Consider the following 71,874-nt stretch of genomic DNA (forward strand, 5'->3'; position numbering starts at 1 on the left):
AAGTAGAAGTTGCCTCATTTCTAAACGTTATATATGCACAAATTCTAATTTTCCCGCAAAAGTTGGAATTTATGGAAAACAAACTTGACATGAAAATGTGCGGAAACTTTGACTCGTGTGTACGCACATTTTGGACACACTGAGAACGGTAAACTCCGACGGCAAAGCAGTGAAATTCTAATAATAATATCCCAGAGGAACATCCAGGTCTTAATCGTTTATTTGTTGCTTCAGTCTAACAGCCAGTCTTATCGCAATGACTCTCTTGTCATCAAGAAGCAAATTCAGGTCAGTCAGTCAGGGTAAGACACTTTATTCCACTATACCTGGATGCTATCACACTTCATTTGATAGACTTTTTTAAAATCATTTTCTACAAATTGTGTCTGAGCAGTATCTAATTGATACAAAGAAGTACAAGTGATAATATTGTGAAACATCTAAGTATGGATCTTCACACCTTAGCTAACAACTTCCACAATCATTTTCTCCTATTCAGAAAGAACTATACATCCTCACCACCAATGTACCATGAGATTGTGAATTCTACATAATCTGTTATTGTTTATGTATACTAGAAACTTTTCAGTAAGTGCACATCCGTTGGTAAGCGTAAAAGCAACAATACCACATACCAATATCATATATTCTTTACTAATATTAGAAGTACTTTGGTGATGCTGACAGTACATGGCTGTCACAGTAAAGACCGCCCGCACGGGTATTACTGCTATAGCGAACACTTTACCACAGTTCTAATGCTCCTGAACGCTCCTTGCCAGACACAACAGCAGCTAAGCAGCTGGGCCAGACTGAGGCTGTGCGCTCTCTCATCAATTATCTAATAGTGTAAATATTATAGCATGGGGAAACTGGGCAATCACAGCGGGATTAGAGGGGCAGGCCTCAAACGACTCAAAGACTTTCCTATCACGAGCAGATGTGATTGTCTGCTGCGCTGGTTGTGTGGCGTCCCGACACAGGAAAACCAGGGTTCCCACTCCTCCTGGAAATTCTGGAATATTATGGAATAGAGACAGGGGGAAAGTCAGGGAATTGGATAAAGTCTCTGCAGGAAGTCACGAAACCAGACAGTTCACCCCTTTAGTAAAACAAACCAGGAACGTGTTTAGGTCTCTGGCACACAGAGCACTAACTTACTTATGGAAAGTCATGGAAAAGTCATGGAATTTCACATCAGGGTCACCGGGAGAATCAGGATCAAACACCAAGCGGAGGAAGCCTGGAACTATATATGCGTCAAGGCTTTTTTTTGTGAAAGCCTTCTTGACATATATTGGGGCTCTCCTTCATTCTCCTCTTAAAGAATGGATGCGGACCGCCGTTGGAAGTGCTGGTGGCCTCCTTCCCTGGCTCCCAGCCTCGCACCCGAGTGTGTGATTCTCTCCGCCCGGGCCGGGGGGAAACGACCCGGCGAAAGGAGAGGCGGAAAAGGCCTCGCGACCTCCGTGCATTATCGCGCCCGTCGGACGCTTTACAACCTGTAGAGGAGCAGCGCATGAGGGACGTAGCCCTCGTGTAGAATATCACCTTACTGTAAGCTACATGATTAATGCACAGGAGAGTAGGGGGGGGGGGGGGGCACTACAGTTTATTCAGAACAGGTGGCCATGCGTGCTAAGGCTGAAATGACAAGCAGCTGTGGAAGGCTGCTCGCGCCAACACACACACACACACACACACACCCCGTTTCTCTTGCGATTCTTTAGCCCCAAATTTGACATGATTCTCTGTCCGCCTGTCTGTCTATCTGTTAACATGCATCTCCGCTTGTGTACATGTCATTCTCTCTGTCTGTTTTGTCCATCCATCCATGTCTGTCTGTTCCTGGGTGGAGGGTCGTATCTCCTAAGGCTTTGGTAGTCTTGAGCAAAATGGATATCTTCCCAGAGGCTGCTTCACGTAAGACAAATGTGTGTTTTGCAGATCTGGCCGAGCCATTTCATAGCAGCTGATGTATGCATTTTGTGTGTGTGTGTGTGTGTGTGTGTGGAGTGTGTGTGGCGGCTAAGTGTTGCCGTATGTGAGTCCACCTGTTCCTAGAGCAGAGCACCAAACCCAACTGGACAGAATAAGGTACAGAATAAATTAATAAATTCCAGATTCTGTTGGTTCACCGATTGCATTTCCCCCCCCCCCCCCCCCCATTGTTAAGATACAGGTAAGTGACAATATAATGGAACCAGGTGTTGAAAGCAGGTGTCTGGTGTCTCTGTGATGGTGTAAGTTGCCTGACATAGTTTAAGCTCACTCAGCTCTTCACAAGGCAAGGTAAAAGCAAATCGATAAACTATTCTGGGCGATCACCATCCTCTGACGAAGCATTTCTATCATGATGGGAATGTTGCTGCATGAGAATCCCGCCGATAGTGCAAGAGTGGCCACTGAATAGTTTGATGCGTATGAAATCATAAACCATATGTCAAGACCATGTCAGTCACCAGCCTTCAACCAAAGAGAACACTTCTAGGAGATCCTGGAGTAGCTAGTGAGACAGTGTTGTTCTCCATCAACACAACACCAAATGATGGAATTTCTCATGGAAGCAGAGTGGATGATCCCTCCAACACAGTTCCAAACTCTTGCAGAATCTATGCAAAGGTGCACCCGCTGGTCCCTCACCATCATTACAAACACATGTTTTGCAGCCAAGCTTTGTCCAAACCCACAGAACTTTATTTTAAATTCTAGTCAAGATCTCAAGCTTTCCAAAGACACCACATATGTCAGGCTGAATTACAGGGAAATGTGTATAAAATGGTGCACAAACATCTAGATTTTTTTCCATTTGTTGTAATGGTGCAGCCATAAAAAAAAGGCATCAATATAAGCAGCTGTAGCTTCAATGAAGCGTTGGAACGAGCAGATGCAGAACATTGTTGTACAGTATGGAAAAAAAAAAAAATTCTAACTTTGAAGCTACTTAAGAAGAAATTTAAGGGAAAACGATTTTTTTTTTTAGTTGAGCACTGATGGCTAAGACGGCTATGGCTTATGGTTTAAAATGCTCAGTGAACTATTCTTATGCCTTGCAGCACCGCCATCCAGCAAGAGACCACAAAAATCACGATAGAAATGTTTCATCATAGGATAAAGGTGATCACTCAGAATAGTTTACAATTTATTTGCCTTTACCATGCCATCTTATTGTTTGAATGAGTATAAGTCATGCCTGTAAAACTGCAACTTGCACCATCACAGGGCCACCAGGTGTACTCAGGTGTTGTCAGTCACCTGTACATACGCAATTTTGACTGGAAAATGTTTCAGCATTTAATCCAACAATCCAACTTAAGTCCCAAAGTTCTCTACATAAATTCCTGCCCTAGTTTCTTGGGCCAGTTGTGATGTACATGCTCACACCTTTACACAGGCCTGATGTCAAAGAGAGCAAATACAATGCATTTGCTGTTTTCAAGTGGGTAGTCCTCCTGGGTTTGATTCAAGAACCTATAACCCTAACCTCTAACCTAACCTCTATCTGCTCCAGCGGCACCACAACCTGGCTGACCCTGCACTCAGCCAGAATAAGAATGTCTAATAAAGTATGTCAAAACTCAAAAAAGTGGGCCTGTATCCAAACAACCACATATAAATCCTTAAAGATGTTCTCTCTCTTTCTCACATGCTCGCATGCACGTGATTTTGTCTCTTCTCACAGTGTTTGTATTTGTCTTGCCACTCTCTCTCCTTTCAGTATGAGAGATTATCATATTCTGCTTCCCCAAAGAGGAGTCCGCTTTTAAAACACCCTTCCCCAAACCGATTTCCTTAAATCTAGTACTTTTGATTGGCTCGCCAAGCGAGTCCAAAGTTAGCAAAGCAGTAGAGGGAAAATGCATAAGTTCACACATCCACGCATGCTGTCAAACAGAGTGACACCTATGTGAGTAGGCTGTTTAAAGGCATGATTCCCTCTGAGTGCTGTGTCAGCTGTACACAGTTAAGATCTGGATCATCCAGTCATTTTCTGATGCACACCACGCCAGACTAGCCGGGTAAGCACAGAGAATATCCTGCCACTAAAGAATTAGAAGAGACGGTATGGGATCATGTCTGTGGTGTCTTTGTGGGGCAGTTGGAGATACAGCTTTGCGGACAAGTATGCGTTTTTGTGCAGTGACGGTGGTTTAGTGGGGTTGTATGTGCTTGTATGCTGCTGATCAGGTGACTGACATCGCCTAGTGTGAGCCAAGCAGCCATGGACCCATGTTGCAGCCACCTATGGTTTGTGGAGATGAGAAGAGATCTGAGAGCTCTTATCTCTTGCAGCTAGAGCATGGCACTAGGGGCTAAGGGCACTGATTCATGCCAAGTCTCTGTCTCTCTTTCCCTATTTCTCTCTCTGAACCTCTGTGTATGTGTATGTGTGTGTGTGTGTGTGTGTGTGTGTTTATGAATTTCAGATTGAGTGAGCGAATGAGTGGCGTGCCTGTCTCGCACGAAGGGCCTGTGAGTGCCAGTTTGACGCTAAAGCCCACTCCGACGTCAATTCACTTTGTCAGTCAATTTGCTTAATGGACCTCCTCACCTTTCATGTTGAGCTGTTCTCTGGCTCTCTCCCAACCAACTCTGCTCTTCCATAGCCCAGAGAAATGCACACTCAGCACAAACCCACACAGAAACAGCCTACACAAGCTCTAGGAAACATGGCAAGTGATGAGCTTACACCTTTACCACTTACTCGGACTATTCATTATCACTGATTCATAATTGTGTTACCCGCCAAGTACTGCAGTAACAAACTGGCCTTATCAATATGCCATCATTTAAATCACAAGCAGATCACAGCACAACATACATACAGTACATAACCATATTGTGCCTATTCCTTCATAGTTGGAATGAGTAAATGAGACAAGCAGGGACAAATAAACCGCAGGTTGAGCCGCGCTCTGTGAATGCATGTCCAAAGCCTTGATATCCGGCCAGAGTCCTGACCGTCCAATCAGGTCTCTAGTCCGGGCTGAAGCCCAGCCAAGAGTAACTCGCTGTGGCTGGTTCTGAGGGAGCCGGGCCGTGACTAACATGAACCACCGTCACCATCACTGAGCCGCCAGCCAGGAAATAAATACAGCTGGAGAGGGCCACGGATGGACGTTCCACGTTCCAGCTACGTTTTGAGCAGGTATACCTCCACAGACAGAGGAACACAGGGACTGACAGACAAACTCCGGACGGGTTTTTGGTGGAGGTGACGAGACCTCGACTGACCACGATAGGTCAGCAGTCTGGTTATCCGGACATTAGAATGTGCCTGTGTCTGCTCTGCATAGTAAAGCAAATATTCCCAGTATTAAGTAGTCAGTGGTAGACACATCTCGCACCGCCCACAATCTGCCAGAATGGTGCGCCCCATGAACCAAGTTGCTCACGGTGTGAACAAGCAGTAAGGCACATACCATGGAACTATGATGTCCTGGGTTCGATTCCAGCCAAGGATCTTTGTCGCATGTCATCCCCCTCTCTCTCTCTCTCTCTCTCCCTCCTTTACTGTCTCTCTTCACTGTGAACTGTCTAATAAAGCAGAAATGTCATAATAATAGAAAAACAAAATCGTTGCAGTGCATCCCTGACGAATAGTATTCTGGCATTACTGCATGTGATTCCCCATTGTAGGAAAAAAGTTGAGAAAACCCAGTTGATTTTCCCATTAACACCAATGCATATTTGACATTGTGCAAGACATATCACCAAAGTGGTTTGTTAGGGAAAGTGTCAGCAATATAAATAAGAAACAATAATAAAAACAACAAAAATGTACAAAAATCTGAGATTGAGGCAAATTCTCTCTAGGACATTGATGATATACAATCCGTGGCAATATCTGTAGCCAAGTGGGGAATATGTTCTTCTGATCCACGGCCCATTTCAGCTGCCTGGCGGATCTGTGTTGCCCAGGCCTGTGTAACTGGAGTATTGGTGTGACCCGTGTCCCATTCTCTGTGGGCAGAGGAGAGGCATTCCAGCAGCTGTCACGCTCCCAGCCCTAAGTAAACCCTGCTGGCGTAATCGGCCAGGGAAGCAGCCAGAGAGGTTGCTAAAACACTGGAATCAAGCTTTTACTTAACAGCGCCCGCATTGAACGCAGCTCAGTGAGCGAGGCGGCCCAGAGCAGATCTGCAACACCTGCAACACCTGCCCTATTTAATGCTGCATTCATGTCATTTGGGAAAGATGGTAGATGTGATATTCGTACTTGAAAATACCGTTCACCTCAGCTTTCAGGTTGTAAATACTACTTGGGAAGTCAGGGTTTGGTGATGGACCCTGATTTCTCCAACTTGCTGAATTTTGATATCACCAACTAAACCAATAATATAATATATTTAGTCGTTTTTGACAAAAATACTGTCTTTGCAAAGACAACATGTTGGTTAAGGGGGTGATTTCAACAAATATTATTCTGCTGAAATGCCAATGAAAACCATTGCATGAACAGTTCAAACTTTAGTCCCGGGCAGGACGTGATTCAGGAGTCTGGAACCAGGCTAGTAAGGCTTGTGTAGATAAAACATTATGCTTTAAAACACTTTAAAACTACTAAATTTCTAATGTAATAGTGTTTCATGCAACAACTGTAACATTCAACACTGTTTTACAATAACCATCGATGCACTTTCCCTTTAAGGACGTAATGCTAATCATCATGCTAAAAGAATACGATAAGAAGAGTGACCTTGTAACAACATGACGAATGAATCGTCAAGTCTATAAACATTCTACCAAAGATAGTAAAATGTTCTTGACCTATGATACCTTATTTGAACTTTTGGACATTGTTTTCCATGAAATATCCCCATATTTAGCTTAGCAAAGCTAGGAGAAGTTAAGCTAACAACAATGCAAAGTGTAGGACCTGTTGGTATTCTTCAATGCATTTCACTCACCAAGACACAGGAAAACAGCACAACCTTGTCAGCTTCATGGTGGCCTGAAAGTTGCAAACATCTTCCGAAAATAAATTTACAAGATTTAGCTACCGTTTATCAAATATTTATTGAGTGATTAACTTATTTAAGCAATTTTTTCTACTCACGCTGGCAATGTGTTCCTTAACTGCTGCTCTTTTTAGCATGAATTGCGCACTGGCTTGTCTAGTCAGGTTGTTACTGCATGATCAAGGACTGCTGACCAATTAGAGGCAGAATAAGTTTGATTCTTCTCTCTAATTGGCTGACAATTTCTTTGATATAGCACTGAGAAATTTTAACCCATTATGTGCCACTATGGCTTGTGTGTGACAATCTGCTGATCAGGAGAAAGAAAACCAAAGTCTGCAGAAAACTTCACTCATGGTGTGTTGACGAGTTGTCAAGAGAAACCAGAGAAACCCAGAAACCCAATAACACACACACACACACACACACACACACACACACACACACACACACACACACACATGCATGACAGCCAGGTCAGATACACGGCATTTGGCTGCTAGTGATCAGTAAATTGACAAAAGCCACTTAGGCCTATGCTGTGTTATTTACCACAGCAAGGCTGCTGTTTTCTCCTTGCTCCATACCCTCTTGTCTAACTCTCGCTTTCTCCCTCTCTCTCCCTCTCTCTCTCTCCAACACACACACACACAGAGGAGGGCCTGTAAGCGTCCTCCTCAATTAGGTGTGTTTAGTTTTAACAGTGCTCCGGCGTCGGCTAAGCCACGGCTCCCTTGAGACCCAGCCGCCAATCTCACTGAGTCAACACATACATACATACCCTGACTACCCCACAAAAAGAGGCAGACACATACACGCACAATCTTACACACACACTTTTGCGTGCTGCCAACCCCATTTAGTCCACCCAGTGGTTGGGTACGGCAACACAGACAGCGCCCCCACTGGAGGCCTCTATACATACATACATACATACACACATAATGCTGACACACACTCCATGCCATCCAGCCTCACCTGTCATTTGCTGTGGTTTTACGCTGAATTAGTGTGAGTGTGTGTGTGTGTGTGTGTGTGTGTGTGTGTGCAGGTGGGATACACTGCACTCATTCATACAAAGACACCTGGTTGTCTTGAAGCATGTGTGTCTTTGTGTGTGTGTACGTGTGTGTTCGCGCGTGTGTGTGTGTGTAGGTGTGTGTGTGTGTGTGTGTGCGTGCACGTGTTTGGACAGCTGGGTCTGGCTGGGTAGCACAGCGTCCTCAGCCATCCCACAGAAACCCTAACCCTCTGACCTGACACCTCAATGGCCACTACACACCACCAGCTACACACTGCAGCTCCATTCAACCACAGCTACACTTAACACGAGGGTCAAGTTCAGGCAACACCGTCGCTCACACAGTTTCAGCAAACAAACAATAACTGGATTCAATTAGTGCTGTCTGTCGGTTTAAGGCCGTATCTGAAAAGATATGGTTAAGAATATTGAGATCTGCTCTAATCGGCTCAAAATATACACCTGAATCACCAAGACAAGTAAAGTTAAAGGCATACACCAAGATTTTGGGAGATTGCCCCGTTGGTCAACTTATCCTTTAAAGTCACAATTAATGCCATAATATACACCTGTTGAACAATAAATGGCAAAAAATTTACAACATTTTTATTTTCTTGTATTTTTATATCAAAATCCCATTACTTTTACTTTGTGGAAAACAGTGTATCTTTAATGGTGACCACATCATGTACCAGTAGGTGTGAATAAAAATTCCAGTCAATAAAACCATTACGGATTTTTTTTCTACTATCCCGCCACTCTGCCCCTCCCATTTAATAAAACTGCCTTTCTCTCCCCAGCGGATCCCCCATTGGTCTACACTTTTGAATGATCCCTCCTCCCATGTTATGTCCCGCCCCAACATCCTGTTTCAACAGGAAATACATCACCATCATCATCATCATTAAGGAAGCAAGATGCTCTCAAAATGCTATTTCATTGTGACTTTTAACTTGCTCCATGCTAACTATCACTCAACATAGTGTATGCTAAAATACATTATGTTGAGTGATAACAGGCCACTAGTAAGAGTAAGAGGACTGACCTTATAAGTAATAAAGAGATGTTACTGGTTTTACTTACAGTATACGGCCTGTAGATTGATTCAAAATCAAATATCATTAACTCAGTATAGCTGATGTAGCCAGGTTTATTTTTGCCATTGCTCACCATGTATTCATGTGATTTTTAACTGTACCAAGCGGCCAAAACCACGGGTGAATTTTGAAGCCAATAAGGAAGTGGCGGCAGTTCCTCTAACGTCCGATTATGGGCCGATAGCAGGCGGCACTGTGGCTCTGCGGACAAGTCAGGCTCACTTTGGCTGCGCTGGCCCCAAATGTCAACATGGCGGCGATCGTAAAGCCAATCTCCAGGCTTCAAAACGGCCCTTCAGAAACCTGTGGGTGACGTCACACTCACTACGTCCATCTGTTTTTTGCAGTCTCCTGTCACCCACCATGTTCACTCTCTATGAAAACCGGAAAAGTAGTGCTAATTCAAAACAGTACATTATATTTGTATCATATCTCGTGTACATTTTTACCAATCTCCTATCGCAACTTCCAGACTTGGCTGCATACCATTTAGCTTTAGAGCTGCTACATTACATTACATTACATTACATTACATTACCTTACGTCATTTAGCAGACGCTTTTGTCCAAAGCGACTTAATGCTCAAGTTCTCATTTTCGCACTCTTGAGATAATGATAGCGGCCTACTATCACTCAACATTGTGTATGCTAAAGTGTTAGCATGGAGCCTACTATCACTCAACATTGTGTATGCTAAAGTGTTAGCATGGAGGACTGAAGCCAACAATCTTCCAGGGACACATGAATGATTTTAGTGTCTATGCTCTCATCACTTACAGTAATAGCTAAGTTAACTAATTATGAGTTACTGATGCTCCCTCTCATGTCACACCATCCAGTTTAGGATGAAGGGTCGCAGAATAAACCGCATAACGAGCATCAGGCCAGTGTTTGGCGACGTTTCTGTTTTTCACTGTCCTATGATTCATATCAACCTCCATGTCAAGTTGTGAACGTGCCTATATTACCTCCTTGCACTCTGATAATTCTCTCCTACAGTGAATTTTCTTTTTTTTTTTCTTTTTTTGGCTGTAACCTTGCATAAGGGTTTCACATTTTTCCAAAGAAAAGCAGCGATTGTTGGTCATGATCCAACCTCATTCTGTAACATTTTGACCACAAGGCTGCAGTGTGCCTGGACCCTCTATTGGGAAACACTGCTCTGGAGAATTCTCACTGAATTGAGTGTGTGTTCACAGTCCTGCTGTGCGTGTCTATGTGTATGTGTGTGTATGTGCATGTATGCATGTGTGTGTGTGTGTGTGTGTGTGTGACTGTGGGGTGCTGAGTTATGTACAATAGCTTTTATAACTACTGGAGAGGCAGCCAGATCTGTGTGTGTGTGTGTGTGTGTGTGCGCGTGCGTGTGTTGATGTCGATGTGTCTTACTGCGTGCAAGTCTGCATGTGTGCATGTATCTGTGTGTGTGTATGTGTGTGTGTGCATGTGCCAGATCCCAAGAATGCGTGTATTGTTTATCACATTCCTGGTGTGTGTAGGGAAACAGGCAGGGAAACCTAAGCCTAACAGGGCTGTAAGCTAGCTGCTCTCCACAGCCCGTCCACAGACTGTCCCAGACAGAAAATTGGGAGGGTTGGGGTCCAAATTACACTCGGTGAGAGAAGAGAACGCTGCGTTTGTTTCCTGTGCTGTGTGTTCGGCGTGTGTACAGTGCCGGGAGTGTGTGTTGAGGAGTGTAATGGCTGTGTGGCGTATGTTTTTCTCTTGGCTTGGCCCGCTGTGGGCAAGAGTAGCCTAGCTGTGACAGGCTCTTTAAGGGGTATTATCGATTCTATCTAAACTAAACGGGTGTCAGTGTTCAGCATAACATAAACACAAGGAACACTGGCACTGTGTGTGTGTGTGTGTGTGTGTGTGTGTGTGTGTGTGTGTGTGTGTGTGTGTGTGTGACACTGTGTCTGTTTATAATCCCAGGATTCTCTCCATCTTCCTCCTGGGAGAGAAGTGGGGTGTACGGGAAATTTAATGTAGGACAAATCTATGCAGGTTAAAAATGCTAAATCATCAGTGCATTATGACAGTGACGTTTGCATTTACAGTTTAGACATTTAGCTGACGCTCTTATCTAGAGTGTCTTGCAAGGACTCTTTGACAGGACACATGCTGCATGGACACATATGAAATAAATGTAGAAACACACCTACTCTGGTTTCTCTCATGCCAAACTAGTCTGAACCAGTGGACAGCGGCACAAAGGTTTATATCCTGTGTGCTTGATCTAAGTTAGACCTACTTTTTGTCTTATTCACAAAGAAATGCATACAAATCAAACAAGCCCTCAAAAACAGCACAAGCAAATAGTCCCCTTCATTACCAATTGCAAGAGCAAATTGTTGCTTCAGCTTTAAGACTAATCCACCAAGGCTGCACCCTCGCCCCTTTATAATTGGAGGGTTGTCTGATCTGATCTGAGGTTCTAGGATGAAAACCATCTCCCTCCTCCCTGACTTGCCGGTGACGACGCTGCATCTTGCAGCAACGATAGCAGCCGTTCTGAACGGACAAATCTCTGTGTGTGGAGTTTTTTCGGCAAAATAATAAGCTTTACATGTCATTTACTTGTGCATGAGCATAACAGGCACAAAGGCGCTTTATTTTTTGACCAACGCTTTCCACTCGCTGCACATGCTTAGTGAAAAGCATGGCATTCTGGGCGTTCTGGTGATGTAACACACTCCTCCCTGCATAACCCTTTAATGAATCATCAGTTTCCTTGTTGGTGTCCTTTATCTTTTGTTCACTAAGCTGCTTTTATCTCTGCCCAAATGCAGAATGGCACCTATATGTCATGTTATAAACCTTGCCATCACACTTTTCTATCCTTGTGTTCACTCACCCCTTGATGGTCTCAATTGCAACGATCAGACATCACTGCATAAATCTACAAATGATGTGCAGTAGGCGAATAACATGGTTTAAACAGAGCGAATGTCCAGCTCCTCGCAATAAAAGCATGAATGAAGTCGTCGAGAAGTGTTTCAATATGAGGTTCATGGGAGCATGGCAAACAATAAATACATTTTCCATGGAAAGTGTGGTTATTAGTTAGGCCGACATCAATATAGCATGCAAACTGCAAATTAAAAAAAACAACCTTATCATCTTGATTTTTAAGTTTGAGTTCAAAATTGAATCTTTTTTAATGAGGAATCATGGGAATACCGGGAGAGAAAGCTTCTACTCCTAGAACTGAAAACAGGTCATATATTAATCCCTGGTATACATGTTCAGTACATATTCAGCTTGGTTAGACGTGTGTATAATTGTGCGTCTATCCACGCTTGGCAAAAGTAAACATGGTGGTGTGTTAGGCTGATCGCTGGCGTTTAGAGGCTCTACTAAGTGGCACCTGGCCACTGCCAAAACAAACAAAAGCGCGTGTGTGTGTGTGTGCGTGCGTGTGTCCGACACACGTGTGTATGTGCGCACACACACACGGGTGAGCGTGTTGCTACTAAGTGCCACTGTGTATTGGCCAAAACAAACAGCCTTAATGAGAAGCAGCTCCTGGGACAGAAAGAGCGAGAAAGTGAGAGAGGGAGAGAGAGAGAGGGAGAGAGAGAGAGAGAGAGAGAGAGAGAGAGAGAGAGAGAGAGAGAGAGAGAGAGAGAGAGAGATGGAGGGCCGATGCGTAGGACCCGGCCAGACCAAACACACTGACCCCGCTGTCTCCCGCACATGGGCTTAAAGGATACACTGTTCCCCTCCGTCCTCCTATAGCAGCACCATCACCTTCATCACCTTCATCACCCTTCCCCCCTTCACCCCCCACGCCCCCCCCCCCCCCCCCGTTCCCACCCCCCTCCAATCTCTTCAACTCTCGCCCCCTCTATTCACCACACAAGCTGAAGTGCGAGTGTGAAGGTGAAAGGAGGGGAGGGGAGGAGAGGGCGGTACGAGGTGAGTGATGACAATTAGATGTATATTCCTAACTAACTCTGTGTGTGTACGTGTGTGTGTGTGTGTGTGTGTGTGTGTGCATGTGTGTGTGTGTGCGTGCAGGCCCAGGCAGTAGCTGAGAAACAGAGAGACGGAGGAAACACGGGGCATTCATGCTGAACAAGTTGATGTTGTATGGATGTGTCAGCTCAGCAGCTGGAGACATAGGCTTCATCTGAAATGATTGCTGTCTCTTACACACACACACACACACACACACACACAAACACACACGCACACTCTATCTCACTCTCTCCCTAACACATTAAAGGGGCAATAAGGAAGATTTTTACTGCCCCATAGCAGAAAATGACCATAATGTGTCTGCAGGGGGTTGTTGATCGATACCAATGACTCAACCATCACTTGACCAGCTGCTGAGATTTCTGGCTTTCAAAACTCACTTTCTGGCCCGTACTCTGTTTTGGAACAAAAGCTCCACCCACTGGAGGTTCAAGACCCTGACATCTGAAAGTCCATGTGCAAAATGAGAGAACAATATTCCCCATCTTGAATTCTCGACCTATTTAAAGGACGCACGTACAATGCTCTCTTCAACATTTTCTTTTGAAGATGGAGAAACTATTGAAGTCGACATTCCACTTCAGCAGACATTTTGGTCACACTTTATTTGGATAGTGCAATGTTAATACTCAACTTCCTATCAAGTGACTATTATGTGAAAAGTAGTCTCTAGATCAGGGGTGGGCAATTATTTTTTCCATGGGGCCACATGAGAAGCAGAAAATATTCTGGAGGGCCGGGCCAAAAGGCTGAACTCAATTCTGCATAATATTAATTGTATTTCTTTATAAAAAAGCAGTAAATAGCATTGTTTTGACAAGCTTGTAAGAGTATATGTTATAATGAAGCAATGAAAAATTGAGGTTGCCTTACAAAAAATGTCATTTATTCAATTACATTTCTCAAAACAATGGCAAAATAAATGTGAACGTTTTACCATTTGTGACTCATATTAGTGAACATTTTCAGTCACATTCACTCTAAAACACATTTTGAGTTTAATATACTGTTGGAAAGTTGTGTGAAGGTTCTTAGCATCTTAAAGACATCACAATATTGTCTTTGTGCTCATTAAGAAAGATACATCATATTGAACTGTCACTGAACTGTGATTTTGAGAAAAAGGCTTCCAAAGAAAGTGTCCTAGTTCACTGCTAGTTGGTGCCTTTACATGTCTACATTTGTGGTCTAACCACCTCATTTGGTGCTTTTAAGCTCTTCTTTCTTGCTTAGTGAGAGAAATCTAGTCTCTGCTGGGCTTTAACAAGTGCATCGAAGTCAGGTTGAATGTCTGAGGTGGAGATGCGAAGCACAGCTGACAGATGATCATCAGTGAGAGAGGATCTATACCTGGATTTCGTGAACTTCATCATTGAAAATGTTTGTTCACATATATAGGTAGAGCCAAAGAGAACCAACATCTTCTGAGCATGTCTCCTCATGTTTGGAAAGTTCTCCTCCTTGAGAGAAGAGTAAAAATCCAGCAGAGATCCTGACTTGAAGTGCTCTGCCAGTACTGCATCAGACTGCAGGTCAATGAGTTCCAGCTGAACATCACTGGCGGCATTATCCACACTGCAAGTGAAGGGAGAGGAAATCATGTGCATTTCATCCTCGATTGTTCTGAGATCTTCAAATCGCCTTGAAAACTCACCATGCAATGCTCCTAACATGGATGAGTACCTGCGGAGTCGATCAGCTGATGGTGTGACTTCTTTCAGGGTTTGCATGTGAGTGAGAGTGTTGCTCTCCAGTTGGCTTGAAAGAAACTGCATCTTTCTCATGAAAGCCTTCACCAGGCTGTGCATTTCATGAACAAAAAGGCCCTTGCCTTGCAGTTTGGTGTTCAGTTCATTCATCAGTGCAGTCACATCAACAGCAAATGCAAAATCTGCCACCCAGTCCTCATCTGACAGCTCTGGGATGTCTTTGCCTTTCTTCTCACAAAACTCTCGAATCTCTGCTTTCAGGTCCCAAACTCTTTTTAGCACTTTGCCCAGGCTGAGCCATCTGACAGCTGTGTGGTAGCCGATGTCACTATGCTCAGTCTCATGCTCCTCCAAAAGTGCAACAAACTGTCTGTGATTCAATGCACGTGACCGGATGAAGTTTACTATTTTAGTAACAACATCAATAACATGGTTAATTTTTAGCACTGACTTGCACAATACATGTTGGTGTATAATACAATGCAAAAATACCAATTTCTGATCTGCGTCGATTTCAGTCACTTTATCTTGCATACGTTTCAAAAGTCCGACATTTTTCCCTGTAAGATTTGGACAACCGTCAGTTGTGACACCTGCCAGTCTGTCCCATTTCAGTCCCAGTGTGTCCATGCACGCATTTACCTCCGTGAACAGGTCGCTCCCCGTCGTCGTCCCTTTCATCGACCGCATTGCCGCCAGCTCTTCCGTAATCTTGAAGTCCGGCGTTATCCCACGGACAAATACGAGTAACTGGGCTGTGTCGCGGACATCACAGCTCTCGTCCAAAGCCAAGGAGAAAAAGTCAAAACTTGCCACATCACGTTGCAGCTGAAGCTCCAGATTATGCGCAATGTCCTCGATCCTTCTCGTCACGGTTCGCCTGGACAGCGGGACTTGCTCAAATGCTTCTTTTTTTTCAGGGCATATTAGTGCTGCAGAGTCCACCAAGCACTCTTTGACAAACTCACCCTCCGAGAATGGCTTACTGTTTTTAGCGATTTTGTGGGATATAATAAAGCTGGTCTTGGTTGCTGCATCCCTAGATGTGTGAAGCTTGGTAAAAAAGCCTTGCTGCTTTTGCAGTTTAGCTAGCAAAGCTTCCGATGTCCGCGCCCTTTCAGCATCAGTCAAGTTTTTGTATTTTTCCGCGTGTTTCGCCTCGTAATGCCGACTCAAATTGTAGTCCTTAAACACGGCGATCTGCTCCCCACAAACCAAACACACGGCTTTACCTCCGACTTCAGTAAATAAATACTTAGCAGTCCAATTTTTATTGAAAACCCTGCATTCGGCATCTACCTTTCTTTTTTTAGCATGAGCGAACATTTTTGAGGCCTAAAGTCGTCTGATGACCCGCTCGTGTCAACAATCCAATCATGCGCACGTCTTGATATACGTATTGCATCATTATGTACGTGAATAAAAAACAACTTCAAAATAAAAGCAATGCAGTTTTAGTCCATGCATGAGGTAAAATTAGAAAATGTGTTTATTTTGTAATTTCCAATTAACCTTACACGGGCCGGTCAGAGTCAACCAATGCCCAGGTCTGCTCTAGATATTCAGTGCCTGTGCTAGGGTTAACGTTTGGGTTGGGGTTAAAGTTAGAAATAGGGTCAGGCTAGGGGTTAGGATTAGGGTTAGGCTACAGCCTTTTTATAGATGTTTTGGAGATCTTCAACATTCGTCAATCAACATCGGCCTATCCAAAGAAAGTGTTACCGACATTTTATAACTCACTCACAGACTAGTGGCTTTGCTTCCTCCTTGTGGTGAAGTGGTATGTAACGTCAGGACAGGAGAAAGGAAACCAGACGTTGTGCGTGTGCTATGTAAGTAGAAAGTTTGCTTACATTGCGAACTTGCATTACGTATGCATGGCTTGCATTAACTGTACCAGGCCTAAGCAAATACTTGCCAAAGCCAAAGCACTTGCCAGACTCCCCACCATCGCTCTATGGACCAGACTGCAAAGACTGGAGGGGCAGAGAGAAATGCTGGTTGGGTAACTGATTTTTTTTCTTAGCCATATACCCTAATATGCCCCAACATGTTATTCCCTGCACGATGAAAGTAGAGTCATATCCAAACGGATGAATTGCTCAAAGGAAGGTAAGCGCGCTAAAAAGGAAAGCGACGGTGTTAAAGACAAAAGTAGAGAGAGTGAAGATGAAAAGCACTCCAAGGTGAGAAGGGACGGTGAGTAGCAATGCAGATGTGACACATTTTCTTTTGGGCTGGTAGGGTTTGTTATCGTGTCTTTGGGCCAGCGACTACATTGAGTACAAAACACCAAAGCAATGACCACTTATTACCAAAGGTGAAAAAACAAGAACCTCATGGATTGTCGGGTGGAAGTATGAGCATGAAAAGTATGAGCTATATGAATTACAGCATGCATGGTGTGCAAAGTGTTGTATTCACATTAACAGGTCTACAGAAGGCCCCGCATCTGTACAACAAGTATCTAGACAGACAACCAAGAGTGTGTGTGTTTGTGTTATGATGTGTGAGAGGCAGAGATGATGAGGAGGCAGGAGATTAAGGTCTAAAGTCCCCCAGTCTCCAGGAGGATCGCGACTGGCTGGCTTTGTACTAAGGAGAGGCTGAGGGGGGTGGGTGGAGGTGGAGGTGGAGTGTTCGACGGAGATGTCGAGGGGATTTGGTTCAAGTCATGGCTTCTTCTGAGTGTTTGCAAGGAGCCACCATTACCTCCGAGATATCAGCCTCTGACACCTCTGATATCAGAAATATCTTTCTGATTCCAGAGCTGTTTCAATATGAATTTCCACCGTACCATTATACTGTGAAAACGTTGTTCTCGTCTGTTGCAGTTGACGTTGAGCTTGGCCACTGGAACTTGGCCCATCACCGTCTGTCAAATACACGGGGGATGTTTTCTCTCAGGAATAGCGACCACATGAACAACAACCTCTCTCAGTCTCGCTCTCTCTTCCCAATTTCCCCATTAAAGTTTCATCTTTTTTCATCTTTTCATCATCACCTCCCCCCATCCCACCACCCCCAAATAGAAACTGACGGAGGTAAGAGTGTGTGTGTGTGTGTGTGTGTGTGTGTGTGTGTGTGTGTGCGCTATATCATTCACACTGACCCTTGCTTGTGAGGTCATATCCTGTCCATTCCTAGGCAGTTTTCTTCTGGTTGCTGCTCGCTGTTTGCTTTGGCGATTGGTGGTCTATGGGGGGTCAGGTGTAAAGAGAGCAACTGAGTGAGTTTACACGCGTGTGTGTGTGTGTGTGTGCGTGCGTGACTACCTTTGTGCATGCATGTACAGTAAGCGTATGTTTGTGCATGTGTGTGACCAGTTATTTTAGGCACAGTCACCATGGTCATTTATTTTTAGTCCTGAAAGACTTTGTGTGCATTTGTGTATGCATGTGTACATGTCTACGGGGATTTGTACACACTGTGCTTACGTGTGTGTGTGTGTGTGTGTGTGTGTGTGTGTGTGTGTTTCTTGGCAGTAGACTGGCGAGCGGGGTTAGGAGGTTGTGGTGAGTTTGTGTGTTCAGGGCTGCTGGTGTGAAAGAGCAGTCAGAGCGACGCTTCCCCCTGGAGAGAGAGGGTTTAATATAGAAGAACAAGGCTCCTAACACACACTTCTGCCGCTGCCTTCTCCTCAGCCCATCTACCCCCCCCCCGCCCCCCCCCAACCCTCTCTGCCACTCTATAAAACTTAAAACTCTGGCCATCTCTCCATCTTCTCTTCCCCACTTCTTAACCTCTTCTTCGTCTATTCCCCCCCCCCCCGCCACTCCCTCCCTCTGCTGAAGCCTCCAGCCATCCAGCATCAACAGGTAGACTCATGGATCTTCAAAACAAAAAACACTAATAGGTTGCATATTGCTGTTGTCCCAACTGCCATTTTTGGGGATTTTCATGCAGTCCTCTGTGGGTTTTATGACCGTTAGGCTTATGAAAACCCTTTCAAAACCTGTTGGATAATTTAAAAAATGTGTGCATGGTCAATCTAACACTATGGCCTCTATGTTAGTGACGGCACATGGTGGATGGCATTTTGTGAAGTGGGTGCAAGAATGTTTTTTTCTCACCTGCACCCATTTGGTATTTTGATGACTCATCGTGTGTCAGTAACGATCAAGCAGCACAGTGCAATTTTGGTGTGAAGGATTATGAGAATTCGGGCTGATTGATTTCTTTATTTGTGATGGAAGAGGAAGAATAATGTAGCACCATTTGAGAAGATATTTTTCTGACAATTTCTCTCCTATTAAACTCCATTGTAGCTGCGCTGAAAATATGTGGAGGTGACGTCACGTTGCCTACGTTTGGCCAATTACGAAAGATACACCACCAAACAACAAAATGGACCCAGGAATAGACAGGAGGGAGGAGCTTTGGTGGTGGAGCCGTTCCAGACTGTTCTCTCCATCACGTCTCTCCGGCACAGCGTTTAAAGGGAAGGAGAAGAGATGATTTCATTGGTCATGATTGAAGCCAGGCCCACAACACCTACTGATAAAGTATTAATCTTAATCCAAGTGCTTTTACAACTGCGCCGCAGATGTGCCATGTGCCTCTGGCCACAAAATTACCAAATATCAGTTGCCATGCCCTATGTCTGCTTGTCTTAAAGTGGCATGTTATGGTTATGATTTTGTTGTGATGTTTGGTTCGGTCATAGCTGTGGTGTTTCTGCACTGCACTTCCCAGAGATCACCTGTCAATCAAATAGTGTGGGCGGAGCTTGGATTTTCTGTTGATGCAGTTTGAGTTTCTGTAGGTGGCGCTCTTTTCTTTGTCTGCTCAGCCATGGTGGCTATCGCTGCTCGTAACTACCAGCGGATTTTAAAACCTAAGCTGTAAAAAAGCTGTAAAAGCTTCCATGAACTGGCTATAGGTTGAATCACTATTTTGTCATATCAATCGCCAGTAGGGAGTAGCAAAACAGATACGTATTTACATGAAAACATCACAAATGATTGCTTCAATTCCTGAAAACTTGACACCTCAATCGACAGCATCAATGTGGAAATCGAGGGACATCTGGGGTCCTGGACAGCAGAGGACTACACTCGACGCCCGTTGTCGATCGCCGACCTTTACATAAGTGCGAGTGTTTTCCTTTCTGCTGCTGTGTGTGTGCAGCAGGACAGGTTCTGGCTGTTGTCTGTAGCGTTCAGCAGAAGTTGTTCCTGGCAGGATATTATTCTAGGGGGAGCGCTCTCCTGTAGTTGGAGGATAAATCCAGGTAAACCATTGGAATGCCAATGGTATGCCGTGCGATAAATCTCTGTGGCACAGCGTTGCCAGAGGGCACACACACACACACACACACACACACACACACACACAAACTCAAGTTCACAGCAACAACGGCCGCAACCAGTGTTGTCTAGTCGTTGGGTCTGAGCCGTTCTGTTTTAGCTCACTCGCAAGTGACCGCTGAGCGACTGTCAAGGAGAGATGGGCTGAGGGGAAGATTTCCTCGCTGATTATGGGAGAGTGTTTAGTTATTCTGTCCTTTCATTATGGCTGTTTTTGTTTCTGTGGTGATAAATCTGTTCTGGACCACCCTTCAGCTGGTGTCAGGTTCACTCCTCACCCAACACAGATTTATGCACTGAAGAGGTGCCCTGAGGGGAGTCTGTATGTGTGTGTGTGTGTGTGTGTGTGTGTGTGTGTGTGTGTGTGTGTGTGCAGCAGGCAGGTGGGTCTGGGTGGTCCAGAGTTGTCAGGGCATCCAGCGTAGTGAGACTAGACTGATGCTCTGTCAAACCGCTGCGATAACGGAGGCTTCAGATGGGAGCCACTCTCCAATCAAACGTCTCACCTTTCCAAACTCGCCGACTCTGTCCCAGTCACATAAACACATCAGGTCAACTCTGAAATGATGTCACTTGCTGAAAATATCTCAGTGATAGTGCAAACACACACACACACACACACAGTCCCATACACACACCCAGATAAGACCAGAGTTGGTCTGTTATACAAAGGCGACCTCTTGTGGTCAAAATGGACTGAAGAACAGGTGTGTGTGGTGGTGTTGGATATTATTTGGTACATTACATTTTTTCTAAGTAGGGTGCTGTAGGAGGGGGGTGAGATCTTTACAAATCCTCCATGACCCTGCCAGAATATAAATATATTTGTCTCCATTTTCCCCTATTTGTTCTATTTGATTAGTTTTGTCTAGTTTTTGAACACAGCACTTTTTTTTTTAAGTGTGTGTCATCCAGCATTAGCTGTTGCTACATTACAAACAGAACACATAAAACATGTATTTACATAGAATGTCAATCAATAACATTATACATCACTTTTAAACAGAGGAATTTCATGTGACGTGGCAGCCATATTGGATGTCCTTAGCTCTTATAGCTTGGCCGTCTTAACATTATGGAATAAACATGGTTAATATCTGTGCTTTTTCTTGACTGAGAACTGATGATTTTTTCACTGATACAGATCTATTGTGTAATTTAACTAGCGTAGGTACTCTGGAGGGGAGTCTCTAGGCACTGTGCACGTACAGTTCATCATGTATTCACGTGCATAACCAAAGATGGATGTGCTTGATGTCAGTTTTGTGATTCTGAAGAAGGAATACTGATAACTATTTCAACCGCTTGTTTTTGTATTTGTAACTTTATCACTACAGTGAGCATAGAGCAGAGCGTGGAGACGAGGGGCTGAGCGAGGATATGCTATTTCCCACACGGCCGGGGACATAAAGTGGTGAATTCAGGTCACTCACTCACTCACTCATGGACGGTTTGCACGGAGCCTGTGCTTCGTCAGATGGCCTCTAGAGGGCGCGCCGTGGGTCTGTACAGGATCTGTGCTTGTTTGGTAGCAGGTATCAAAGTAAAAGTCCTCAGTTTAAAAAAAAGGGGCTGTTTGAAAGATGATATGCTTTTTTGAGGGGTCTGTTTGCATGAGGCGTCCAAGTATCGATCTTTTATTATATAATTATTCATATTTAAAATACGAAATATAGCCGCAACACATATGTGAGAACACCATTCTGGGGCCTCTGAGGCCCCAGAATGGTGTTCTCACATATGTGTTCCTCTGGTCCAGGTGGGAGAGGGCAGTGTGGAGGGTGAGGGCAACGGTGTCATCTGTAGATCTGTATATATATATATATATATATATATATATATATATATATAGACACACATATGTATATATATACATACATATATATATACATATATATATATGTATGTGTGTGTATGTCATATACACGCGCACATGTGCTTGCGTGTGTATGACTGCATGTGTGTATGATTGCGTGTGTGTGTATGACTACGTGTCATACACACACACACACACATAAGCATGCAAGACACAAAGAGCCAAGCATATATGGTCATACAGGCATGGGTGGGAGTGGGTGGGTGCTATGGTCAGTGGTGGTTTGGAGAGGGTGGGGTGATGGTGAAGGTGAATGAAGTTGTTGGTTGACTGGTGAGAATCTTGTTGAGTGTGATGTAGAATTAGGAGGGTTTATAGTGTCTTTTTTGTTTGGTGATGAATAAATAAATAAATAATAATTGAACAAAAAGGATATATGGTCACACAGGCATTCACATATACCCGCAGAATTGCATTAACAATGAATTACAAATTGTTTGTTATTGATCATCCTTGTATTTAAAATGCACATTGTAATCTTAGTCCACATTGTGACAATAAAGAAGAAATTTTAATGTAGTTTTATGTTTTTGAGAAGTGAGCATTAATAAAAAAGGTTTGCAGATGATGTGAGAACAGTCATTCATTTACTATTACAAGTATTATACTTAAGATATATGTGAGTAATTTAATAGATAAATATTGCAGGTACAGCTATGTCAAGCAGATAGATGGATGGACATGTGGACAGACGGATGAACGGACAAATGGATGGACAGACAGACCAGTCAATTGTAGTGTTAATGTAGATCAGAACAAATCTAAATCAATGAAATACGTATCATCTCGTGATAGCTGTAATATATTGGCAGCACATCGACAATGACATTTTCTGCATCTTTAATGTATACATGATCAATTAAAGTATCTTTTTCAGTTGTTGCAGAGTGCACTGAATACATGTACATAGTTGTAGTAAAGTTGGTAAAGATTTTTTTTTTTATACTTAAACAATTTATTATAACAGATCCACAATCGCAAAGCTCAAGCTCCCAAATAACATGACAGTTTGGTTTCATCTGCTCACGTCACCTCTTGTAACAACCTGTCAAAACAATTTACTGTACAGTGCACTAGCGACCTCTAGTGGATCCGACCTAAAAAAAACAAAACAGTGCACCAGATTGTGGGCCACACACACACAGATTTGCTATTTATGATATCTACATTCTAACCAAAAGGAGTGAGAGGGAAACGACCTTTGCAATCTTTACAACAGTAGAATATATCAGATTTATCCCATGTCAGCCATAGATGTATTTCCTCATATGTAATGCCCTCTATTAACGGCCGTCATGCAGCAGAACCAAAACAAACAGTGATTATTCACGCATCATATTTTTTGAACAAATAAGTCCAGTTGTTATTATTGTGGTTTCTGTTAATGTAGCAGTGGCGCTCCCACCTGAACATTGATAAATAAAACACTGACAAAATTGTAATCTTTTTTTCTTTTATTTTTTTTGCAAAAATTGTAGAAAGTTGTTGTTATAGAGCATCTTTGGTGAGACACGTCTCGAGTCTTCTCATACCAGCAGTTGCGGTCTGGCGGTCATTTGGCCAATCAGAACCAAGATAACTGCTTTGTCGTCTTTTCCGCCACGATCTTGCGTTACTACAACTATAATGGACACTGGTTTTGAGGTAAGCCTTTGCTGCTGACGTAATGTTCTGTTTAACTAACTTAACGTTAGGTAACTAGTTGCTAAAGTAACGTTACCTTGCCAAATCAAAGTTGAAGCGTGTCGTGATAAATTCTTCCTAACGTTACCCCATTGTTTCTATCCGGGTGGATAACTCGCACCTGTCGGCAGCGGAAATGGTTCGTTTTAAGAAGCGGTAAATACGAGTCAACTAAACAAAACATTAGCGATTATGCCGAAATCGGGTTGTGTTTGGGGCTGTAATGCCAAATATAGCTTGGTACATAATGGATTAGGTTTAGGCTTTTTCCGTTTTAAAGCAACCTAACGGAATCGGTGGATACAGATAATAGTTTACAGGCCGTCTGCATCTACAGAACTGAGGACAGGCTGGCAGCAGCCCCTCATGACCGGGTTTTGCGGCAGGCATTTTCTTACAGGTCAGTAATAAAAATGATAAACGTCGCTGTTGGGTAGCATAACATGCAAGCTTGCTAGAGTGACAGTAATACAGTCTCTCGGTTTTGCTAGTCCCGTTCGGGTCTAGCACAGCAGCAGCTCCGTTGTGACTGGCACTGCACTGCCGGTCCCAAGGCGTTCCATTAAAAACCGTTGGGGTAAAATCTTTCACTTCATGTAGGTAAGGTTTCCTGACCGAAATTTTGCCAACGTGATAAGCTTTCTGAAATCCTTGAGCCCTTTTCTGTTACACGAGTAAAACATATTGTCAAAGTGCCACAAATGTTTTATCCGCACGGTTTTTAATGGACTGCGGTTCTGGCACAGCACAAGCAGCACAACACACGCAGTGGTTTGTGATCTGGCTTTGCTATCATACCCTGCTTTACAGTCAAGGTGCTTTACAGTCGAGTCTGAAAGTAAATAACGAACAGTCCACAGTTTCTACTATAAAGCAAAACACTAAAGAATGACTGGTTTGAGGTTGCTTTGTTAGATCAGCACTTGAATTTGAACTTCTGCTCCTGAATCACACTAACAGCCTACTTTGTGTCACTGGCTGTCACTGTTTGGCTATATAACATAATATAAAATAAAAACAGAAAGTTATGGTTCATTTGTATAAGACAGTGGCCAAAACAGAACTTTTAAGCATTTCTAAACATTTTGGTAAAATACAGTAGTTTGTGGACACATGCTTAAATAGGCTATATATTTAGGTTATGTTAGGTTATACACTAACAAATCTACCTATCACATACAAAGATCTAGCTATTACTCCTCTCTGAACTTTAATATAAAACAAAAAGGTGATCTATTAACTGTGTAAACCTTATGCAATATTCATTATCAATATTTGGATACTTGAAATCTGTATGAACTGAATAGTTAGTATCAAATGAAATAAGATGGAACAGCTCCATGCATTCATTGAATAAACAACTATTTGCTCATTACCAGTATGGTATTGTTTAAATTGTACAGCTTTTTGCACATCTTTGTCAGAGAATTCCAACAATTCTGGACCTGAATGTATAATCATGTTAAAGGTACACTGAGTAACCTTTTTTATGGCCCTTCAAACGTAAACAAACTTTTTTTTTCTTATTTTTTTTTTTTACATCTTAAAGTATCTTTTAGCTCTGACAGAGCTCTTGATACAAGGAATACCAGTTTGTAAGAGCTAAAAATGAGTTTTAGATGTACTTTAAAGCCATAAAAGGTTTGTTTACATTTGTATTGTTTGTAAACATTAGAGCAAAACAGGCTTGTATTTTGAATTATGGTGCAATAATAGCAATTAAAAGAGCACATTGTCCATCTAGAAGTCCTACTCTTCAAGAATATAGGACTATATAACCTAAATCGATATTCAAAAAAAGTTACTAATACCTCAACCAATTAATTGTAATCATCTCTCTCTCTCCTTATGTCTAGTCAAGCCAGGTTGTTGAGTTAGCAGTGGAGGAGAGAGACAGGGAGGAACAGGCTGTAGACTACTTTGCCCATCCTGAGCCTGCTATGATGCAGGTGTTTTTAAATCATCACCCCAAACAAGATGCTAAAAACCCTGTGGTGAAGAAGGTGTTCACCAGTAGACATGGCACGAGCAGGAAGTAGCTGACGTATTGTAATGAACGTCACGCTTTGTTTTGTTTTGTATGCCTGGACTTCAGCAAGGCAACTGACTCCAGCATTTTTGTGACTGGAATGTCAGACTGGAGACATGTGCACCAGAGAACGGAAGAGCATGAAAAAAGCATGGCACACAGAATATTGTGCCGAAGCTTATTTTTTAAACTGCTCAAAAGCTGACATCAACAACCTGCTGGGGGGCAGACAGCTGACAGTGCACAGAGATCAGGTCAAGAAGAGGCGTCAGGTTTTGGAACGGGTAGTGGAGGTCGTAAGAGTTATAGGGAAGAGGGGCCTAAGCTGCAGACAGGAGGAGAATGAGGCTGTGTATACCCTTGACGACGATAGCATCGACCATGGACATTTTTTGGAGCTGATCATTTTATTGGGAAAATATGATGTGTGCTTGAAAGAACATCTCAGTAATGTGATTGAGAAGAGCAAAAAATTGCATGTGTCAACAGGATCAAGAGGCAGAGGTTCCCTCATCACTCTACCGTCTAAAACGACCGTCAAGTCTGTGATCGATACAATCCGGAACTTAATTCAGGAAAACATCTCCACTGACATCCAGAAAGCTGGAATGTTTTCCGTCCAGCCGGATACAACGCAGGACATAACAGCGCAAGACCAATGTTCATGGTCATTTTGAGGTATGTGACTGACGTTGTCAATGAGAGGCTTGTCGCAGTGGTCCGGTGCAGCGCGTCCACTGGACAGTCCTTTGTCAAGTTGCTAACAGAGGTCCTTGAGCATTTGAAACTGGACACAAGCCTGTGCATTGGAAATGCCACAGATAAGATAAGATAAGATAAGATATACTTTAATGTCCCCGTAGGGAAATTTGTTCTGGACTCCGTCCTGCAGTTCCACAGAAGATAAAATCATACATACTACATAGTAAAAAACGTCAACATCTTAACAACACATGGCTTCCATACACATACACATATTCAACAGTTTGCCTATACACATATACACATACACACCTACTGACAATAGCGACATATTGCACAACCCTCATGGCCAACATCTACATTACATGTTAGTGTTGAGAAGCTTAATGGACATAGGCAGGAATGAATGTTTATAACGGTTCAGCCTGCTCTTGGGAACCCTGAATCTTCTACCGGAAGGTAAGAGCTGGAACTCTGGGTGGAGAATGTGAGTTGGATCAGACACTATTTTCTGTGCCTGTCTGATAATAGACTGCTCATAAATTGTTTGGAGGGACGAGTGTTTTTTAACCCCCATAATTTTCATAGCAGTCTGTACCAGACGAGCGATGTGTGATTTCAACTGTACCGTCGAGTTACCATACCAGGCTGTAATACCATATCTTATAATACTCTCTAATACTGCATGGTAAAATAGTAACATGAACTTCTGCTCAACTCCATAGACCCTAAGTCTACGTAAAAACATACATCCGCTGTTGAAGTCTAGAGCAGAGACTTTCAACATGGACCCTCCAGCTGAGTGTATTATCAATATGAACCCCGAGGTACTTATAAGAGCAGACCTGAGTGATGGATACATTGTGGATAGCCACCGGCCTAAGATCACCCACTGCCTTCGGGTCAAACACCATCTCCAGAGTCTTCTTCACATTCAGCACAAGATGGTTAGTGTCACACCATTGCACAAATCTCTCTATTTCAGAGTGGTACGCTGATGAACTGCTGTCTCTGTGCATTAGGCCAAGGATGGCTGTATCATCTGAGAATTTAATGATATAGTTCTCAGGGTGGGTTCTTGTACAGTCATTGGTGTACAGTGTGAAGAGGACCGGGGAGCTGACACAACCCTGAGGGGCACCAGTACTGATTGACCTGGGCTCTGAGAGGGCATTGTTATGTACACTCATCTGTTTCAATTTCTGAGTCAACATGTGAGGCTGCAGTGTGTTAAAAGCTGAGCTAAAATCAACAAACAGTAGGCGTGCATAAGCCTTGGGGTCTTCCAGGTGTTTAGTGACCAGGTGTGTGGTGCTATTAATAGCATCATCTGTGCCACGCCCCAACTGAAAAGGGTCTAAAAATACATCTACCTCTTTCTTAAGCAATGACACCATGATCCTCTCAAAACATTTCATGACAATGGATGTCAGTGCAACAGGCCTAAAATCATTGTTTACCTTTGGACAAGGTTTTTTGGGGACAGGTGTAATTATTGATTTCTTCCAGAGGGTGGGGATGGTGTGCAAGTCCACAGATTTTTGGAAGATGGGATTTTTGGGGAGAAATGCAGAGATGCCATCTGGCCCTGTGGCCTTCTTAGTACAGGTGTGCTTAAAAAGTGATTGGACCTTATAAGGGTCAATCACCAACCTTACATCCTGGTCAGTAACAGAGATTGTCTCTAAAACATCTCTACATTCAGAGGAGAAGTCCTGGGTTTCAAATCTCAGGTAAAAGTCATAAAATTAATTTGCTTTTTGCAGGTCATCAGAGGTACTGAGACATTTTTTGAGTCATATTAGTGATTGCCTTCATAGTGTCCCACAGTTTTTTGGAGTTCATTGCAGAAAAGTTCTGTTCGATAATCTCCTTATGTCTCCTCCTAGCTTCTGTAAGCATGTGGTTAAGCTCCTTTTGCACAATTTTCAGTTGCAATCTATCCCGGTTCTTAAATGCCATTTTTTTGCGATTGATGCAGTCTTTAACCTCTTTAGTTATGTATGGTTTGTTGTTAGGGTACACAATTATTTCTTTCTGAGGTATCACATTGTCCACACAAAATTGTATAAAATCAGTAACAGTCTCAGTAGCATTGTCCACATCCATCTCATGAAAGATACTCCACTCAGTAGAGAGAAAACATCCTTTGAGAGACTTTATGCTATCACTAGTCCAAACCTTTACAGTCTTGGTTTGTGGTTTGCTACATTTGAGAACAGTTCTGTAAGTGGGGATGAGGTGCACTGTATTATGGTCCGAGTTTGACAGCGGGGGTTTGGCTCTACTCACATAGGCGTTGTTCACATTGCCGTAACATTTGTCTAGAATTCTGTCCTCTCGTGTCTCGCATTTAACGTATTGTTGAAAACCGGGAAGTGACAGTTCAAGTTTGCAATGGTTGAAGTCCCCTAGAATGAAAATCGGGGCCTCAGGGGTGCGTAGGAATTGCTGGTGAACACAGTCAGTGATTTGAGCAGCTGCACTTGCAGCGTTCCCGCTGGGTGGAACATAGACAGTGCAGAGGATGATATTCCCAAACTCTCTAGGTAGATACAGGGGTCTTAAACTCAAGCACCTCAGTTCAACGTCGGGGTTGCAAACAGTCTTACACAACATGTGTTGTCTGCACCATTTATCATTGATAAAAACACAGATGCCCCCACCTCTGCCTTTCCCCGACATTTCACTCCTGTCTGAGCGAATGAGAGAGAAACCCTCCAGCTCACGCAAAGAGTCAGGAATATCAGGATGAAGCCACGTCTCAGTAAACACCATGATAGATGACTCACGGTACTCGTAACAGGCTGTAGCGTTGATCCGCAGCTCGTCCATTTTCTTCTTTAGTGACCTCACATTGCTGAGTATCATGGAGGGTAGAGGCGGCCTGTTGCCTCTCCGTCGGAGACGCTGCTGGACTCCTCCTCTCCTTCCCCTTCTCCGAAGACGTCTCCTCGGGGCCGTGGGTCGTATGTCCTCAGGCAGGTCGGGGAGTGGCAAGGCTCCCCCAGCGTGGAGAGCCAACAGTGCGTCTCTAGTGTATGAGAGCGCCAGGTTGTTTCCCCCACGTGCAGGTAGTGTTTGGCATGGTCGGAGAAGTTCCAGGATAAAAAGTGCCAATAAAAGTTTTGCAAGGGTCGTCATTGTGCCAATACACACGCACACACGCTCGATTAAAAACGTGTGGTTTAAAATCAAAGAAACATTAAAAGCAAATATAAAACAACATAAAAACTGCAGCACAGGACAGGACCCGGGTCGCAGCAGTGCCGCGCCACCGGAGGTTAGGAGAGTGATGGGACTTCAAACATGCAGGGGCAGTACAGAGGCTTCTCTGCACTGCTGGCATCGCAGTCCCCCAACCATGTGCATGTATGGTGCTATGCACATGTCCTCAATCTCGTGCTGTCTGATACCACTCAAATAGTGATTGAGAGTGGATCGCTGTCTGATCTCCTCAATGACACAGCGTTCATCAGGGAGTCATATCAGAGAGTGAACCTGTGGGAGAAGGAGAGCCATGACAAGAGACACAGGCGCATCGCTCCAATTGGAGAGACACGTTGGTGGGCCAAGCACGATGCCCAGAAGAAAATATTTGGATCATTTGGAAAGCCTCAAGACGGTCTGTACATTGATGTGCTGTCCACGCTCACAGCCATACAGGCACAGAAGACAGTAAAAGGAAATGTACGCACCAAAGCCAGAGGATACAAAGAGGGCCTACTCAGGTATGAGACAATACTGACAGCTCAATTATTCCTCAGGATATTTGAGCATACATCTCCACTGTCAAAGTACCTGCAGACGGGAGGGATGGACATCCTCTCTGCCCATAGGATGGTCATGTCAACACAAGATGCCCTCAAACAGATGGCGAGAGATTTCCAGGCTGTCAAGGATGCTGCTGACGACTTTGTGAAATGGGCAAATGAAAAAATCGAGGAGCAGGATGAGAGGACAGACATGGAAGTGGAGGCTGCACTGCCACAGAAAAGAATAAAGAAGAAGAAAGCCATGCCGGGAGAGATGGCTCAGGATGAGACCATGATTAATGCAGAGAGAGCCTACGAGGTAAAGGTCCATAACCAAATTCTTGATACAGCTATTGAGGCCATCCACCGAAGATTTCTGATACGTGGCACTCTTTATGCGGATTTGTCATTTCTGGATCCCAAAAACTTCCCCCTGATCCGAACCAGTGTTCTCCCTAAATGTGCGCTTGAAGACCTCAGCAAGTGCCTGGTTAAATTTGATAGCAGGGCGACGGTTGACAACCTGCAGTCGGAGCTGAAAAGCTTAGCAGGCCAGTGGGACAAGCTGAAAGAATCACCATTGGATGAATATGCGACCAGGACAGTGGAGGATGGACCCGATGGAAAGGAAGAGGACATGGAAATCGTCAACAAAAGCTGTGCCTCCTGCAAAGACTGCCCACTGTGCTGCTATCAAATTCTCCAGAGATTCAACATGCTCACAGATGCATATCACCTGCTTGGACTTGCGTACAAGTTCTTGCTGACACTTTCAATAACCCAGGTGGCCTGCGAACGATCATTTTCAACCCTAAAATACATAAAAAGCAGACTGAGGGGCAGCCTGTCTGCCAGCAAATTGGAAGACTTCATGTTGATGGCCACTGAAAAGGACGTCCTCGTGGCTTTGGACACAGACACTGTAATTGCAGAGAAGAGTGAGCTACTGAGGAAATTGCTGTTATAGTAAGGTGAGATGAAATTATTGATATTATTATATTATTCATAATAATGTAGCAGCTTTTTAGACTGAAGATAATGTGATCATGTGACTCATTATTCCCCCCCTCTCCCCTCTCTCTCTCTTAGGATGCCCTCACTTGTGTGGTTCATTGTCCATTGTTGTTGAGGGTGTTCAGAGGGCCATGCAGCCTTTTCCACTAAGTATACAATACATGCAACTATCTCTCTACATTTTTCTAGATTAAAGATACCGGTACTGTGATCATGTAATTACCGGTACTGTGATTAACTCAATCAATTATCATGTCTCAGTCTCACCTTTCTCTCTGTGTCTCCCCTTCTCTCTCTCTCTCTCTCTCTTAAAGGTTGCCCTCATTTGTTTGAAGAGAAGGTATTTGCTTTTAACTGGAGTGGAGTTAACAGGCGTCCTTTTTTTATTTAGTAGTGAGTTTACAATCTGTGCAATTCTGCTTAAATTTTCTAGAAGATACTGTTACCATCTGAATCTATAATTTATCTAATTTATCATGTCTCCTCTCTCTCTCTCTCTCTCTCTCACTCACTCACTCAGGATGCCATTGTTGTTGAGGGTGTTCAGAGGGCCATGCAGCCTTTTCCACTAAGTAAGTATACAGTACATGCAACTATCTCTCTACATTTTTCAAGATTAAAGATACCGGTACTGTGATCATGTAATTACCGGTACTGTGATTAACTCAATCAATTATCATTGGAGTTCACAGGCAACATTTTGACTTACTTGTATACTTTATACATACTTGTATACTTAAATTTTATTAAATAATTTGAAATGATACTTTGACTTCTAGCAGAGCTTTTTCTTTGACGATTACTTGTACTTCTACTTGAGTATGGAGATTGTGTACTCCACGGCCACCTCTGATCACCAGGGAGTCAGTCAAGAGCGAGTGAGTACACTGGTCCACTCGTCCACGGCACTTACTACTCAGCTTTGTAGTGGTTTGGGGGAATACTACAGTAGGTACGCATATTTGAGGGGACCGCAAGGATGGTGTACTGGTGGGTGGTGTCCGACCGATTGTGGTGGGCCGTCTGGGCCAAAAATGCCAGGGTCAATTTTTTGTCCCAGTCCAGCCCTGATAGAGTATATTCACTCATGCACAAGATTCCTTGTATCAGTCATATCAGGCAGTTTGTATGACACTTACGTTCCGAGCGACATACCTCAGATACTGATATTATTCAGAATCTTATAGTTTCACATTCATTCATAATTCTTTGTGAAATCAGCCAGGTAGCTTGTATGACACTTTCATTCCGAGCAGCGTACCCCAGACACTGGGGTACTAATCCCTAATCATATATTGATTATGAACATTTCTATAATCACTTATAGTTGTATGAATTATAATTATATTATAATTATATGATACTATTTGATTTAGGCCTAACTAACCACTCTTTTTTTTTCTCTCTCTTTTTCTATCAACCTTGGCACAAAGGTTGTTGAACACAGTTCTCAGAACACACAGTTCTCTCAGTCTTGGCACAAAGACTGTAATAACATTGGCACAAAGGTTATTTTCTTCTAAGTCATAGCTCAATGACTTATTCTCTAAACCTTATAGCGCAAAGGTTGTGTAATAGCTCGTCAACTATTAATTAACAGTGAGCTCAAACGTTTTTCTTTCTCTCTAGTCTTAGCACAAAGACTTCCAAGTCATGGCACAATGACTTGTTTCTTTACCTTAAAACAGTGAATCATAACATCTCTCTGGAGTATCCGCTGTCCGACACTCACTATGGCGTCAGGCGGGTCTTCCTTTGTAAGGAGGAACTTGCCCTGGGTCTTGACCCCGACCGGTGGTTAACCTTCAAACTCGCCGCAGGTGTCAGTCAGTGGAGTTTTAAGATATATATATATGATATAGGCCTACTTTACTATGAAATGAGTATTTTTTTCTCACACGCACAGCTGGGATGTTGAGGTTGGAGACAATACACTCTGTTTAGTGGGCGTGGCAACAGAGTCTCCAGAGGAAAGGAGCAATAAGGGATGGATTTTTGGTAATATGGTTCAATAATGGGAAATACAGAACACACTCCCCACCAGATCCAGTCACTGATCTCCAGGTGACGAAGAAGCTCCAGAGGATCAGAGTACAACTGGACTGGAACAAAGGAAAGCTGTCATTCTCTGATCCTGAAATTAACACACATACACACCTTCACACACACACACACTTTCACTGACAAGCTGTTTCCATTCATTTACTGCCAAACAGAACTTTACCATTGGAGATTTCTGTAACACTGAATCAGCACATTTAACGATGATGATGATGACAGTGATGATGTTGACGATGATGATAATGATGATGATAACTGACTCATGGTATTGCCTAATATATCATGTATCAGATAAATATCATTAATTCATTCAACCTTTAAAACATTGAGGATGGGTTCCTCATTTACAATGGTGCCGAGAATTACAATGACCAATTAAAACCAACATTATCTAAATATAATGTAAAATATATATATATAAAAAAAACAGGCTATTTAAAACAGGTACAGTTAGACACCTCTTGAGACAAGACCACTAAACAGACTCACAGGTATCGGTGTTTCATGTTTTAACAGGTTTTGTTAAGTTATTCCAAGAGTAAGGAGCACAGTGCTAAAAGCAGTTTTTCCAAGTTCAGAATTGACTCTAGGAACCTGAAGCATGAGGTTGTTGGAAGAACGAGTCTGGTAGGGCCCAGGGCTCCAGATTAAAAGATTCAAAATATAAGGAGGTAATCTCCCAAACAGGGCCTTATCAATAAATATGTGCCAGTGCTTGTCCCGCCTCATAGAAAGGGAAGGCCAGCCTGCATTTTTATATAAAACACAATGATGCGTTCCATAAGGATCACCAGTAATAAAATGTAGGGCAGAATGATATATAGTGTCCAAGGGTTTAAGTGTGGAAGCAGCCGCATTTCTATAGATTACATGACCGTAGTCAAGAACAGAAAGAAATACTGCTTCCTCTTTCTGCAAAACACTGGGAAGTATGGTCTGTTTCTATATAAAAAGCCCAGTTTCTGTCTCAATTTTTTGACAAGATTGTCAATATGATAATTAAATAACAGTTTATCATCGAGCCAAATTCCAAGGTATTTATACTCATTAACTCTCTCAATGGTATCCCCACGGTGGAGATGAGGAGGTTATTATAGTCAATGTTTCTGGCTCTAGAAAAAAAACATTAACTTTGTTTTCTGCGAATTCAGCACCAGCCTAAGATCTGAGAGTGCACCCTGCAGAAGGTCAAAAAAAAGCTGCAGGTTCGCCACAGCCTGCTGTACAGAATCAGCGAAGCAGTAGATAATTGTATCGTCCACATAAAGATGGGCATGACAATTATTTAAGGCAGAGACAACATCATTAATATAAATAGTGAACAGTACTGGCCCCAAAATAGATCCTTGAGGAACCCCTTTCACTATACGTATCTTATCAGAGACAGCAAATCTATCCGTTAGATAGGTTTGAAACCATCTTACTGCAATGGAATCAAAGCCAATGGCTGAAAGCTTATGCAGCAGTAATGCGACTGTATCAAAAGCCTTCGACAGGTCAACAAAAACGGCAACATAATGTTGTCTATTATCCAGAGCAGACACAATGTAATTTAAAACTAGTGAAGTGGCAGTAATTGTACTGTGATTAGCCCTAAAGCCGGACTGATAGGGGCTCAAAACAGCAGAAGTTGAAAGAAATGATTTAAGTTGCTCGTTTACTAAGGACTCCAGGAGACAGGATAATTTTGATATAGGGCGATAGTTATTAAGATCACTTTTCTCACCGCCTTTATGCAAGGGAAGTGCGTGTGCTGTTTTCCAAACTTTAAGAGTTATTCCAGTGTCAATGGTTAAATAAAAAATGTGAGCTATTTCTTTTGAAGTCACTGGAGCAGAGAGCTTAGTAAAGAAAGGGTCCAAATTATCCTCTCCAATAGAACATCTAGTATTAATAGCTAGGAGGATATCAGTTTCAAGTGTTATTTAGGGACAGATTGTAAAATCGTACAAAAACTGCCTTTAATTAAACAGTGGATACAATTACGGCTGCAACTAATGATTATTTTCATTATCAATTAATCTAACGATTATTTGTTCAGTTAATCGATTAATCATTTAGTTTAAAAATGTCAAAATTAATGACAAATGCGCATCACAAGTTACAAAATTTCAAAGTGATTCTTAAACTTGCTTAGTCTGACAAGCAACCAAAAAAAAACAAAGTTTTCATTTTATAATGAAACAAAATAGAGAAAAGCAGGAAATCTTAGAATTTGTTAAGCTGTAAGCAATGTTTGGTATTTTCACTTGAGAAATGACAAAGATTTTGGAATGAAATGAAAATGACTGTGTAAAGTCCAGAGTTATGACTGTTTACTGTAAATGACAAGTCTCACTGCACTCACTACCTTCAAGTCCAGAAAGAAATCTCACTAATAATTCCAAGAGGGAATGATTTAAAGATTATTCAAGGAGAAGAAAAGGCTGAGACTTTTAAAAATTCAAAGTACCTTAACTCAAAAAATGTACTTTAGTGGAGTAACTAGATTAGTTGATATTGGTTTCTTTCACCTCTGAAAAGTAGATATTTTCCAGACATCTGCTGTTTTTCAGTTTGGGGTTGTGAGTTTGAAATTAAGGAAAATGCAATCCAGTGTGAAAGAAAATGTTATGACAGTTTTGCATTCCTGTTTTAAACAAGAATAATTTTGGGAAAAATTAGATGAGAAAAGGATCTGTAAATAAATATATTTTTGAACCAGCTCATAATTAATGAGCTGGTTCTAAGCTGAGTTGGAAAGAATGGTGTGTGTGTGTGTGTGTGTGTGTGTGTGTGTGTGTGTATAAATAAGAGACAAAGCTCTGCCCCTGTTCTGACTCAACTGAGACAAACCAGGAAACAGAGGCTGTGATTCTTCCACTCCTCACTGAGAAGAGACACAGACAGAGAGACAGACGATAAGATTCACCTTCAGACCAAACCCACGACTTTCACTGAGGGAGGACAGCTACAGGAGGGAATACTGGGAATACTGGGAATACTGGAATACTGCCACTTCAACCTGCTGCTGACTCCACACACTGAATAGGAGTTTTAGAAGAACCACGACTCAAAGTGAAAGTAACTTTCAGGGAACTTTCTAGAGGAGGGAGTGGTGCCACAACTGACTGACTGGATTCCTGTTTGAGCGGTCTGCCTGGTGAGTTTTGAGCTTCACTCAGAGAGAAAATGGCTTCCAGATCAGAGGAGGATCTCTCCTGTCCCATCTGCCATGACATCTTTAAAGATCCTGTCATCCTGTCATGCAGCCACAGCTTCTGTAAAGCCTGTCTGCAGAAATGGTGGACAGAGAAACAAATACATGATTGTCCACTTTGTAAGAGAACATCTTCAAAGAGCGAACCACTTCATAACTTGGCGTTAAGGAACCTGTGTGAGGCTTTCTTACTGGAGAGAGATCAGAGAGCTTCAGCAGGATCTGAGCTTCTCTGCAGTCTGCACTCTGAGAAACTCAAGCTCTTCTGTCTGGACCATCAGCAGACAGTGTGTGTTGTCTGTCGAGATTCAAAAACACACAACAACCACAGATTCAGACCCATCGACGAAGCTGCACAGGATCACAAGGAGGAACTCCAGAAATCACTGAAGCCCTTACAGGAGAAACTGAAGCTCTTTAATGAAGTTAAAGGAAACTGTGATCAAACAGCAGAACACATTAAGGTCCAGGCCCGACGCACAGAGAGGCAGATTAAGGAGGAGTTTAAGAAGCTTCACCAGTTTCTAGATGAGGAAGAGGAGGCCAGGATCGCTGCACTGAGGGAGGAAGAGGAGCAGAAGTGTCAGACGATGAAGGAGAAGACTGAGGGTCTGAGCAGAGAGATAGCAGCTCTTTCAGACATAGTCAGAGCCGTAGAGAAGGAGCTGAGAGCTGAAGACGTCTCGTTCCTGCAGAACTACAAGGCTACAGTGGAAAGAGTCCGGCGCCCCCTGCTGGAGGATCCACAGCTGGTCTCAGGAGCTCTGATAGACGAGGCCAAACACCTGGGCAACCTGAGCGTCACAGTCTGGGACAAGATGAAGGAGATGGTCTCCTACACTCCTGTGATTCTGGACCCAAACACAGCCAATCCAACATTAATCCTGTCTGAGGATCTGACCAGTGTGAGACTTGGAGAGAGACAGCAGCTTCCTGAAAACCCAGAGAGGTTTGACTACCGCTCTGTCCTGGGATCAGAGGGCTTTAACTCAGGAACTCACAGCTGGGATGTTGAGGTTGCAGACTGTCCTGACTGGGTCATGGGCGTGGCAACAGAGTCTGTCCAGAGGAAGGGAGCAATAAGAGATGGATTATGGGTAATATGGTTCTGTAATGGTAAATACCAAACACTCTCCCCACCAGATCCAGCCACTGATCTCCCAGTGAAGAAGAAGCTCCAGAGGATCAGAGTCCAACTGGACTGGAACAGAGGAAAGCTGTCATTCTCTGATCCTGATACTAACACACACATACACACCTTCACACACACTTTCACTGACAAGCTGTTTCCATTCATTTACTGTCTAACTGAACTAAAGATTTTACCATTGAAGGTTTCTGTAACAGTGAAACAGCACATTTAATGATGATGATGACATTGATGACTTTGACGATGATAATAATGATGATGATAATTGACTCTGATGGTATTGCCTAATATATCATGTATCAGGTAAATACCAGTTTCAGTATTTTCACCAATCTGTGTTATTTAGGGACACATTGTAAAATCAAACGAAAACTGCCTTTAATTAAACAGTGGATACAATTAGGGCTGCAGCTAATGATTCTTTTTATTATCAATTAATCTAACAATTATTTTTTCAATTAATCGATTAATCATTTAGTTTATAAAATGTCAAACATAATGTCAAATGCGCTTCAGAAGTTACAAAATTTCAAAGTGATTCTTAAACTTGCTTATTTAGTCTGACCAGTAGCCAAAAAACCCCAAAGTTTTGATTTTATAATGAAACAAAACGGAGCAAAGCAGCAAATCTTAGAATTTGTGAAGCTGTAACCAGCAAATGTTTGGTATTTTTACTTAAAGGATACGGCTGGTGTTTTTAAATACATTTCTTATCATCAACAAATTCTATGAAAATAACAAAATCAACGATGCGTTTGCTCTACTCTCATTACTTTCCGACTTCCCACCTTCCCACGTTGAGACCTGGAGGTTTATATCCTGGTTTAAATCCAGTAGGAGACGCTGTTGTACTGGGCAGCTCCCAGTTGGGAATGTGTGTAAATGTTTTATAATGTGTGAAAAGCAAAATCGTTTTAATCCTAAAATGTTTTACCTTACAATCAAGTTTGTGTATTCTTTGACTTTTTGCATATTTTGTTCTGCTACAAAATCATTTGAAATTGCTTGTTATTTGGGTTTTGTGTCTGAGATCTACACAGTCAGCATGTTCAGACTGTAAAGAAAATTCTGCAAATGTGAAGCTATAAAATTCAAATAAAAGAAAATCATGGTGCACAGAATTGCACAGTATTGAAGTTAAAACTTTTTACACTGTTACCTCTCACTGCCATTTGGAGCGGCCAACATGTGAAGCTGCCTTGGCCCCGTTGTATATTTGCAACATGGCTGAACAGAGCACAGAGTTGAACTGAACGGAAAAAAATTCATACAATGAAGCCGAAAATGAACCACAAGTACAAATGTAAAATATATTCCGTGATAACTATAGTGCTACGGCATTCAATTTCCTGTGGTATTTACATTCATAATCCCCTGAAATAGCTGAAGATTGCTTGCTAGCTAGGCTATCGCTAGCTCAATTGCTAACATTAGCCTAGAAGTTGTAAACAGTTGAGGAAACTTCCTCCAATTTTCCCACCATAAAGCACGTGAACTCAAACTATTAGGATGGCCGAGTTGTGACGTGTTCCCGACTCGTAGAAAAGTACGACCCGACAACACTTGAATGCAGCGTCAGTGTAAAGTCCAGAGTTATGACTGTTTACTGTAAATGACAAGTCTCACTGCACTCACTACCTTCAAGTCCAGAAAGAAATCTCACAAATAATTCCGAGGGAATGATTTAAAGATTATTCAAGGAGAAGAAAAGGCTGAGACTTTAAAAAATCCTAACTACTGTAACTCAAAAAAATGTACTTTAGCATAGTAACTAGATTAGTTGATATTGGTTTCTTTCACCTCTGAAAAGTCGATATTTTCCAGACATCTGCTGTTTTTCAGTTTTGGGTTGTGAGTTTAAAATCAAGGAAAATACAATCCAGTGTGAAAGAAAATGTTATGACAGTTGTAAGGTTCGCATTCCTGTAGTTAACAAGTACAATTTGGGAAAAAAGTACATGGGAAAAGGACTGTAAATAAAAATGTTTTTGAACCAGCTCATGTATCAATGACGTGTGTGAGGAAATAATGGTGTGTGTGTGTGTGTGTGTGTGTATGTATAAATAAGACACAAAGCTCCGCCCCTGACCTGACTCACCTGAGACAAACCAGGAAACAGAGGCTGTGATTCTTCCACTCCTCACTGAGAAGAGACACAGACAGAGAGACAGACGATAAGATTCACCTTCAGACCAAACCCACGACTTCCACTGAGAGAGGACAGCTACAGGAGGGAATACTGGGAATACTGGGAATACTGGAATACTGCCACTTCTACCTGCTGCTGACTCCACACACTGAATAGGAGTTTTAGAAGAACCACAACTCAAACTGAAAGTAACTTTCAGGGAACTTTCTAGAGGAGGGAGTGGTGCCACAACTGACTGACTGGATTCCTGTTTGAGCGGTCTGCCTGGTGAGTTTTGAGCTTCACTCAGAAAGAAAATGGCTTCCAGATCAGAGGAAGATCTCTCCTGTCCCATCTGCCATGACATCTTTAAAGATCCTGTCATCCTGTCATGCAGCCACAGCTTCTGTAAAGTCTGTCTTAAGAAATGGTGGACAGAGAAACTAATACATGATTGTCCACTTTGTAACAGAAGATCTTCAAAAGGGGAACCACCTCGTAACTTGGCGTTAAAGAACCTGTGTGAGGCTTTCTTACTGGAGAGTGATCAGAGAGCTTCAGCAGGATCTGAGCTTCTCTGCAGTCTGCACTCTGAGAAACTCAAGCTCTTCTGTCTGGACCATCAGCAGCCTGTGTGTGTTGTCTGTCGAGATTCAAAAACACACAACAACCACAGATTCAGACCCATCGACGAAGCTGCACAGGATCACAAGGAGGAACTTCGGAAATCACTGAAGCCCTTACAGGAGAAACTGAAGCTCTTTAATGAAGTCAAAGGAAACTGTGATCAAACAGCAGAACACATTAAGGTCCAGGCCCAACGCACAAAGAGGCAGATTAAGGAGGAGTTTAAGAAGCTTCACCAGTTTCTAGAAGAGGAAGAGGAGGCCAGGATCGCTGCACTGAGGGAGGAAGAGGAGCAGAAGTGTCAGACGATGCAGGAGAAGATTGAGGGTCTGAGTAGAGAGATAGCAGCTCTTTCAGACATAGTCAGAGCCGTAGAGAAGGAGCTGAGAGCTGAAGACGTCTCGTTCCTGCAGAACTACAAGGCCACAGTGGAAAGAGTCCAGCGCCCCCTGCTGGAGGATCCACAGCTGGTCTCAGGAGCTCTGATAGACGAGGCCAAACACCTGGGCAACCTGAGCTTCACAGTCTGGGACAAGATGAAGGAGATGGTCTCCTACACTCCTGTGATTCTGGACCCAAACACTGCCAATCCAACATTAATCCTGTCTGAGGATCTGACCAGTGTGAGACGTGGAGAGAGACAGCAGCTTCCTGAAAACCCAGAGAGGTTTAAATACCGCCTCTCTGTCCTGGGATCAGAGGGCTTTAACTCAGGAACTCACAGCTGGGATGTTGAGGTTGGAGACAGTCCAGTCTGGGTAGTGGGCGTGGCAACAGAGTCTGTCCAGAGGAAGGGAGCAATAAGAGATGGATTATGGGTAATATGGTTCCATAATGGTAAATACAGAACACTCTCCCCACCAGATCCAGCCACTGATCTCCCAGTGAAGAAGAAGCTCCAGAGGATCAGAGTACAACTGGACTGGAACAGAGGAAAGCTGTCATTCTCTGATCCTGATACTAACACACACATACACACCTTCACACACACTTTCACTGACAAGCTGTTTCCATTCATTAGAACTGTAACTGTGCTAAAGATTTTACCATTGAAGGTCTCTGTAACAGTGAAACAGCACATTTAAGGATGATAATGATGATGGTGATGATAACTGACTCATGGTATTGCCTAATATATCATGTATCAGATAAATATCAGTTTTAACATTTTAATAAATCTGTGTTTTTTTAGGGACAGATTGCAAAATCATACAAAAACTGCCAAAAAATGTTCTAAAAGTTCTAAAATAATTAAAGCAGCAATGATCGGGCCCTCGCACCTTTGTGCACGTCGGGGTGTGCCGCAGCCGCGGCATCGTTACTGGACACTGACCGGTCGACGCGGCTTTGAATTTTCAGTATAAAACATGTCATTTCCTTTTGCCAGTAGGTGGCGCTATGACTATGATTCAAAATTGGCCTGTAGATGTCTTCAGGCCATGACTCTCATCAAACATGTGAAGTTTGGGGCAGATTTGACCATGTACAGTCGAGTTACAAACCACTTCCTGTGTTGCCAGTAGGTGGAGCTATGACTATGATTCAAAATTGGCCTGTAGATGTGTTCAGGCCGGGACGCTCATAAAATGTGTGAAGTTTGGGGCAGATTTGACCATGTACAGCCAAGTTCCAAACCACTTCCTGTGTTGCCAGTAGGTGGCGCTATGACTGTAACTGAATATTGGCCTGTAGATGTGCTCAGGCCGGGACAATTATCAAACATGTGAAGTTTGGGGCAGATTTGACCACGTACAGCCGAGTTACAAACCACTTCCTGTGTTGCCAGTAGGTGGCGCTATGACCAGAAGTGAATATTGGTCTGTAGATGTGCTCAGGCCGAGACACTTATCAAACATGTGAAGTTTGGGGCAGATGTGACCATGTACAGTGGAGATACATAGCACTTCCTGTTTCATGGCGAAACATGGAAATTCCACGCCTCGCCACGCCCACGCCGTTGGACGAAAACTCAAGCTTTTACCAACTTTTCATCGTCAAGGTCTGTTATATACGCTGAGCAAGTTTGAGGTGGATCCGATTAACCTCCTAGGAGGAGTTCGTTAAAGTATGACCCCTGTAAATGGCAAAAAATGCCACAATAAATGTAAAATGGCTGACTTCCTGTTGGGTTTATGTCATGGCACCCATGAGGTTTTTTTTAAGTCTGGACATGATACATGTGCCTACAAAATTTCGTACATGTAGGTGAAATGTAGCGCGAGGGGTATTTTTTTAAAATTTTGTAGGGGGCGCTATTGAGCCATTTTGCCACACCCATGCGCAAGATGCATAAAATATGTAATTTTTCACCACTCTGAGGCATGTGCAAAGTTGCGTGCGTTTTCGAGCACCTTTAACCCCTCAAAAATGCGATTCATTCGGGGGAAAAATAATAATAATTCCTTGCATTACAATAGGGCCTCGCACCGGTCGGTGCTCGGGCCCTAATAAGTTAAACTGAGTTGACACTTGTGGTGGATTTTTGTGGTGGTGGTGATGGTGGTGGTGGGGGGGTTTACAGTTGACCACCTGCCTTCCTAAAAGTCTGTACACGGCCCTGAGCCTAAATGATAGAGAAGTATGATTGAGACCTGGAGGTTCATATCCTGGTTTAAATCCAGTAGAAGACGCTGGTTGTACTGGGCAGCTCCCAGTTGGGAATGTGTGTAAATATTTTGTAATGTGGGAAACAGTAAAATGATTCTAATCCTAAAATGTTTTACCTTATAATCAAGTTTGTATAGTGTTAGACTTTTTGCATATTTTGTTCTGCTACAAAATCATTTGAAATTGCTTGTTATTTGGATTTTGTGTTTGAGATCTACACAGTCAGCATGTTCAGACTGTAAAGAAAATTCTGCAAATGTGAAGCTATAAAATTCAAATAAAAGAAAATCATGGTGCACAGAATTGCCTCAGTATTGAAGTTAAAACTTTTTACACTGTTACCTCTCACTGCCATTTGGAGCGGCCAACATGCGAAGCTGCCTGGGCCCCGTTGTATATTTGCAACATGGCTGAACAGAGCACAGAGTCGTACGTGAACGGAAAAAAATTCATACAATGAAGCCGAAAATGAACCACAAGTACAAATGTAAAATATATTCCTTGATAACTATACTGCTACGGCATTCAATTTCCTGTGGTATTTACATTCAAAATCCCCTAAAATAGCTGAAGATTGCTTGCTAGCTAGGCTATCGCTAGCTCAATTGCTAACATTAGCCTAGAAGTTGTAAACAGTTGAGAAAACGTTCTCTAATTTTCCCACCATAAAGCACGTGAACTCAAACTATTCAGATGGCCGAGTTGTGACGTGTTCCCGACTCGTAGAAAAGTACGACCCGACAACACTTGAATGCAGCGTCAGTGTAAAGTCCAGAGTTATGACTGTTTACTGTAAATGACAAGTCTCACTGCACTCACTACCTTCAAGTCCAGAAAGAAATCTCACTAATAATTCCAAGAGGGAATGATTTAAAGATTATTCAAGGAGAAGAAAAGGCTGAGACTTTTAAAAATCCTAACTACCGTAACTCAAAAAAATGTACTTTAGCATAGTAACTAGATTAGTTGATATTGGTTTCTTTCACCTCTGAAAAGTCGATATTTTCCAGACATCTGCTGTTTTTCAGTTTTGGGTTGTGAGTTTCAAATCAAGGAAAATACAATCCAGTGTGAAAGAAAATGTTATGACAGTTGTAAGGTTCGCATTCCTGTAGTTAACAAGTACAATTTGGGGAAAAACTACATGGGAAAAGGACTGTAAATAAAAATGTTTTTGAACCAGCTCATGTATCAATGACGTGTGTGAGGAAATAATGGTGTGTGTGTGTGTGTGTGTGTGTGTATGTATAAATAAGACACAAAGCTCCGCCCCTGACCTGACTCACCTGAGACAAACCAGGAAACAGAGGCTGTGATTCTTCCACTCCTCACTGAGAAGAGACACAGACAGAGAGACAGACGATAAGATTCACCTTTAGACCAAACCCACGACTTCCACTGGGGGAGGACAGCTACAGGAGGGAATACTGGGAATACTGGGAATACTGGAATACTGCCACTTCTACCTGCTGCTGACTCCACACACTGAATAGGAGTTTTAGAAGAACCACGACTCAAAGTGAAAGTAACTTTCAGGGAACTTTCTAGAGGAGGGAGTGGTGCCACAACTGACTGACTGGATTCCTGTTTGAGCGGTCTGCCTGGTGAGTTTTGAGCTTCACTCAGAGAGAAAATGGCTTCCAGATCAGAGGAGGATCTCTCCTGTCCCGTCTGCCATGACATCTTTAAAGATCCTGTCATCCTGTCATGCAGCCACAGCTTCTGTAAAGCCTGTCTTAAGAAATGGTGGACAGAGAAACAAAAACATGATTGTCCAGTTTGTAACAGAAGATCTTCAAAAGACGAACCACTTCGTAACTTGGCATTAAGGAACCTGTGTGAGGCTTTCTTACTGGAGAGAGATCAGAGAGCTTCAGCAGGATCTGAGCTTCTCTGCAGTCTGCACTCTGAGAAACTCAAGCTCTTCTGTCTGGACCATCAACAGCCAGTGTGTGTTGTCTGTCGAGATTCAAAAACACACAACAACCACAGATTCAGACCCATCGACGAAGCTGCACAGGATCACAAGGAGGAACTCCAGAAATCACTGAAGCCCTTACAGGAGAAACTGAAGCTCTTTAATGAAGTCAAAGGAAACTGTGATCAAACAGCAGAACACATTAAGGTCCAGGCCCGACGCACAGAGAGGCAGATTAAGGAGAAGTTTAAGAAGCTTCACCAGTTTCTAGAAGAGGAAGAGGAAGCCAGGATCGCTGCACTGAGGGAGGAAGAGGAACAGAAGAGTCGGACGATGAAGGAGAAGACTGAGGGTCTGAGCAGAGAGATAGCAGCTCTTTCAGACACAGTCAGAGCCATAGAGAAGGAGCTGAGAGCTGAAGACGTCTCGTTCCTGCAGAACTACAAGGCCACAGTGGAAAGAGTCCAGCGCCCCCTGCTGGAGGATCCACAGCTGGTCTCAGGAGCTCTGATAGACGAGGCCAAACACCTGGGCAACCTGAGCTTCACAGTCTGGGACAAGATGAAGGAGATGGTCTCCTACACTCCTGTAATTCTGGACCCAAACACTACAGAACTCATCCTGTCTGAAGATCTGACCAGTGTGAGATGGGAAGAGAATCAGCAGCTTCCTGAAAACCCAGAGAGGCTTGACTGGTACTGCTCTGTCCTGGGATCTGAGGGCTTTAACTCAGGGACTCATAGCTGGGATGTTGAGGTTAGAGACAATACATTCTGGGTTGTGGGCGTGGCAGCAGAGTCTGTCCAGTGGAAGAGAAGAGTAAAGGGTGGATTACGGGCAATATGGTTCCATAATGGTAAATACAGAACACTCTCCCCACCAGATCCAGAAACTGTTCTCTCAGTGAAGAAGAAGCTCCAGAGGATCAGAGTACAACTGGACTGGAACAGAGGAAAGCTGTCATTCTCTGATCCTGATACTAACACACACATACACACCTTCACACACACTTTCACTGACAAGCTGTTTCCATTCATTAGAACTGTAACTGTGTTAAAGATTTTACCATTGAAGGTTTCTGTAACAGTGAAACAGCACATTTAATGATGATGATGATGATAACTGACTCATGGTATTGCATAATATATCTTGTATCAGATAAATATCAGTTTCAACATTTTCACCAATCTTTGTTATTTAGGGACAGATTGTAAAATCATACAAAAACTGCCTTTAATTACACAATTTGGGCTGCAGCCAATCATTATTTTAATTAGCAATTAATCTAACAATTATTTTTTCAATTAATCGATTAATCATTTAGTTTATAAAATGTCAAACATAATGTCAAATGCGCTTCAGAAGTTACAAGATTTCAAAGTGATTCTTAAACTTGCTTATTTAGTCTGACCAGTAGCCAAAAAACCCCAAAGTTTTGATTTTATAATGAAACAAATCTTAGAATTTGTGAAGCTGTAACCTGCAAATGTTTGGTATTTTTACTTAAAGGATACGGCTGGTGTTTTTAAATACATTTCTTATCGTCAACAAATTCTATGAAAATAACAAAATCAACGATGCGTTTGCTCTACTCCCATTACTTTCCGACTTCCCACCTTCCCACGTTGAGACCTGGAGGTTTATATCCTGGTTTAAATCCAGTAGGAGACGCTGGTTGTACTGGGCAGCTCCCAGTTGGGAATGTGTGTAAATGTTTTATAATGTGTGAAACAGCAGAATTATTTTAATCCTAAAATATTTTATCTTACAATCAAGTTTGTGTATTCTTTGACTTTTTGCATATTTTGTTCTGCTACAAAATCATTTGAAATTGCTTGTTATTTGGGTTTTGTGTCTGAGATCTACACAGTCAGCATGTTCAGACTGTAAAGAAAATTCTGCAAATGTGAAACTATAAAATTCAAATAAAACAAAATCATGGTGCACAGAATTGCACAGTATTGAAGTTAAAACTTTTTACACTGTTACCTCTCACTGCCATTTGGAGCAGCCAACATGTGAAGCTGCCTTGGCCCCGTTGTATATTTGCAACATGGCTGAACAGAGCACAGAGTTGTACGTGAACGGAAAAAAATTGTCATGATCTGGCTCTTGTGTTCTGCCCGCCCACCTAATCCTCTTCCTTTTCTCCCTCTGCCTCAGCAGGTCCATGCAGAGGGGCGGGCCCGATCTCCACGGGAGCGAGGCTCACAGGCACACCTGTTTCTCATCCTGTCATCAGCCCGGCTACTTAAGCCTACTCCTAGTTTCCCCCAGTGCCAGTTGATTCCCGCTCATGCTCAAGTCTCCTGCCGCCTCGCTCTCGTGGAGACCTCCCGTCATAGTGTATTCACTGCGTATCTCTTGTTGAAACTGTAGTTCCAGTTTTCTAGAGTTTTTTCCCTCCGGGGCACTCTCAGTTATTTTTTGCCTGCTCGTGGTCTCATTTTTTCCCGCAAGGAGTTTCTCTGTTATTATTGGAAATAAAACCGTTTTTTGTTCGATTCTGCATCTGGGTCCTGTCTCCTCGTGAACACACCCCTAACAGAATCAACTGGCCAAGATGGACCCAGCAGAATCTGAGAGTTTTAAGCGGGCGCTCTCCAGCCAGGCAGCAGTGGTGAATCAGCACGAGTCTTCCCTGCTTCAGGTGATGGAACACCTGCAGCAGCTCACCGCCAGCGTGTCTCAACTGGGCGGCCAACTGGAGGCCATCAAAGACCAAGTGATTCCACCTTCCGGCTCTTCCCCTCAACTCCAAGCACCTGACCAGGCCGCCAGTCCAGCGCAGCAAACCAGAGAGCCCTACATCCCTATACCGGCCAGGTACTCCGGTGATTTAGGGACATGTGCTCAGTTTCTCCATCAGTGTTCACTAGTGTTTAGCCAACAGCCCAATACATATGCTTCTCAGTCAGCTAAAATCTCATTTGTCATGAGTCTTCTCACAGGACAGGCAGCCGCCTGGTCCTTAGCTATCTCCGGTCAGCAATCAGACCTCCTCACTGACTACAAACTATTCTCAGATGAGATGAAGCGGGTTTTCGACCACCCAGTCAAGGGTAGACAGGCAGTGGGTCAATTGCTGGATCTTCAGCAGGGAAACCAGCCAGTGTCACAGTTTGCTGTAAGTTTCCGCATTCTAGCCGCGGAGAGCAGGTGGGGGGACGCAGCTCTTCAGGCTGTTTTTTGTAAAGGGCTCTCCAGTGAAATTAAAGATGAGCTGGCAGTGCGTGAAGAATGCTCCTCACTTAACCAACTCATAGATTTAGCCATCAGACTAGATAACAGACTGAGGGAGAGGAATAGGGAAAGGCTGGAAACCAGGAGAAGACGACCTGCAGCCGGTTCCTCGCCTCCCGTCCAGGACCCCGCACCACCCACTCAAGGCTCCACCCTCCTCGCCCACGAGTCCCGCCAACCCCCAGCGGAGGAACCCATGCAGCTCGGACGGGCGCGCCTGACCCCAGCAGAACGACAGAGACGGATGACAGGGAGACTCTGCCTCTACTGCGGCCAAGAGGGACATTACGTCAGCCGCTGCCCGGAGGCGCCAAAAGGCCAGGCTCACCGGGGAACAGGAGGTTCCTGGTGAGCCGAATCTCGTCAGCCTCCGCTTCACGCCTCCGGGTAGCAGGTACGATTCACGCCACACAACACTCCCTCTCGGTCGAGGTCTTGGTCGACTCGGGGGCAGATGACAATTTCATTGACGTTGGTTTCGTTAAAGCCCATGGCCTACCTGTGTATAAGCTAACCTCACCCAAGGAGATCCACTCCATAGATGGTAAATTGTTGGAAATTGTTACTCACAAGACTGAGCCCCTTAGGCTACTTCTCTCCAGCAATCATCACGAGCATATAGAATTGTTTGTCATCACCTCTCCCCTTAACAACGTCATCTTGGGCATTCCCTGGCTCAAGCTGCATAACCCCCACATTGACTGGGTCACGGGCACCATCCGCAAGTGGAGCCTGCACTGCCATGCTCACTGCCTGCAATCTGCAGTCCCGGCCCGGATCTCCAGCTCCTGCCAGCAACCCGAGGTAATTGACCTGACTAATGTTCCCTCCGAGTATCATGACTTAAAGGAGGTGTTCAGTAAGACTTCTGCCAGCACCCTTCCCCCGCATAGACCTTACGACTGCGCAATCGAGTTGCTCCCCGGGTCACCCCTCCCTACCAAACGGTTGTATAACCTCTCCAAGCCTGAAAGGGAAGCTATGGAGAGTTATATCACTGACTCGGTAGCGGCGGGGCTGATCCGGCCCTCTTCCTCACCTGTAGGGGCGGGTTTTTTCTTCGTTGAGAAAAAGGACAAAACGCTCCGCCCCTGTATTGATTACACAGGACTTAACGACATCACAGTCAAGAACAAGTACCCTCTTCCACTCATAGACTCTGCGTTCAGCCCCCTACACGACGCCTGCGTTTTCTCAAAATTAGATTTGAGAAACGCCTACCATCTCGTCAGGATCCGTGAGGGGGATGAATGGAAGACTGCGTTTAACACGCACCTGGGACACTTTGAGTATCGGGTGATGCCTTTTGGACTGACTAATGCTCCTGCAGTTTTTCAATGTTTGGTAAATGATGTGTTACGAGACTTACTAAACAAGGTTGTCTTCGTTTACCTCGATGACATTTTGATTTTCTCCCGGTCCCAAGAGGAACATGTTAGTCACGTCCGGGATGTCTTACAAAGACTCCTAGAAAACAAGCTCTATGTCAAGGCTGAGAAATGTGAGTTTCATGTGTCTTCTGTCAGTTTCTTAGGATACGTGGTGGAGAAGGGGCAGCTGCGGGCCGACCCCTCAAAGGTGGAGGCAGTCCGGGAGTGGCCTGTTCCCACCACTCGCAAGCAACTACAACGCTTCCTAGGGTTTGCTAATTTTTACAGACGGTTCATAAGAAACTATAGCCGGATAGCGGCCCCTCTCTCTTTCCTCACCTCGAGTAAAGTAAACTTTGCCTGGTCACCTACTGCTGATGCTGCTTTTGGCACACTGAAAGACATGTTTATCAATGCGCCTGTCCTTACTCACCCAGATCCTGAGCAGCAGTTTGTGGTCGAGGTTGATGCCTCGGATTCAGGGGTCGGGGCCGTCCTCTCCCAGCGCCAGCCTGCTGACGGCAAGCTCCACCCCTGCGCTTTCTTCTCTCGTCGCCTCAGTCCTGCGGAGCGCAACTACGACGTGGGAAACCGAGAGCTATTGGCAGTGGTTCTGGCTCTTCAGGAGTGGCGGCACTGGTTGGAGGGGTCGGCGCAGCCATTCATCGTGTGGACAGACCACAAGAACCTGTCATACCTGCGCACGGCGCGGCGCCTCAACTCCCGTCAGGCCCGTTGGGCTCTCTTCCTGGGCCGGTTCTCCTACACCCTCACCTATCGCCCCGGTTCGAGGAACGTCAAGCCAGATGCACTCTCCCGACAGTTTTCCGAGGAAGAGAGAGAGCCCAGCAGTGAGACCATCCTTCCTCCCGCCTGTGTGGTGGGGGGGCTCCGGTGGCGGGTCGAGAAGGAGGTCCAGGAAGCCCTCCAGGGACAAACTGTGCCGGACGGGTGCCCTCCCGGACGGCTTTTCGTTCCCATGGTCACGAGATCTTCAGTGCTCTCTTGGGGACACGCCTCCCGGATAGCTTGCCACCCGGGAGTCCATCGCACCCTCACATTGGTTCAGCAGCGTTTTTGGTGGCCGTCCATGGCTGCTGATGTTCGAGCCTTCATTGCCGCCTGCACGGTGTGTGCTCGCAACAAGGCCTCACACCGTCCCCCGGCGGGTCTCCTCCAGCCCCTACCCATTCCTCCACGCCCTTGGTCTCACATAGCAGTGGATTTTGTTACGGGCCTACCTCCCTCAGAAGGAAACGACACCATTTTGACTATTGTGGATCGGTTCTCCAAGGCGGTTCATTTTGTTCCCCTTCCCAAGCTCCCCTCCGCCTTGGAGACCGCTAATCTGCTAGTTCAGCATGTGTTCAGGCTCCATGGTATCCCCCAGGACATCGTATCGGACCGAGGTCCACAATTCACCTCCCAGGTATGGAAGGCTTTCTGTCGGGCTCTGGGGGCCGCCACCAGTCTCACCTCCGGCTACCATCCCCAATCTAACGGGCAAACGGAACGGGCCAATCAGGACCTGGAGACTGCTCTCCGCTGCGTCGCCTCCCGGCTCCCCTCCTCCTGGGCGACACACCTTCCCTGGGTGGAGTATGCGCACAACTCCTTGATCAGCTCGGCCACGGGTATGTCCCCGTTCATGATCAACACGGGGTTCCAACCCCCTCTATTCCCCAGCCAGGAGTCCGATGCGGCGGTGCCCTCGGTTCGGGCCCAGTTCCGCCGGGTCAGACAGGTGTGGCGTGAGACCAGGGCAGCGTTGGGTAGGACCGCTGAACGGAATCGGCGGTTGGCGGACCGCCACCGGATCCCTGCTCCCAACTACAAGGTGGGTCAAGAGGTATGGCTGTCATCACGAGATCTTCCCCTCCAGACCGAGTCCAGGAAAATGGCCCCCAGGTACGTCGGTCCCTACACGGTGGAGAAAGTGATCAACCCTAGTGCCGTCCGGCTCCGCCTCCCTGCCTCACTGAACGTCCACCCGGTGTTCCACGTCTCCCTCCTGAAACCTGTCTCGGTCAGCCCTCTCCAACCACCAGTGCCACCGCCTCCTCCCCCCCGTCTCATCGAGGGTCACCCAGCATACACTGTCACCCGCATTCTGGACGTCCGCAGGCGGGGCCGAGGATATCAGTACCTGGTGGATTGGGAGGGGTACGGTCCCGAGGAGCGCTCCTGGATCTCGCGCTCCCTCATCCTCGACCCACAACTGCTGCGAGAGTTCTACACTAGGTACCCGGGTAAGCCAGGTAGGACGCCTGGAGGCGTCCATTAGGGGGGGGTACTGTCATGATCTGGCTCTTGTGTTCTGCCCGCCCACCTAATCCTCTTCCTTTTCTCCCTCTGCCTCAGCAGGTCCATGCAGAGGGGCGGGCCCGATCTCCACGGGAGCGAGGCTCACAGGCACACCTGTTTCTCATCCTGTCATCAGCCCGGCTACTTAAGCCTACTCCTAGTTTCCCCCAGTGCCAGTTGATTCCCGCTCATGCTCAAGTCTCCTGCCGCCTCGCTCTCGTGGAGACCTCCCGTCATAGTGTATTCACTGCGTATCTCTTGTTGAAACTGTAGTTCCAGTTTTCTAGAGTTTTTTCCCTCCGGGGCACTCTCAGTTATTTTTTGCCTGCTCGTGGTCTCATTTTTTCCCGCAAGGAGTTTCTCTGTTATTATTGGAAATAAAACCGTTTTTTGTTCGATTCTGCATCTGGGTCCTGTCTCCTCGTGAACACACCCCTAACAAAAATCATACAATGAAGCCGAAAATGAACCACAAGTACAAATGTAAAATATATTCCTTGATAACTATACTGCTACGGCATTCAATTTCCTGTGGTATTTACATTCAAAATCCCCTGAAATAGCCAAATATTGCTTGCTAGCTAGGCTATCGCTAGCTCAATTGCTAACATTAGCCTAGAAGTTGTAAACAGTTGAGGAAACTTCCTCCAATTTTCCCACCATAAAGCACGTGAACTCAAACTATTAGGATGGCCGAGTTGTGACGTGTTCCCGACTCGTAGAAAAGTACGACCCGACAACACTTGAATGCAGAGTCAGTGTAAAGTCCAGAGTTATGACTGTTTACTGTAAATGACAAGTCTCACTGCACTCACTACCTTAAAGTCCAGAAAGAAATCTCACTAATAATTCCAAGAGGGAATGATTTAAAGATTATTCAAGGAGAAGAAAAGGCTGAGACTTTTAAAAATCCTAACTACCGTAACTCAAAAAAATGTACTTTAGCATAGTAACTAGATTAGTTGATATTGGTTTCTTTCACCTCTGAAAAGTAGATATTTTCCAGACATCTGCTGTTTTTCAGTTTTGGGTTGTGAGTTTCAAATCAAGGAAAATGCAATCCAGTGTGAAAGAAAATGTTATGACAGTTGTAAGGTTCGCATTCCTGTAGTTAACAAGTACAATTTGGGGAAAAAGTACATGGGAAAAGGATTGTAAATAAAAATGTTTTTGACCAGCTCATGTATCAATGATGTGTGTGAGGAAATAATGGTGTGTGTGTGTGTGTGTGTGTGTGTGTGTATCAATAAGACACAAAGCTCCGCCCCTGACCTGACTCACCTGAGACAAACCAGGAAACAGAGGCTGTCATTCTTCCACTCCTCACTGAGAAGAGACACAGACAGAGAGACAGACGATAAGATTCACCTTCAGACCAAACCCACGACTTCCACTGAGAGAGGACAGCTACAGGAGGGAATACTGGGAATACTGGGAATACTGGAATACTGCCACTTCAACCTGCTGCTGACTCCACACACTGAATATAAGTTTTAGAAGAACCACGACTCAAAGTGAAAGTAACTTTCAGGGAACTTTCTAGAGGAGGGAGTGGTGCCACAACTGACTGACTGGATTCCTGTTTGAGCGGTCTGCCTGGTGAGTTTTGAGCTTCACTCAGAGAGAAAATGGCTTCCAGATCAGAGGAGGATCTCTCCTGTCCCGTCTGCCATGACATCTTTAAAGATCCTGTCATCCTGTCATGCAGCCACAGCTTCTGTAAAGCCTGTCTGCAGAAATGGTGGACAAAGAAACAAATACATGATTGTCCAGTTTGTAACAGAAGATCTTCAAAAGACGAACCACTTCGTAACTTGGCGTTAAAGAACCTGTGTGAGGCTTTCTTACTGGAGAGAGATCAGAGAGCTTCAGCAGGATCTGAGCTTCTCTGCAGTCTGCACTCTGAGAAACTCAAGCTCTTCTGTCTGGACCATCAGCAGCCAGTGTGTGTTGTCTGTCGAGATTCAAAAACACACAACAACCACAGATTCAGACCCATCGACGAAGCTGCACAGGATCACAAGGAGGAACTCCAGAAATCACTGAAGCCCTTACAGGAGAAACTGGAGCTCTTTAATGAAGTCAAAGAAAACTGTGATCAAACAGCAGAACACATTAAGGTCCAGGCTGGACACACAGAGAGGCAGATTAAGGAGAAGTTTAAGAAGCTTCACCAGTTTCTAGAAGAGGAAGAGGAGGCCAGGATCGCTGCACTGAGGGAGGAAGAGGAGCAGAAGTGTCGGATGATGAAGGAGAAGATTGAGGGTCTGAGTAGAGAGATAGCAGCTCTTTCAGACACAGTCAGAGCCGTAGAGAAGGAGCTGAGAGCTGAAGACGTCTCGTTCCTGCAGAACTACAAGGCTACAGTGGAAAGAGTCCAGCGTCCCCTGCTGGAGGATCCACAGCTGGTCTCAGGAGCTCTGATAGACGAGGCCAAACACCTGGGCAACCTGAGCTTCACAGTCTGGGACAAGATGAAGGAGATGGTCTCCTACACTCCTGTGATTCTGGACCCAAACACTGCCAATCCAACATTAATCCTGTCTGAGGATCTGACCAGTGTGAGACGTGGAGAGATTCAGCAGCTTCCTGAAAACCCAGAGAGGTTTGACAACTGCTTTGTCGTGGGATCTGAGGGCTTTAACTCAGGAACTCACAGCTGGGATGTTGAGGTTGGAGACAATACATTCTGGCTGGTGGGCGTGGCAGCAGAGTCTGTCCAGAGGAAGGGAGTAGTAAGAGATGGATTATGGGTAATATGGTTCTGTAATGGTAAATACCAAACACTCTCCCCACCAGATCCAGCCACTGATCTCCCAGTGAAGAAGAAGCTCCAGAGGATCAGAGTACAACTGGACTGGAACAGAGGAAAGCTGTCATTCTCTGATCCTGATACTAACACACACATACACACCTTCACACACACTTTCACTGACAAGATGTTTCCACTAATTGAAACTTTAACTGAACTAAAGATTTTACCACTGAAGGTCTCTGTAACACTGAAACAGCACATTTAATGATGATGATGATGACGTTGACGATGATGATGGTGATGATGATGATGATGATAACTGACTCATGGTACTGCCTAATATATCATGTATCACATAAACATCAGTTTCAACATTTTAACAACTGTTATTTGGGGACAGATTGCAAAATCATACAAAAGCTGCCTTTCTTTAAACAGTGGATATAATTAGGGCCACAACTAATGATTGTTTTCATTATCAATTAATATAACAATCATTTGTTTGATTTATCGATTAATCATTTAGTTTATAAAATGTCAAAAATAATGACAAATGCCCATCACATGTTACCAGAGTCCAAAGTGATTCTTAAAATTTCTTATTTATTTTGACAAGCAGCCAAAAAAAGTTTTCATTTTATAATAAAACAAAATGGAGAAAGCAGCAAATCTTAGAATTTGTGAAGCTGTAACCAGCAAATATTTGGTGTATTTACTTGAGAAATGACAAAAAATGTGAAATGAAATGAAAACAGAAAACAGAAATGAGTACATTTTCTGTTGACTGACTAATGAATTAATCGACGAATGGTTTCAGCACTAGATGCAATAAGCAATCAGAAGTCATGGATTCACACAATGTCTTCAGGGGTTCAGTTTCCCAAAATCAGATCAACAGGAAGTTTGTGTTTTTGTCCCGTTGCAAGTCAGCGAAGCAAAGCTGATCTTTCTGCATAGATGTTTGCTGTGGAACAAATATGGGCAGGCAGCAGCCTAAATGACAGAGAAGTGTGATTGAGACCTGGAGGTTTATATCCTGGTTTAAATCCAGTAGGAGACGCTGGTTGTACTGGGCAGCTCCCAGTTGGGAATGTGTGTAAATGTTTCACAATGTGTGAAAAGCAAAATTATTCTAATCCTAAAATATTTTACCTTACAATCAAGTTTGTGTATTCTTTGACTTTTTGCATATTTTGTTCTGCTACAAACTCATATGCAATTGCTTCTTATTTGGATGTACAAACACCTCTTGTTTCATTTCAGATAAACTGCATCACTGGCAAATATTTGTTCGACATTTCATATCATGTGTTACTCAGATTTCATATTTAAATTGTAGGTATCAACACGAATACCTGGGACAGCCAACATAACCCATGGGAGGGTTTTTATATTTCTTTAAATTTTTTACCATAACTCCTAAATCATAAGGCCTAGAATCAATGTTGTCCCCCTCAGATTCCTTGGCTCAAGACAAATTAATCTATTAATAATAATAATAATAATAAGCTTATTTATATATTGCACATATTGGTTTTCATTTACGCCATAGTTTTCCCGCCATTTTGAATTTGATGCGAAACCTAAATTTTCGTTATTTCTCAGTTCTGTTGTTTCTTTTGTTATGAAGCACTTTGTAACCTTGGTTTTGAATGGTGCCACATTAATAAAGATTTACTAAGCTTGTGCAGCTTTAATAACATCATAGGCTATGAACATTAAAAGTAACACAAATTTGTTGAAAGTGACACATTCACTGAAGAGTGGAAACAATTTCTTCAATATATTTAAGAGAATTCTATTTTTAGTGAATGATAAACAAGACAGTTACTTTATCTTATGCCTGATGTTGTTTGCTTGCAGCAGAGAAGACCTGAGAAACACAAGAGCTGAACGTTTTAAAAGATAAGAGGAAACAGAGACTGTAGAGACGGGCAGAGGTCGACCATAGGACCAATCATTAGTAAATGATGTGTGCGTGGTCAGTGTATGTGATACTCAGAGGCCCTGTGGGGGGGTGGGGGTGGGGGCAGTACACACACACACACACACACACACACACACACACACACAAAGGCAGAAATTGCCTCATATCGTAGTTTATTTCCTAAAGTGTGTGTTGTGTTCTTGGTGAGCGGGCTACAAGAGAATAAGGAAATACACAAGGAAATCATCACTCTACATCTGGGTAATGAAAACCTGAGAAACTCAACATCTGAACGTTTCGGAAAAAGACACAAAAAAAAAATCTGTTCCTCCTTCCAGCTCGCTCTGGGCCGGGGGCCAAGCGAGGGGAGGAAGGAAGGAGGGAGGGATGGAGGGGAGCGGGAGGGAGAAAGCAGGCAGGATCTGTGGGGATTGCAGGGGTGCATGGAACAGATGCAGAATAATTTAACTCTTCCTCGGCCGAGCACCGTTCCGCTCATCGAGCTCTGCTTTCAGCCCTCCTGATTAGAAACAGTAGAAGAGCTTTGTTCCAAACTGAGATATCCGCCCTGAGCTACTCTTACAAAACGACTGATGGCACAAAATTAAAATGAATCGTTTTCATTTTAATTTACTCATTTAATCAGCATTTCATTTCAAACAATAGCTACTCGCTTAGGTCCTTGATTGAGAAAATGATAACACCATTACAGACTTGATCCTTTGTGTTTTAGAGATACTGAATGATGAATTTCAGGGGAAGTCATTTCCAAAATGAATATATAGCATTTTATAATAGAATTCTTCACTTGTTAAGAGGACGCCTTGGTGGCAGATTGGAGTTTTAGTTAAACATTTCTCAGAGGCAGAAATAATCTCATTGGTTGAGCTGAACCTCAATGGGCAAAGAAATAGTTGTTTGAGGCAAAAATTATCTAACTGGTCAAAATGTAAATAAAAAATATAAATTTAATTCATACATGACCATGACATTCATTATGTTGGAAGGTCAGCAGCTAGCTAACTACCTTACCTAAACAGCTATAGGCTAGTATGGCTAGTTTGAACTTGGAAGGTCAGCTAGGCTAACTAGCTAACCTAGATAACTTAGTATGGATAGATTGCATTTTTTAGTTAGTAGCAGAGTGCCAGGCTTCATAATATTAGCTTCTCCTCTCTTACCTCTTGTCTTTTTCACGGAGCTTCAGTCTGTTACTTACGGTTCGTACTGCACACTGTATCTTGACGGAAGATGGAGGAGCACCTCGTACACAGCTCAAAATCTTGTCTGGTCTAGCAAGCTAGCGCTAGCTAACTAGAGCTAGGGTAGGCTAGCTACCGAGCTATCAATAGTAGCTCTAGCTTGCTCCAAAAAGTAATCTGTCTAAAGGCTACCCAAACTAGCACCAAAAAAACACAATATTTGATGTATGTTACAGATCATCACTACAAACATCTTGAATAAAAAGTCAAATAATAAAATGCGTATTAAAAAAGAGGCAGAAAAACTGTGGTTGTTTGGCTCCGCCCACTGAGGTTTAACTCGACCAATGAGTTTATTTCTGCCTCTGAGAAATGTTTGTACAACTAAAACTCCAATGTGCGTCTTGGTGGGTCAAGGAGCTTCGGTACATACCACACTAATACCACACTAATATCACACTAATACCACACTAATCGTTCAAGCCTGATTCATGACCTGTGTTGTATCCCTTTCACTCTCGATCTTTCCTGTCACTCTTATTTTAATGCATGCTTGCTGCAGTACTGCTGCACTCTTGCGTCTAATCTGAGAAGCAGTGTTTACCCTATATACTGTATATATTTTTTTATTTTTCAAACTGTGGTGGTAGAAAGTGCAAAGCCATGTAGGAGGGTCTGGGGGAAAAAGACAATTTTTATTAAAAAAAAAAAAAAAAAAAAGACATTTCACCTCAACACCAGTCTTAGGAAATATGACTCAGACTCGGAATATGTTTAAGATAAGTCATGAAAAATAAACAGAACCAAGCACAGCTGATCGCTAAAGTAAAGTTACAGCAGATTTGTCGCTTGGAGAGAATAGCTCTAGCTAAGCGATTTCTCCTTGTTAAAGTTAACATGATTCATCATCCTGACTTTAGTTTTAGAGTCTAGATCTAGATAGCTAACGAACATCAACTTAAGTCGATTTCTGGTGTCGTTGCTTCTCAGATGCTCGGTCTGACTGAAGAGCTGAGGTGAATTTAAAGAGAGAATGAGGAAATGCATTGCCTGTGGGGCGCGATAGTGGTGCACAAGTGTTTACCGTGCCACGGTTATATCTTACCTGCTTCTTTACCTAAAGAGACCATTTAGAGTAAAGTTATTTTGTATTTTTAGCATGCTGGGTAATGAATGGTCTTACTGTGGTGGCTGCCATGGTAGAACACATACAGGGGAAACACTGCTGAGAAGAATTGTTTGGAAAATTAAAATGTTGTTCCCTTTTCACCCATTAGATGGTACAAAGAATGGTCTAGAAAGTAGTAGCTTGATAGATTAGAGTCTTGTGTTACAGTATGCCTATTCAGCTCTATCTACAACCTTTAACAAAGGATAGGCTGCAAGCTAGTGCAGTACTGGGAGGATAGTCGCAGGATAGATGCAGGATGTGGAGCTTGTTTGATTCGTAACACCGTTATTATCGAATACAGCAGAAAAGGCATACAAATAATTGAAAGAACAACACAGTCGTTGAAATACACTGAATGTACAAAATATTAGGAACGTCTTCCTGATATTGACTTGCAGCTCCTTTTGCACAATTCACATCTCAACTTTTACCTGAATTCTCCTCATCAGTGTCCTTCATCAAAAGAGTAATTGTCCCTAATATTTTGTACATTCAGTGTATATATCCATATTCAACCATTGCAGAAATGTCGATTTTGACATGCTTGCTGCACTGCTGCTGTCCTCTCTCCACCCCCAAAAGAGACATCATTTAGAAAATGCAGGACAGACAGTCAGGTAGACATCTACCATGGCTGGCTCAGTAATTATGTATGCACCGAGGATGGCTGCCCGCCTGAAATGTTTGCTGCACTGCACCTTTCAGTTCTTTGCACTAGCTGTGGATTAAAATGGACATATCTTGCATAAGAAACCTCCCATCCTTAATTTTTGATAGTGAGTGGGTTTTGTACCACTTAACATACCTGTATAAAATGAGATCTGCACATCTAAAAAGACTGAAGTAAGACATTAAATTAGGCAGAGTGAGTTTCATTCTAGTCAGTACCATAGAAATTAGGAATTTGTTACTGTGCTTTGCCCCATTTGACATACCTGTACATCTAGCTTTGACATGTAACTTTGCTCTTTTTCCAGAGTCGGCATACTCAGCCAAGAGAAGAGGCATTTATAGCTGTAGGTTTCATTAAACATTGTAAAATCCACAGACATCAATGGGGAAATCAACCAGTTTCTCTCAATCCTTAGTAGACATTTTAGAGTTTCTGCAGGATGCTCACAATATATTGACTCAGTTTCCCCAACAGTCATTGAATCAGCCTACTAAAGCATGACACAAATGGAAATCATCAAATCCTTTTTTTTTATATTTAGTTTTAGTTTTAGTTTATTTGCACATTTTTTTTAAAAGAAAAGTCCGACAGAGAAAAAGTAAATAGAAATAAAGTTATATGTGCAGGTGAGGTAGAAACCCACTACAGGCTTATCTAAAAACCTCACCTAAAAGAGATTAAAAAAATATATATAAATATATATAAATAAAATAAAAAAATAACGATACAAAATAAAATATCTATGGGTTGGGGTTCAGTTGTAGGTCCTTTGTTCTGTGTTTGGTGTTTATATGAGTGTGAGACAGAGAGAGACGAAGGAAGTTGTTTCAATCATCTGATGGTGGAGATTTTTGCCCATGATGTAGTTTTGTTTTATAGTCACCACCTAAATGCTGGTAAATTTTGGCTATGGCTGGTAAGTTTGGCATATTGGAGTTTTAGTTCTACAAACATTTGTCAGAGTCAGAGCTGCTCTGGAGGCAGAAATAATCTCATTGGTTGAGTTAAACCTCAGTAGGCGGAGCCAAAGAGCCACAGGGCCCTAGAGATAAGAGAAGGTAAGAGAGGAGAAGCTAATATTATGAAGCCTAACTGAAAAAATACAATCTATCAATACCAAGTTTTCTAGGTTAGCTAGTTAGCTAGCTGACCTTCAAGTTCAAACTAGCCATACTAGCCTATAGATATCTAGGTAAGCTAGTTAGCTAGCTGCTGACCTTCCTTCACGAATGTCATGGTCATGAATGAATGAAAAATAAAGTGAGTTTTTGTTTATATTTTGACCAGTTTCTTCCTTGCCATTCAACTTTGCAGCTAACTTGCACTCTGAAAAACTGTGGTTCTTTGGCTCCGCCCATTGAGGTTTAACTCCAATACTCTACTGCTCCGTACTCATGCATTTACACACATTCATACCTGGTAGCTGTCCAGTAGAGCCCAGTCCACTATAGACACTGGAACAACCGACATTAAGAGTCAAGAGTACCTTAACCACAGTTATTGTGGGAGAGGGAGTGTTACTCATTCACCTTCCCTGCCCAGACTTTCCCAGCCAGCCTGGGGAATCAAACCAACAACATATTGGTCATCAAGATCAAGATTTATTTTTATTTTTATTAACCCTTTACAACTCATGTTGAATTTAAAGTGATAATCCTTGAGATCCATGTTTTGCTTTTGTTTTTTTGTTGACATCTTTGTTGCCCAGCGCTCATCGCTGTGGTGTTTCTGCACTGCTCTTCCCAGAGATCACCTGTCAATCAAACAGTGTGGGCGGAGCTTGGATTTCCTGTTGATGCAGTTTGAGTTGCTCTTTTCTTTGTCTGTTCAGCCATGGTGGCTATCGCTGCTCATGCTAACTACCCAGTTCTTCTTCTGTTTATTACAAACAAACTGGAAACGTAAAACGCATCACTTCCTGTGTGTTTGAGGATCTGAGGAAAGAGCTACCAGACACCGACCGTTTAGAACAGCAAAAGCTTTTATGAACTGGATATAGGTTGAATCAACGTTGTGTTATATCAACTGGTGATAGAGAGTACCAAAAGACCTTTATTTATATGAAAATGTCGCAGATTATTACTTTAACGGGGGTCGAACTAAATATAGACCATGAGCAAAACGTTTCCACCATCAATTAGTGACAGAAAGTATTAAAACAGATGTTTATCTATATGAAAATTTTGCAGCTTATTACTTTAATTTTCTCTTAAAAAGATTACTGTCAATTTACAAAAGATAACTGGATTGTGTGCTTTCACGCATTACTCCCTTACTGACACACACACACACACACACACACACACACACACATACATACAGTAGTTTCTGAGAAGTCGGAGCACAAGGCCAGTTGAAATGCAGCGGTGTTTATGAGCTCTGTATGTAAAACCAGGAATCCTTCAGTCGCCAGCTTCAGCCACAACCCATCCTCCACCCCGCTGGGGACTGAAGCAACAACCTTTTGGTTATTAGTCTGTTTCTCTGTCTTTAGCTCAGCCTGCCTGCCTGAAGCACTTTCTAAAGCTCACAAAAACAGCTATTTGTAGCAGAGTTCAATTTCACGGGGCAATGTCCCTCCCCCCTCGCAGATTATTAAGATTCATTTGAGCTATAGCTTGTCTATTTAGGGGTGTATTCAAACCTGAGATGCCATTTTGTCACGGCAGTGTTATCGCATCACCATTAAATATTAAAAACCCTGCAATCTCCGCTTTCATTTCAGATTGAGTGCTGTGGATGTGAGCAAAACCTGCCCATGCTGACCATGTTATAAACATTAGACCTGTGGCGTGATTTAGAAGTGATTTACTGTGTAGTTTTGCGCACACAAATTTCGGGCTTATGACCAAATCCAAGCCAAAGCTGTGGTTTCTAAAAAAAAAAGTTATCTTGAAGTCAGAATCAGCGGTTCAGATTGAATCTTTCTGTCTTTGATTCATCAAAAACTAAAACTAACTCCTATCATTACCCAGGGAATGAAGGCTTTATTGTTTATCTTTTTCTTTGAATTGCCATTTAATGAAATCTAGGAAAACATCTCTCCTAATGAGGCCTCTTGGATCTGACAAAGCTTAAAGAAATAAACAAGGATCTTAGTGGAAGCAATCTGTGTAATTCAAGAAACAGGAGCAAGTCTTTGAAGATCTGAGAGTTTTATTATGCTACCATATAATACTAATGAGAATAGTAATCTTTATATAGTGATTATCTAAAGGCAGACTTTACAAATAGAAAGGCAGAAAAACAAGGCATGGTAAAATATCTGAGATGTAAAATTGAGTCTTGACAAACACAAAATCCTTGCTGATCTATGAGGAAACACTGAATAAACGCTGAAAAAAACACCCTAAGAACATGGCAGTCAATGTAGATGAGTGATATTTCTAGATAATGACTGACAGCCAGGACAAACTTAATAAGGATGACATAGTGGATATATAGAACAAATAAATCCTGAAAAAATACTGGCAAAATAACCCATATCTCCCATATCTGTTCTTCCCTGTTTGTATGTATGTCCTTTTTGCTCTCTGTAAAGCACTTTGTGACGAATCTGCTGGTTGAGTAGATCTGGTTCACGGTGGCCTGGCCTGGTTTGGCATCTCGCTCTCCATCTTCTGGATAACAATAACCAAATAACCAAATCTGCCTTCACACCAGCGCAGGAAACCAACGCTCTCATCGACCCGGCAAAGCGGCTGGTAGATTCCAGAATTCAACAACAGCTTTTTCACCGGCCAAATCGCCTTTTAGAATAGAAACGAGCCTGGTTGTTTACCTGCTGAAGTGTCTGGGAGAGTAGATGAACTTACTCAGCCACGGGCAAAATTCACCAGCATTTGGCTGGTGGCCGGTGGCTGGTGTTAATTTCCCCATGCTGAAGACCATTCTCCACAGGCAGCATTTTAAAGTGATGTGTAACTTTGGCAGTAGCTTGGGTTGCGTAGCTTCCTGGCTGTGATATAACACTGAAATTCTTCTGACTGGATTTCGGTGTTACACTTGTTCAAACTGAAAGGTTTAATAAACATAAAGAAAGCGATTCACTTAAACACAATTCAGCCACAGGACTAGTTTTTTTTTAATATATTGTCAGAATCTGCTTTGTTTGTGTTCCTTTATGTGCTAGAAGTGATTTTCAGACTGTTCCTCCAGACAATGGCAGTGAATGGAGAGAGAAAAAAAACACAATTCTCCAGTCTCCTCTACCGGAGCAACAGATCACAGAATCACTGATTTGGGGGTTTTATCATGGAGGAAGAGACACAACCCAAGGTACTACCAGAGTTCAACAAATATATGTCCAAAAGTGTTTTTTCATTATATCTTTGTTTCTTAATGCCATCCAAATGATGTCATCCAAAATTTTTTTTGCTCTCTTGGCCAATTTCCATACTTGCCTATGGGAAAATTTAACATTTTCTCAGGGAGACACAAATACATCATGACCTTTAGTCTAAACAACCTCAAAGAGAACATCGCTAGAGCAGCTGAGGGGAAACACAGGTACCAGCAGGGGTGGAAAGAGTCCTGAAACATCCTGCTCAAGTAGAAGTTATCATTATAGTTATAATTTACTTTAGAAGTACTGGTGTAACTTAGGTAAAAGTAAAAAGTGTCTCATTTAAAATGTCCTCAGAGTAAAAGTTAAGTTACTTTTTAGAAAAGAGAACGTTGTTAGCTGTGATCTTTCCCATGTGATTCTAAAAGGAGAGAGGACAGAGTTCAAACTACATTCTTTTAATTGGAAAAAATTAGAAATTACAAAATAAAGTGCCCAAACAAAGTAAAGCCAGATTTCTCTTTTCTTCTATGCTGACTGACCTTTCATTGTGAATGGCTTCATAATTTACGCTGTTTCTGTCCAGTTTCTGTTGCTTATGGAGAGACAAATAAATTGCACTCTGTAATGGAAGTGATATAAAATGTAGTGAAGTACAACATTTTAATAATAATGACTGACTTCAAAAAATACTCAACAAAGTACAAGTACACAAAACAGGTCAGTTACAGTAACAGGAGTTATTAGTTACTTCCACCCTTGGGTATCGGACTACTGTGTATAGAAAGGTAGAGCACACTGTCATGAACAAAGGTAGCAGAGCACCTTTTGTTCTAACAGGGTATCCTGAGGTGGTCTAGTGGTTCTATAGGTCACGTGTGTCCTGTCAAAGTGTCCCAAAGCAGGACACTGAGCCCCTACCTGCCTCATTGTTCACTCTGGATAACAGCTTCAGCTAAATGGCTTAAACGTAAGTGATTTTTACTCATCTATTAGTCTAATTACCACTGGCACATGTGGATGGTCGGGTCGTAGCATTACTGCCTCTGAAGAAATAGACCCATTTCAGCTTTGGGGATTATAAAGCACATGTCCTTATCAGCCTAATTACAGATTTTTTTTTTTTTATATATATATATGTTCTTAAGCCAGGGCAGTTTGACTGAACACCAGTGTTGGGTGGTAACGTTTCAGTAATGTGATTACTTTTTTCAGTAACGAGTGTAAGGGATTACAACTTCAAATTCAGTAATTACATTACAGTTACTAATCCCAGTAACGCTCTGTTACTGCGTTATTTAAACCTGAACCTCCCTTCAACCTTTTCTTTTCTCTCCTTTCAAATGTTAAAATTTTCTGTTTGTGTTGTACTGTGTTACACTTATTTTTGCTCAACTTATTTTATTTAATAATAATAATAATCTTTATTTGTATAGCGTTTTTCAAAACAAAGTTACAAAGTGCTTTACAAAACAAGATAAAAGAGTACAACATACTCAAGAGTCCAACATTATCATAAATAAGATAAAAATAAATAAAACATGAGGCATAGACACCAAAAAAAGTTCATAATGAAAGCAATGAAATAAAAGTGATAAAAATGAATGAAAACAGACAGATCATTATTTATTTATTTACTTACTACGTACAATTTTACTGCAATGTCGAGGAGCCGTAACCTACGTTTTTTACTCTCTTGTACTTGTATAATGAGACGTAACAATAAAGGATCTTGAATCTTGAATCTTGGAGGACATGCAGCAGGTTTTCGTCAGCTACTAGGAAAAAAAGCAAAACAAAAGATGGCGGGTGAGGGAGAGACGCAGACTTTCAGCAGCTGGAAGTTTTCCCGTTACTTTGAATTGATCTCAAGGATGCAAAGAACATTCTGGTCCGTTGTGAACTTTGTGTGGCAGCAAAACGCTTTCCACAGCGAAAAACACAACATCCAATTCATCAAAGCATCTGATACACAACACAGCAATGAGAAACTCAGGGAAACACAAGGAGCCACTGCTGCCAACGAAACACAAAGTAATGGAACGAGGAATGGAACTAATTACTGCTGCTGCTGAGGAATTAGTAAAGTAATGTGATTACTTTTACAATTGATTACATTTTCCACTGATGCTCTTTTTCCATCACTGCTCTGATTCACACATCCATCCATACAGTGATACAGGTTTAGTGTCTTGCTCAGTGGCACTTCAGTAGTAGTTGCTGACAGAGGGGAGAAAGTTTTCCTCATTCACTTTCCCTGCCCTGATTTTCCCACTCTACGAAGCAGTAATCCCTTAAAATAACCTTACATTTACACAAATTCACCCCTTAATTCATGCAAAATCCCCTTAAAATTAGTTAAGGGAGTTATTAATGGAGGAAAACACCTTAAATTCCCCTTAATGTTTGACTCCTTACTTTCTAATTTAATGTAGAATTCAGGGAGACAGGAACTTTCCATTAATAACTCATTAATAACCCTGTAAACCTGCATAAAAGGCATTAAAAATCCCTTAATTGAACCAACCCATGAATAAATCCCTTATAAACCCATGAGACTAACTTTACTTTATTAAAACTATGTTATGTTATGTATGTAATGAGAAATTAAGGACATTTCAGGGATAAAATTAAGGGCTTTGGTTTCGTAGTGCCAGGTAATCTGACATTGGAACAGCTTTAATGTTGCCTCACTCATCGGCAAACATACACACCTCATAAAACATGACTTTTTGTCAAATAGTTAAGGTCCACTTTTAAATTTGGTGTACAAATCCTCTCCCAAGCAGCGTGTATTTCCATAAAATGTCGACTTTACTCACTGGTTTGCCCGTCATTCCTTCATCTTCTTCTACCAAAATGCAGTGTGTGTGTGTGTTCAGGCAGCAGTGAGCAGTATGAATCAATTCTGTGCGTTGACATTTTATTGAAATAAGCGCTGCCTGCCTGGTCTATCATGTGCATGTCGAATTTACGAGTGGACACTAATTAATGGGAAAAGGTCTGAGGTCATGTTCTCTGAGGTGTTGCATATTTGCCAATAAGCAAAGGAAACGTTAAGCTGTGAGATTTCAACATGCAGTTTGTTGTGACGCTCTCTCCCGTACAAAGAGAGAAAGGATCAATGCTTCCTCCTCCATAATCAATGACACACAGTGGGATTGTGGGATGGCAGCGTTCCCCCCTTTACCCACCTCCAGTCCAGGTTACCCATGTTTCAGCTTATAACCATCACAGCCTAATAGTAGACAATACTTCTAATTTTAACCATGGATCCCAGATAACAGTGCAGGACACTGAGTGATACAGACAAGAATAGACCGGGCTTTGTCTATTGTCGGATTTATTGTAAATACGAGCCGTCTACTGGAAAAGCACGTTAACGTCAGCCTCATAGTAGTAATTACAAGTGGGAAATTGTACTTCAAACACAACACTTCAAAATCCAAATTACCAGTTATATTCACACTAATACAATCAAATCGACTTAGGAAAAGCGAGCAATATCTGCTGCAGTTTATGTTAAATATTAAATTCATAAATAACATTTTTGGATTGTATGGCAGTCTGGTGAGTCAGACACGTGAATCTTCTGCTTCTTCTTCCGATACGATGTGAACGCAGCAATAAAGACCAGGTGAAGCTGGGAAAGTTACACTGGATGGACAGAAAGCAGAAGCAGAAACTTCCCCTGCTGCCTCTCCAGTCCTAAAACCACCAGCGCTACATTCAAACCCAGTCTGCAGGTTTTCATTCCAACCAAACACGACAACAGCTCATGTCACTAATTGGTACCCTCTTTAATGGTCGCAGTTTAAAACCAGCAGGTGTAGTGTTTGGTTGGAATGAAAACCTGCAGACTCTCGGCCCTCCATGCACACGATTGGACACCACTGATTTTAAAAAGTATATCCACTTATCAGCCAAATTACAAATAACACATACAGGGACTGGATCACTGTGACTTCCACTGCACAATAGTAGGAATTAGTCGTAATTTTAAAGCTGCACTAGAGGCAACTTTGCATGTCGGCGGCCCCAAATGGCTGCGAGAGGTGACTCTGTGAACTTAATATACCCTGCAAGGTGATGTCAGTAAACTGTTCACCAACCCGGCCGCTCTGTGACGCTCAAAGGAAACCAAAGAGACGAGAGAGGAGAAGATCTAACGCCGGTGAGTCCAGCTTTCTCTGCTCACTGCTGTTCAGGAGGCAGTTTGGATTTTACTCTGAAGTTTGGACTCGTCACTTCCTGTGTGTGGAGAAGTGAAACCAGAGTTTCATTAGAGCAAATAGGGCAAACTACTGCTTCTCTGTTAGTGAAGATGTGAACCCTCTCCGCCCCAATTTGTGATTTAGGCTGATAAGATGGGTGTATTTCCTTTTTTACAGAAAAATCTTGCCTGGTGCAGCGTTAATCATGGTTCCTAAAGGACAGTGAGCAGTCAGTAATACTGTAATAAAGCAGGCCAGACCTAGGCTAACTATACAGACATCAGATGAAGTTGGGAAAAGAAGGTAATTAATTAATTAATTAGTAATAAGTTGCATTAGATGAACAGGAAACAACACACAGTCACCCAACAAAAACCAGAAACACTCCCCTGCTGCCTCCCCAGCCCGAAAGAGCCCCTAAAAAACCCCCAGAAGATGCGTTCAAACCCCAAACCCCAGTCCTGCAGCAGATCACACACTGCGGCGCACAAAGAGCGATTTTAAAGTCCAGCAAAACTGAACATCCGGGAAACGAAACATGATCTGCAAAAGACGTGGAATGTTTCATTTCTTTTTCTTCCGCCCTTCAAACCCCGTAATGATGGAGGAGTAAAAAGCGACATGATTGGTGGAGGCAACAGCAGCAGAGAGGAGAAATGTAAACCCCCTCGTTTTGTTGCATCGATGTGTCGGTCGGGGTTAAAACCAAACGCTCCCCCCTTCCCTTCAATGACAGCAGGAGCCAGCCGGGCGGTGCGGTGCGGTGCGGCGGCGGGCAGCAGCAGCTTTTCCCCGGTCCGAGAAGGAGGATTTCCCTGGCAGTCTGCGGTAAGCACACACACGGCAAAGAAACTAGAATAAACGACAGGCGGTGTTTGTGAGGCTCACATCAATGCGACTCACCGGGAGGGGGGAAAAAGTGCACACAATACACAATGGTGGTGCTCGGGGCTGCCGCGATGTGGTGCTGCTTTAGCTCTCAGACAAACCCAGGAGAGACGACTCGCTTTGCTTGACAGCTGCAGGGCCAATGGAAATATGCATGGAGCCAGCTGCGCTAGGCTGCAGCCAATGGAAAAATCTGAAATGCTGAAACGCTACTGGGTCCAAAATGTATAAGGTTAGGCTGGCTGCAGCAGCCACACCGCCGCTGCCGCCGCTGCTAAACTTCCACCAAATAATAGCTGTTTGTGTTTTGGCTGCTGCAGTGGCCATTTTAGGTAAGTAGCGCCTTTTAACTTTTGGATGCACCGCGGCTCTGTGGAGGTGTGAGGCCGGGGGGATGTGTGTGTCTGTCCGGGCTGTGGTGGCAAAACAGTGCGGGACTCCGGCATCCAGACTGAATGAACTCCCCGGAGCTGGTAGCTTTATGTGGATTAAATAGAAATTGCACGGAGTTTCCCCTCCTCCTCTCCTCTCCTCTCCTCTCCTCCTCCTCCTCCTCCTCCCTCACCCGTCTCCCTCCCTCCCTCCTCCTCCCTCCCTCCTCCTCCCTCCCTCCTCCTCCTCCTCCTCCCCTCTCCTCTCCTCCCCTCCCCTCCCTCCCTCCCTGCTAATTTTTTATGCATTTTTCTAAACTGTCATGGCGTTTTTGTGTCCTTGGAAATAAAAAGCGCCAGTGTTTTTCGGGCTAACTGGAGGGATGTCTCGCCGGTGAGAGTGTGTGTCCGGTGTCCGGAGCAGGTGAGCCGTCCGCCGGGGAGGTTTTGGTGGAGATGTCCCTGAGAAGGAGTTTTAGAGGCTGTCCACACGTGTAAGGAGAGGGTTGTTATATATATTTATAACACCGATGCAGTGACATTACAGGGCTAGCAGAGCAGGCTAGCTCGGTAGCTAGGGGTGCTAACATGAAATAGGACACGCTGTCTCCTTTTTTGTGTCGGCGTGTGTTGTGTGGCTGTGTGTGTGTTTTGTGTTTTTCATCCCAAGTCGCCGTTTTGCTGGTCTGAAAACACTGGGAAGTTCATTTTTTCGCTCCCCCAACTTGTGGCAATCCTATGGCTTGCTATAACGTTACACAAGCTAGCTGTGTGTTAGCTGTTTTAGCTTCTGCGTCTGCTAGCATTCATTATAGAAAACCTTAAAGAGGTCCAAGCTAGCTTGTTAGCCTGCTAGCTTAGTGAAACATTAATATAGAAATCCCCTGTGTGTGTCTGTGTGTGTGTGTGTGTGTGGGGGTTGATAGTCATTCATGTAAGCACATTGAATCATGAGGTGATGCCACTAGAGTCTCTCTCTCTCTCTCTCTCTCTCTCTCTCTCTCTCTCTCTCTCTCTCTCTCTCTCTCTCTCTCTCTGCACACCTTCACCTGGCCAGGTGTAGCACCACTGGGTCCCAGACAAAGGGTGCACCAACAGGTAACCAAATCACAGTGTTTTGGCTTTGTGGATGTTTGCACCCATTGTGCTTAATGAGTAAACAAAGTACAATAAGTTTAAGACACTAAAGTTTAATAGATTTTTTCTGTTGTATTCAGCCTTTTGAGTGAAGGGAAACTTTGCTGCCGTCATGGTCAGTAGCTGTTTTGTTCATATTGATCAGGGTGGCGTGGGGTCGGGAAGTTGTTATCCTCAGATTTTCATAGAAACTAACGCAAAGATTTGTCCAAAACATCAGCAGTAGGGGGGATGGATGTATTTCTTAATTGGTTCTGGCAAGGAGAATGTAGTAGTGGTGGTTTAAAGGGTTGTGATGTGAGCTAGTGAGTGAAACGTTGCTGGTTCAAGTCCCCAGACTACTTGGGGAAAATCTGTGGTTTAAAAAAAATATTTTTATTGCCACTCTGTTTCATCACCCCCACTTCACGCGGTTTCTTCATGAGATGATGTAGCCTACTGTTTTGAGCTTGGTAAAATTGTTTTTCACTCAAGTGCCACATCATTTGACTTGATATGGCTACACACACACACACACACACACACACATACATACATACATAAGCTACTCCCACACACTGACACACATGCAGTACATTGTGTCTACTCTATCTGTACCATATATATGCCACCAGCAGGGTCAGAGTGCAGGGCCAGCCTGTGTGTCTGGAGCAGGTGGGGCTTCACTCTCTTGTTCAAGGACACTTTAACGGCAAATTCAGTTTAGTTTATTAGACATTTTTTTAAAAACGTATTACAAAACATACGCACATCTCATTATCAAGGATAACTTAAAGTGAGACTTCTTTCCATTGTCGTGCTTAGTGTGAAACACAGAGACAGGTGTAGCCGTTGTATAAGTCACACTTTACTGCTTGCTGAACTACTGCTGCACTTTGACTCCATCACCAAAGGAAGTTTTTTTTGAGGGGAAAAAAAAGCGAACAAGTTTTGCTTTCTTCAGCTGTCAGAAGTTAGAAGGAATGATCTGGAAACCTGTTGTTTGTGGAGACAGTAGTGTGTATTTAATTTACAAAATACGAAATTTGTTCTACTTTGTGACAGTCTTTCCAAAAACGACTGCAGTACTAATCTGGTGTTGATGCAGGATAAATGAGTGATAGCAGACTTCTTCAGCGGCTGCCTCTGTAGAGAAAACATAAATAACGAGCCATAGCAGAAGTGGATATACTGAGTAGTTCTGGGAGCGAACCTGCAGCCTCGTGGTTACAGCACACCTTACCCTGCCTCCTTTTGTGATGTTTACTGTCGGTGTTGATCTCACCAACTCTTTAGCTGTCTGAAGCTGTCTGAAGCTCACTGATTTACTAAAAGTGTCTGGGACTGTCTTAACCCTTTAAAGGACAACATTTAAGACCTGTCCGCCTGTGTCAAACTTTGTCTTTTGAGTCTTTTATATCCTCAAACTCAGCAGAACCTTAAGTAACAAGATATGTCACTCACTAAGCAGTACTACACTTGATAATAGTCAATTAGACCATAAAGCAAAAAAAAAAAAAAAAC

At 43.2% G+C, this 71,874-nt stretch overlaps 6 protein-coding genes across 6 annotated transcripts in view; 5 read left to right on the forward strand and 1 right to left on the reverse strand.

Moving 5' to 3' along the window:
- Positions 1-14,293: 14,293 nt before the first annotated feature.
- LOC144539346 (general transcription factor II-I repeat domain-containing protein 2B-like) lies at positions 14,294-29,516 on the reverse strand. The gene is made up of 2 exons (XM_078283616.1): positions 29,165-29,516; positions 14,294-15,678 (listed from the first exon to the last, which is right to left on the reverse strand). The coding sequence occupies exons 1-2, from the start codon at positions 29,514-29,516 to the stop codon at positions 14,294-14,296; spliced, it is 1,737 nt and encodes a 578-aa protein (XP_078139742.1).
- Positions 29,517-36,080: 6,564 nt separating this feature from the next.
- On the forward strand, positions 36,081-37,765 carry LOC139925850 (E3 ubiquitin-protein ligase TRIM35-like). Its single transcript, XM_071917345.2, has one exon. It carries the CDS (start codon positions 36,374-36,376, stop codon positions 37,763-37,765), a length of 1,392 nt encoding a protein of 463 aa, XP_071773446.2. The 5' UTR covers positions 36,081-36,373.
- A 2,225-nt stretch (positions 37,766-39,990) lies between these two features.
- On the forward strand, positions 39,991-41,402 carry LOC139925860 (E3 ubiquitin-protein ligase TRIM39-like). The gene has a single exon (XM_071917363.2). It carries the CDS (start codon positions 39,997-39,999, stop codon positions 41,389-41,391), a length of 1,395 nt encoding a protein of 464 aa, XP_071773464.2. The 5' UTR covers positions 39,991-39,996; the 3' UTR covers positions 41,392-41,402.
- A 2,861-nt stretch (positions 41,403-44,263) lies between these two features.
- On the forward strand, positions 44,264-45,935 carry LOC144539353 (E3 ubiquitin-protein ligase TRIM39-like). Its single transcript, XM_078283749.1, has one exon. It carries the CDS (start codon positions 44,547-44,549, stop codon positions 45,933-45,935), a length of 1,389 nt encoding a protein of 462 aa, XP_078139875.1. The 5' UTR covers positions 44,264-44,546.
- Positions 45,936-53,083: 7,148 nt separating this feature from the next.
- On the forward strand, positions 53,084-54,931 carry LOC139916489 (nuclear factor 7, brain-like). The gene has a single exon (XM_071905389.2). It carries the CDS (start codon positions 53,377-53,379, stop codon positions 54,766-54,768), a length of 1,392 nt encoding a protein of 463 aa, XP_071761490.2. The 5' UTR covers positions 53,084-53,376; the 3' UTR covers positions 54,769-54,931.
- A 14,627-nt stretch (positions 54,932-69,558) lies between these two features.
- Positions 69,559-71,874, forward strand: part of chd6 (chromodomain helicase DNA binding protein 6) — a 119,214-nt gene continuing 116,898 nt past the window's right edge. The window contains exon 1 of the mRNA XM_078283917.1: positions 69,559-69,658. The gene's annotated coding sequence lies outside the window, so the exon portion shown is untranslated. The remainder of the gene's footprint in view (positions 69,659-71,874) is intronic.

The sequence above is a fragment of the Centroberyx gerrardi genome, chromosome 5 (genome assembly GCF_048128805.1).
Source record: "Centroberyx gerrardi isolate f3 chromosome 5, fCenGer3.hap1.cur.20231027, whole genome shotgun sequence".
NCBI lineage: Eukaryota > Metazoa > Chordata > Actinopteri > Beryciformes > Berycidae > Centroberyx > Centroberyx gerrardi.

Excerpts from the sequence above, each read along its gene's own strand:
- LOC139925860 (XM_071917363.2), top strand. The coding sequence starts at position 39,997 with ATGGCTTCCAGATCAGAGGAAGATCTCTCCTGTCCCATCTGCCATGAC.
- LOC139916489 (XM_071905389.2), top strand. The coding sequence starts at position 53,377 with ATGGCTTCCAGATCAGAGGAGGATCTCTCCTGTCCCGTCTGCCATGAC.
- LOC139925850 (XM_071917345.2), top strand. The coding sequence starts at position 36,374 with ATGGCTTCCAGATCAGAGGAGGATCTCTCCTGTCCCATCTGCCATGAC.
- LOC144539353 (XM_078283749.1), top strand. The coding sequence starts at position 44,547 with ATGGCTTCCAGATCAGAGGAGGATCTCTCCTGTCCCGTCTGCCATGAC.
- LOC144539346 (XM_078283616.1), bottom strand. The coding sequence starts at position 29,516 with ATGACGACCCTTGCAAAACTTTTATTGGCACTTTTTATCCTGGAACTT. Across the intron at positions 15,679-29,164 it reads TACAGCCTGTTACGAGTACC|CATTTGAGCAAGTCCCGCTG; the intron begins GTGAGTCATCTA and ends AAAAAAAAGAAG.